Below are 72089 nucleotides of genomic sequence, written 5' to 3' on the forward strand. Positions count from 1 at the left end.
GCTCTCTCACACACACACACTGTAATTTATTGCTTTCCTCTCCACATATCAAGCCCTCTGCTTATGCTAGTTCTGTCGTTCTCTCTCAGCACATGGCAGGAGTCTATCCCAATCTTAATACTCTGTAACTGTGTGAATATATTGTTGATACGATGCAATTATAAACATAGACTTATATTGTGTGTAGAATTATATAGTCTCCCAGTAACATATTCATATGTGTCTACTCTGTATAAAATTAAAACTAAATGCATTATAACTATGCAGATTGAAGCTTTAAGACAAATCTATATAGCCTGTAATGGAAATAATTTATGATTTACAGATTATGTGGTTGTCCACAAAATAGCCGAAATGCTGAATGTTATGAATTATGTTCCATTTATAAGTCACATTATTTATCATGTTCTACTATAGTCTCTCTAGGACTAGCTCTATAACCCCTTCAAAATAAACAAAATACATCCTTTATCCCTGCTTGTTGTAGCCTAGTCACCTCCTACCTACTGGTTGAATCCGCTCCGTGTTTTGCGTTCATCTGAACGCTTCAGTAAAATGGCTGTGTCTCGCCGAGCCTCGTGCTGGTTTGGTCGGTTTCTTGCTCACACTCTCGTTCTGTAAGAGAAGCCTTCCCACATTCTCTGTTGGTTAATTTAATTCCCTGGATCTATTCTTCCAGTAACTTTCCAGTCGAATCGGAGACGGGAGTGGATGCCGGATTCGGTCCGGAGGTAGGGGGAATGATCCGGGACACGGGTACATTGTTATAAACAATTGTATTTATGTTTAATGCTATTCAGAGAGCTCGATTGTGAGTGACTCGCTGTGAGAGGCAGAGAGGGATATCATGGCCGCGCAGGTCGCTAGCGTCGCCACTCTCAACACTAGCCCGCCATCCGAACTTAAAAAGCCGGATCGGGACCCACTGGAGGAGTCGGTACCGGGAGAGAAACAACATGTAAATAAAGAACCGGGATCTGACAACGGATCTCCGGGACAGAAGGATCTGCAGGACGGGGCCGATGCTGGAAATGTAGGGGGAGGAGGGGAGCCTGACATGAAGAACGGGAACTCGTCCAGGGTGAATAATAATAACAACCAGAATGATACTGGGGGACCGGAGGGGAATAACCACCCCGGGATGGGCCATCACCACCAGGGCTCATTCCCTCCACCTCCTTACGGTTACAACCAGCACTACAGCCGGGGCCCTTTTCATCAACATGGCGGACAACAAAGCCCTGGCATGGCAGCTGCAGCGGGGCCGGCAGTGCAGCCAGGTAACATGATGGACCCATACCCGCCCAACTCACACGAGCACGGCTTCCCCAACCATTTTAACAACTACAGCCCCTTCCCGAACCGGACTTCTTATCAGGGCCAAGGATACGCCATGAATTCCCCGCGTAATAACCAGCCCCCGGCGGCTGGGGGGCAGCCAGGCAAGCAACAGCCAGCAGGCGGAACTACAGCTATGGCTGCCTCGTACAATAATCAGAGGTATAACATAGGAAACCTACAACCCACGTCTACCCCGACTTTAAATCAGCTCCTAACGTCTCCCAGCTCAACGAGGACCTACCAGAATTACCCACAAGGAGACTATAGTAACCAGGAAGGGGCTAGCAAGGGAGCAGCAGATATGGCCAGCAGTCAGTATGGTGGGGGCCATCCGGGTTGGCAACAAAGGACCCACCATCCGCCTCCAATGAGCCCAGGGAACACGGGACCTGGGAACACGGGACCTCTGAACAGAAACCAGGTAAACTTTTCTCTCAGTACTGGTGCACTTTGAGCAAGTTGCAGACAGCTCTGTGTAGTAGTGAAGGGTTGCAATGGAACAGCCATTGCCTATGTAGCTTAGCTAGGTAGCTCTCTAAAATGGCTGCCTCTGTTTTCTCCTTACACCACCTCCTATAAGAGTATTTAAACAGAAACAAGCCATGTCTGTGCTAAAATACCAAACTCACTGAGCTGGTAAAGATGTGAAGCTTTTGCCTGGTCAGGGGCAAAGTGGACAAGTTTGAGAGGAGAAATTGGAAGGCTAAATGTGTATTTTTCTTTCTTAGCAAAGCGTGTACTGTATAAAGCCCAATGACAGTTATTTATCCAGCTAACGTTAGCTATGTCGCTAACGAATCACTGCAAAATGTATTTGTATGCTATATCCACTCCATGTAGCCCTGAAGTTTGTTGCAAGCTTTCACACCAATTTTAAACGGCGAGATGTAAATGACACATGACGTAAGATTATATTGGAATAGTTTGTTAGAAGCAAGCAGAACGGATTGTATATCTAAAAGTACACCTGACTGTGGTCGACGTTTGTAAATGTAGCAAATAACTATCCTTCAGTTGCAACATTTTCCCCGCCAGGTTGTTATATTGTATCTTCTGATGATTGTTCCGATTGTTACATTGTAGTTAACGATAGAGAGACGTTATATTTTGCCCCTGTATTCCGGAGTTGTCTCTGTACCGGTAGTAAACACGGCCAGTGATTTGAGAACGAACAGATTGCTTTGCTTTGGGATTTGAATTATGGAGGTAAAATCCTTCTGTCAAAGCCAGGAGACAGTTGGTCTTAGGTTGACATGCTAGCTGAGATCTGATTGGCTCCCCATCTCCTGCTCCTGGCCATTTGTAATTGCGTCCAATGTAACGCTGTAGAAATCACCCACATCAGCTCATATACTCTGGCAGTGTCAAGATGACATTACGCATATTATTCACGCGCTTTAGCCTGTTTAACCGTCTGTGCATGACATTTAGCCTACTTGATATGCAAGCAAAATATGTATTTGTATTGTGGTCAGCATGCAGCGGCCTACATTTCAGCTGTAATGCGTGTGTCCAAGCATGCTAAATAAAATAACAATGTGCAAAATATACTTTATGGATGGTTTCATTGAACACATTATGTTGTGTAAGTTCCTCTGCAGTAATTTGCATGATGACTATTGCCTGCCACTCAAATAATACAGTACAGCTAAATTTGTTTAGTGGACATTTAGGTAAAATCTCAGCCGTAGCCTTCATGCAAAAATACTGTGTTCATACTTATACATGCATGTACAGCTCCACAGGCAGATTGGAGATGTGGCAGAACTCTAGTGCTGACTCTGGAACAGCAGAGGGAGTAGGTGTGGCTGTTTCCCCCATGCTAGAATAGTGTTCCTAGCTGATCTAGGATCATCTTGTAGAGGAGAGACAGGAGTTATGTGGTTCTGTTTGAGAATCTGACTGGTGTTCTGTGGTTCTACAGTGTGTTTCAGAATGTGTTGTATTCTTTGAGAGAATCTGACTGGTGCTCTGTGGTTCTACAGTGTGTTTCAGAATGTGTTGTATTCTTTGAGAGAATCTGACTGGTGCTCTGTGGTTCTACAGTGTGTTTCAGAATGTGTTGTATTCTTTGAGAGAATCTGACAGGTGCTCTGTGGTTCTACAGTGTGTTTCAGAATGTGTTGTATTCTTTGAGAGAATCTGACAGGTGCTCTGTGGTTCTACAGTGGGTTTCAGAATCTGACTTGTGTTCTGTGAGGAGAATCTGATGGCTGCAGTAATTGTAGTGTTTACAAGCAGCCAAGGTGTCAGCCAAGTGTCACTGCTCTGTTCACTGGGTTGCTATGATTACTTTCACATGTGATGCTGCACAGTGTGTAACCATGTCAACAGACAAATGGTGTATTCCGGTTTTAGAATATCATCAACCACGTGTAGGCTAGCTATAGCGTTGACCTCCTGAATATTGAGTAGCTAGGCCTATTTGTAATTTCTATCCATTGAAGTTTAGATGGAATTTGTTGATTTTCGTTTCTTGGCAATTGTCATTTGCAGTTGTTAGCCCTAAATTTTCATATAATATTCAACATTACAAAACATTAAATCAATATTTTAAACAAGTTATTGGTTAGCTCGGTGGTTCATTACCCTTTTCGATTACTGTACCACCAATTTAATTATTCAGTTTTATTATTCTCCCCCCCCAGAGACTCGCATGATGCCTCGTGGAATACCTGTCTTAAAGACACTATCAAAGCAAATTTAATTAACCAACAAAGCAGTTAAAGAAATAGAGTTAAGAAAGTATTTACTAAATAAACTGAAACATAAAAAAAAAAAATCTAATCACGTAACACAAGAACATTACATAACAATAACGAGGATATATACAGGGGGTACTGGTACCGAGTCAATGTGCGTCGGTATAGGTTAGTCGAGGTAATTTGTAAAGTGATTATGCATAGATAATAAACAGCGAGTAGCAGCAGTGTTAAAAACGGAGGGGGGGGGGGGTGTCAATGTAAATAGTCTGGGTGGCCATTTGATTAATTGTTCAGCAGTCTTATGGCTTGGGGGTAGAAGCTGTTAAGGGGCCTTTTGGTCCTAGACTTGGTAGCTAGATCATGCATCTAGCTTCCAATCATGAAGCGTGTAACATTTATTGTAGCATAAGTGTCAATACAATACAGCTTCAATGCTCCTCATTGTGGCAATGTCATATCAGCTAGTGTCAATTCAGTCAATAATGAAATGGCATTTTATCCTCTAGACGGTCAGATCCCGAGCAGTTGCCGTACCAGACGGTGATGCAACCGGTCAGGATGCTCTCCATGGTGCAGCTGTAGAACATTTTGAGGATCTGGGGACCCATGCCAAATCTTTTCAGTCTCGTGAGGGGAAAAGGTGTTGTAGTGCCCTCTTCACAACTGTCTTGGTGTGTTTGGACCATGATAGTTCATTGATGTGGACACCAAGGAACTTAACTCTCGACCTGCTCCACTTCAGCCCCGTCAATGTTAATGGAGGTCTGTTCGGCCCTCCTTTTCCTATAGTCAACGATCAGCTCCTTTTTTGTCTTGCTCACATTGAGGAAGTGGTTGTTGTCCTGGCACAACACTGCCAGGTCTCTGACCTCCTCCCTATAGGCTGTCTCGTTGTTGGTGATCAGGCCTACCACTGTTGTGTCGTCAGCAAACCTAATGATGGTGTTGGAGTTGTGCTTGGCCACACAGTCGTGGGTGAACAGGGAGTACATGAGGGGACTAAGCATGCACCCCAGAGGGCCCCCAGTGTTGAGGATCAGCGCTGCAGATGTTTTTGCTTACCCTTACCACCGGTGGGCGGCCCGTCTGATGCCCAGGATCCAGTTGCAGAGGGAGGTGTTTAGTCCCAGGGCCCTTAGCTTAGTGATGAGCTTTGTGGGCACTATGGTGTTGAATGCTGAGCTGTAGTCAATGAACAGCATTCTCATATAGGTGTTCCTTTTGTCCAGGTGGGAAAGGGTAGTGTGGAATGCGATTGAGATTGCGTCATCTTTGGATCTGTTGGGGCGGTATGCGAATTGGAGTGGGTCTAGGGTTTCCGGCATGATGGCGTTGATGTGAGCCATGACCAGCCTTTCAAAGCACTTCAGGCTACTGACGTGAGTGCTACGGGCGGTAATCATTTAGGCAGGTTACCATTGCTTTCTTGGGCACAGGGACGGTTGGTCTGCTTGAAACATGTAGGTATTACAGACTAGGTCAGGTAGAGGTTGAAAATGTCAGTGAAGACACCTGCCAGTTGGTCCGCACATGCTTTGAGTACGCGCCCTGGGAATCCGTCTGGCCCCGTGGCTTTATGAATGTTGACCTGTTTAAAGGTCTTGATCACATTGGCTATGGAGAGCGTGATCAAACAGTCATCTGGGATAGCTGGTGCTCTCATGCATGCTTCAGTGTTGCTTGCCTCGAAGCAAGCATAAAAGGCATTTAGCTCGTCTGGTAGGTTCACGTCACTGGGAAGATCGCTGCTGAGTTTCCCTTTGTAATCCGTAATATTTTTCAAGGCCTTCCACATCCGACAAGCTCCGACCCGGTATAGTACGATTAAATCTTAGTCCTGTATTGAGGCTTTGCCTGTTTGATGGTTCGTCTAAGGGCGTAGCGGGATTTCTTATAAGCATCCAGATTAGTGTCCCGCTCCATGAAAGCGACAGCTCTAGCCTTTAGCTCGGTGCTTATGTTGCCTGTAATCCATGGCTTCTGGTTGGGAAATGTACGTACGGGCACTGTGGGGAGGACGTTGTCGATGCACTTATTGATGAAGCCGGTCACTGCGGTGGTATACTCAATGCCATTGCATGAATCCTTGAACATAGTCCAGTCTGTGCTGGCAAAACAGTCCTGTAGCTTAGCATCCGCGTCATCTGACCACTGCCGTATTGAGCGAGTCACAGGTACTTCCCGCTTTAGTTTTTGCTTGTAAGCAGGAATTAGGGGGATATAATTATGGTCAGATTTGTCAAATGGAGGGCGAGGGAGAGCTTTGTACGCGTCTGTGTGTGTGGAGTAAAGGTGGTGTAGAGTTTATTTATTATTATTATTATTTTTTCCTCTGGTTGCACTTGACATGCTGGTAGAAATGAGGTAAAACGGATTTAAGTTTGCCTTCATTAAAGTTTGTTCTTTCTCTCAGGTGTTTGCAGACTCCTGTTAATTCTCCTGTATGCAGGCTGTGTAGAGGACAATTTAATACCCAGGACTGCAATTTGTGATTCATTCAGCCACGGTTCTGCATGTGGAGATGCTGGAGATTCGAAGAAATTAGAATTATGCAGTTTCAAGTGGCAATCTCCTCTGAGAGACTTGTGTTAAATCAAGTTATGTTGTTAAAATCCGATCTGTGATTGACAGATGTTATTCGTGAATTGTGCTGCTCACATAAACTCATGCTCCAACGGTTGTTACACCAGAATAGAAATGCCTTTGCCTCTCCTCAGCTTCCTAGATGCCTTTTCATTCATTTGCTGTGCCTGCCTAGGCTACAATATCACTATGATACTGACTTTTAATGCCTTTCAGTTGTTTCTGTATTTGGAGTTCATGTATTTCTATAGATCTGTGGACAGAGTTCACCACTGTATTTCCCTGCTCTATGGCCAGGTTGTTAGAGGGGTTTGTGCTGAGACTGTGGGACTTGGGAGTAGATGGCAAAATAGTTTTTCCTTTCCGCTGTGCTCGCTCTTTTGGGGTCTAGTCCCAATTACCGCAAAGCACTTTGTGACAAATGTTGCTTTAAATTAATGAATTTATTGATTGATGGAGAAACCAATTGCGCGATTAAGATCGGTTGAGGCAAAGATGAAGCTGTGAGAGATGTCTAACCTAATATCAGTGGGCTAATTGGTCCTTTTGGTTGTAAAACCTAGCCTAACGGTTGACTCTGATGTCTGCCGACAAACAGACCCAGTCCTTTTCTGGGAGAAAACCGCTCGTCAGGCTGAAATCAAATCTGGTTAGAGTCCATTTACTTTGTGACAATAAAAACCTTGAAATAATAGTATCTACCAACGTGGACATATGCTAGTGATCCACACAGCACATTCAGCTAGAGAAAGGTTGTGTCTGTGTGGTATAGAAGTTTGACTGAGTGCCTTGATGTGATAGTGGACCAAAGTCCAAGTGAAGTCTCCGTTCGACTGGCTTTGGTCTGTTTCCCTGCACTATGAACTTGCCTGCCCATACAGACGGGTGATGAATTCTCCAGTTTGTGGAATCTTATAGGTAAATATTGATAGGAGCATGATTACTGATTTTGAAGGTGAATGTTGTCAATCTCTGCAACCAAGATGTACTGGAGAGGACCAGAGTTGAGAAACACTGCTGTAGCCGGTGAGGTGGTGGGGACTGTGGTGTGCTGTGTAGCCAGTGGACTGGACAGGAGGTGTGTTCTTCTGTATTCTGGCTGTGCACTCAAAGATTCTCTCCGCTAATTTCTCTCCCTCTCTGTCTGCAGTGCTGAGTAGTGATTAGCCACACGGTCAGGACAGCACGCTGCCTCACAACACTCTGTTTGTGTTTGTGTGTGCACGCCCTGTGTGACGGGCTGGTGTGTGTGTGTGTGTGTGTGAGGGAGAAAGAGTGTCAGTGATACCCTTGGGGGGGAGGGTGTTTTTGTGAATGATCTTTGGCTGCCTGTGACAGCTGTGTGTGTGTGTGTGTCCTTGGCAGTGTGTGTCTGTGTGTTCCTGTGTGGCAGAAGCCTCAGGAGGATCCTCTCTCAGTGACCTGCTCCACGTGCCACCAGCCATCCGTCTCTTCTCTTCAGTAACACAGTACTGAAGTCTTTCTCCATCCCTGAAACAACAGTCTAGGAGGTGGCGCAAACGAAGGATAGTCTCTCGTCTTCATTTTTTTACTGTGACCCTACATTATTCTCTCATTCCCCACGTTGTGTCCACCGTTGTTTCCTGCCTTCATCAGTTCACTTTTTACCTGTTTTTCCCATCCTCAAATCATTCACTCTCCTTCTTGTACTTGTACCAGCCACTGCCCTTAGAGCAGTGGTAAGGGATTGGGACTATGCTAGTGGTCTACCACTAGGCGAAGCATACAAGGTGTGCAGCTTAAAACATAAATGCGAGCATTTATTTAAGACTACACACACACACAAAAAAAAGGGCAAACCCATTGAAAATGTAGTCAAATTCCTCTTGTCTCCCCATGTTTGGACAAAATGTCAAACTTGGGCTGTTACTCTGGTCCAGGTTGGAATGTACAGCTAATTAAAGCATCAAATTGTCCAAAATGTTTATTTATTTAAAATGCACTAGATTAGAATAGTAATATGCTTCTCTCCTAGCTAGTGCAGCGCTGCAGACTTTATTTGCATAACGTATTGTGTGTTTTATGGAGAAACAGGTTAACCTTTAAATGTGTGGCTACTGAGGGGGGAATGGCGTCTCAGTTGTTGATTCTGGGGGGGTAGGTAGATTGTTACTGTACCTCACATCTTTTCATACACAGCTCTGCTCAGGACTCAGGCTAGCTCTCTGTGCTAAAATGCCATTGGCTTCATGAGGGGTGGGAAAGCAGACGTTGGAGGGTTTTCTTGCAATGCATCTTGGGGAATAACATCATTGACCAGGTTAAAGTTAAATGGTACAGTTACTGGTAGGGCAAGGCAACTACCATTTTTCTTCTTCTGAAACCTGTTAGTACCGTTTATCCTTGGGTCTCAGCCTCCACCAGCATGTAGTCCAGCAGGCTGTGTGTGCAGCGTTTATCTCCCGCCATGCATCACCCTCTCCACGACCCCAGAATTTGCATGCCTCAAGCCTAACTATGGCTTAGCGAAGTGTGTGTATCGCTAACTGTTGGTGCTTCGTTCCATTGAAGTACTGGATGTGCAAATTCACCAGTCCAACGGTTCTACTCCCCCTCTGAGGCGTGCTTACCTATACCGGCGACCAACTACCGCTACATGAGTCAGTTGAGACTAGGGGGAATGACATCACTGTCAGTCAGGTGTTGTGTGACTAAGAGTGTTAGTGGGTTAGGCTTGTGACCCAGTCAGTTCCTTAAGCACCTTCTGTTCCTCTTTGCCTGTCTGGCTTGGCCCCGCTGGCTTTGTTCTGATGGTTATTTCTGGCATGTAAATGTTCGTATAGTGACTGAGTGACACACTTATTATCGTAAGGTGTCATCCATGCCAGGCCACTGTGGTCATCGTGGCTGATAGTCAGGCTGGTATAAACACTGAGGACGTCATCTGACCTGTGGCCATATGGCTGGGACGTCATGGGATTGTCTTACCTCTTTGGCTGATGCATAAAACAGGCACACTCTACGGGTTAAAATAAAGGTTAGCCAAATGTGCCACATTGATTTTAACCACTAACCCTAACCATGACATTACCCCTAAACCTAAGCTAAAAGAATTCCTTATTAGCTGTTTATATGTCTTCACTTCTGGGTTGGTGACAATGGCGTGGCCAATGAAATTCGAGCAGAGGTGGGACGTTGGTAGGCCAATCAAAAAGCAGAATCATTCTAATCTTGGGTTGTACTCTATGGCGTGAGCCTGTTTCATTTCTTCCTCAGTCCAACCACCAGCACCCCCAGCCTCTCTTCAGGTCAGGAATGGTGATCTGGCTAGAAGATGGGTATGACAGTAACAGGTTAATGTTCTTCAGTGGAGGGTCTTGTTCAATATCTTCTATCATTGACCTAATACCATGCTGCCTATAGAAGAAGGAAAAAGTCAGAACAAATACTTTACTTTTGTTTTTTTAATTAGATTTATTTAACCTTTTATTTAACTAGGCAAGTCAGTTGAGAACAAATTCTTATTTTCAATGACGGTTCAGGGGCAGAACGACAGATTTTTACCTAGTCAGCTTGGGGATTCGATCTTGCAACCTTTCGGTTACTAGTCCAACGCTCTAACCACTAGGCTACCTGCCGCCCCATTTCCTCTGTCAAATGGGAGGATGATTTGTTGTCGCTGAATAGATAGAAGAAAGTCAGACAATTTGATCTGTAATATTGTGTTTAGTGTGTGAAGGCGACCGCTTTGTTCTTCTCTCAACCTAAGCCAGACAGTACTTTGCAGGCAATATTTGGTTAATAATACATTTGAAGAAGGGTAGCCTATCTAGTCTAATAGCAGAGTTCAACATTCAGGTGATTTGTCCTGTGGTTCTCTGGGCCGGTGCCAAGTGAAAGCAACCGGCCCGAATGAAGAAAATGACTGGGCCCCTCTGGACGAGATCAGCTCACAGGGAAGAGAATGGTGATCATAAGAGCCTCCCATCTTTTATGTAGGTTTTAGGCTCAGAACTGAACTTCTCTAGGGTATGTGGGACGCTGCGTCTCACCTCGTCAACAGCCAGTGAAACTGCAGGGCGCCAAATTCAAAACAACAGAAATCCCATCATTTACATTCCTCAAACATACAAGTATTTTACATAATTTTAAAGATACACTTGTTGTAAATCCAGCAAAGTGTTCGATTTCAAAAAGGTTTTTACGACAAAAGCACACCAAACGATTATGTTAGGTCAGAGCCAAGTCACAGAAAAAGACAGCCATTTTTCCAGCCAAAGAGAGGAGTAACAAAAAGCAGAAATAGAGATAAAATGTGTCACTAACCTTTGATGATCTTCATCAGATGACACTCATAGGACTTCATGTTACACAATACATGTATGTTTTGTTCGGTAAAGTTCATATTTATATCCAAAAATATAGCCAACATGTCAGAATTCAAATAGGCTTTTCGGCGAAAGCAAACGATGCTATTATCTGAGGATAACACCATAGTAAACAAAGAGAGAGAAGCATATTTCAACCCTGCAGGCGCGACACAAAACGCAGAAATAAAAATATAATTCATGCCTTCGTCGATATATATCCAAAATGTCCAACTTGTGAAACGTAACTACAAAATATCTCAAAGGTTACCTGTAAACGTTGCCAAAACATTTCAAACTACTTTTGTAATACAACTTTAGGTATTTTTTTAATGGAAATAATCGATAAAATTGAAGACGGGATGATCTGTGTTCAATACAGGATTAAAACAAACTGTAGCTAGCTTTCTGGTCACGCGCCTCTAACAAACAGGACACTTAAAGTGACTCTCGTTCAAGATGGCCGTACTTCTTCATTACACAAAGGAATAACCTCAACCAATTTCTAAAGACTGTTGACATCCAGTGGAAGCGGTAGGAACTGCAAGAAGGTCCCTTAGAAATCTGGATTCCCAATGAAAATCCATTGAAATGAGTGACCTCAAAAAAAAAAAATCTGAATGGTTTGTCCTCGGGGTTTCGCCTGCTAAATAAGTTCTGTTATACTCACAGACATGATTCAAACAGTTTTAGAAACGTCAAAGTGTTTTCTATCCAAATCTACTAATAATATGCATATCTTATCTTCTGGGGATGAGTAGCTGGCAGTTTAATTTGGGCATGCTTTTCATCCAAAATTCCGAATGGTGCCCCCTACCCTAGAGAAGTTAAGGCCTGGTAACCTTGTTTCATCCCGTTAGCTTCCAACAGGGTTGAAATGAAGCGTTTTTAATCTGTGGGGTGTGTGACCACTTGTAGTTTTGTTCTGTATATCTTTAGAGTTCTTGCGAACAGCTGGAGGAATATCTGTGTGTGTGTACTGCTGTATTAGTAGTGTGGTGCCTCAGACTCTCTGTCTGTGTGTGCTCAGACCGTAGGAGAGTAAACAGGAGAGGTGTTTCTTGTTTTATTCCAGAGTCATGTAGCGGTCAGCTTGGAGTTCTAACCACTGCTGTTGTCAGTGTGGCAGACCAGCCAATATGGTGGGAAGGAAAGAGGCTAATTGAGAACATGGCATGGGTTTAACTTTTCTTTTGTTTACATTTAGCTCTTTAACTGATATGGATGGTTGCAGACACGCTCAGACAAATTACTATTTGGCCCACCAGACATAATATTTTCTTTTAAAAATCAACGGGTAATCGACTGTTAATAGACATTGTTTTTCTTAGCGGTTGCGTTAGTTTGTAAAGTGTTTCACCAACTCTTGCTTTAGGCCTGTGATAGTCAGGGGAACAGGGACATACTGGTATAAAAAGTGGTCTTAATGTTGTTCTTGCTCCTCTCTTCATACACTTTTGTGAAAGCAAAGAGTATTCTTTTTCCTTAGCACGTGTGCACACTCATTGGATTAGGCCTATTCAGTAGGTTTGCAAGTTATTTCTTAGGCTCGAAGTAGCCGTTCTAAGTACCCTAACGTCCATGTTTGATATACTCAAAGCCAACCATGAAGTCATGGGGTGTAAGTGACAGTGACGGCCGTCTAAGGGGGCCCCTGAGTGCGGGGGGCCCCTGAGTGAGTGTGTCAGTCTGTGCAGGGCTTTACAACAGAACAAAAGTCTGTGTAGATCCTAGGCCATGTGGCGGATTAAATTAGCAGGACTTGTTTATCGTCTGCCCCTAGCCCATCTGTTTGAGTCCACCGAGAGACACACACACACACACACACACACACACACACACACACACACACACACACACACACACACACACACACACACACACACACAGACACAGACAGACAGCACCTCAAAGGCCAAGAGTGTTCTGGCTTTCCTCTATGCAGATTAGCCATGTGCTAATTGCATTTATTTATTTTTAGGTGGAAAGGGGAAAGAAAGGATGAAGGAGGGAGGAGTTTCCTTAAAGCAATTGATTAGATGACTGGGCAGAGAGCAAGGGAGGGAGAGTGTGGAGTAGCGAGGGAGGGACAGAGGGGGACAGTGTGGTGGAGAGGGGGACAGTGTGGTGGAGAGGGGGACAGTGTGGTGGAGAGGGGGACAGTGTGGTGGGGAGCGCCGGGGGACCGTGTGAGGAGCATCAGGGAGAGTGTGAGTAGCGGGGGGGGGGAGAGTGTGGGTAGCGGGAGGGACCGTGTGGGTAGCGAGACGGACCGTGTGGGGGGGGTGGGGAAGAGTGTGGGTAGCGGGAGGGACCATGTGGGGGTAACGGGAGGGAGGGACTGAGTGTGGGGGGGGGGGCCCAACCAAATCATAAGAAAACAAAAAGGTAATTATTTCCAATGTGTAAAGTAATTAACAGAAAAACTGAGCAAACTCGAATGCTATCTGGCCCTAAACAGAGAATACCTGATCACTGTGACTGACCCAAACTTAAGGAAAGCTCTCTACTATGTACAGATTCAGTGAGCATAGCCTTGCTATTGAGAAAGGCAGCTGTAGGCAGACCTGGCTCTCAAGAGAAGACAGGCTATGTTCACACTGCCCACAAAATGAGGTGGAAACTGAGCTGCACTTCCTAACCTCCTGCCAAATGTATGACCATATAAGAGACACATATTTCACTCAGATAACACAGACGCACAAAGAATTTGAAAACAAACCCAATTTTGATAAAACTCTATCTACTGGGGGAAATACCACAGTGTGCCATCACAGCAGCAATTTTTGTGTCCTGTTGCCACAAGAAAAGAGCAACCAGTGAAGAACAAACATCTTTGTAAATACAACCCATATTTATGTTTTTATTTATTTTCCCATTTGTATTTTAACCATTTACACATCGTTACAACACTGTATATAGCCATATGAAATTTGAAATGTCTTTATTCTTTTGGAACTTCTGTGAGTGTAATGTTTACTGTTCATTTTTGTCTACTTCTTGCTTTGGCAATATTAACATATGTTTCCCATGCCAATAAAGGCCTTGAATTGAAATTGAAATTCAGAGGGACCGTGTGGGGGGGGGGGGGGGAGGGGAGGAGAGAGAGAGAGAGAGGAGAGAGAGAGAGAGAGGAGAGAGGACCTTTTGGGGTAGAGAGAGGGAGGGAGAGAGGACCTTTTGGGGTAGAGAGAGGGAGGGAGAGAGGACCTTTTGGGGTAGAGAGAGGGAGGGAGAGAGTCTCTGACTGTCATAAACCTTTGAACGTCTCCAGCCGCTATCTTTTTACTGTCGTTCTCACCAGTCAGTTTAGAAGTGAACACACTTGCACATGAACTCAGAATGAAGGCTACACAACAGCAACAAACATGCCTCTGCAAACTCATCTGACCTCACAATACCATATCACGATACTTAGGTGCCGACAACATGTATTGCGATTTGATGTTCCAAACATATTGCTCACCATATGTCTGCTGTAGAGAGATAAGGGAGCATGATTAAACAAGGTTTGATCAGTCAGGGTATGCTGAAAACATGTTGGCTCACTATTTATAAAAAAGATGAAGAACAAGCTATAGGATGAAAAATAACACTGTTTTGGTGCAGGTAGCGCCAACTAGCGCTAGCTAATGCTAGGCCTACCTACAGTAGCACCATTCATTTTTTTTGTGTGCAAATTAATAGTTTGAGACAAATATGAAAATTGTAGGATTTATTAACGGCTATTGTAAAATGAATCATGACGAAATAGGTAGAGGACATCAATTGATTTATGACGCGTTAAAATACCAACCTTCGTGTGTCTAATTCTATTCAAAGCAACGCGTTTCATTCAGTCACTAGACTGTTGCTCAGGTGTACAGTACTCCATAGGTGAGTTAAGGAGCAGAATGCCATAACAATCCTTGACATCCATCCAGGAGAATGAAAAGACAAGTATCTCTCTCACTCACACGCCTCAAGGGGATCCCCGAGGGCCTCGGACTCAGAGACTGGGCAGTGTGTGTGTGTGTGTCAGACATTTGAACAACTTCAACAATATAAGGAAATGCTTGCAAGTAAACCGATCAATGAAAGAATGGTATAGATGGTCAGTCACCTGACTGGGGTTGGATGACACTCCTGAGAGGATGGTTAACTAATGACTGTGATTTAGTTTTTACCTCATTTGAATGAATGAAACCATTTTAATACGTCAAACTTGAAAGTGGTTGCAGACAGTATTTACCTTTTCTAGCCAGAGGACAGCTAGAGGGTCGTGTGGATGGCTGCCTCTGCACATCCAGTCAGACTCCGAGAAAGACTGGGTTAAAAGTGCAGTCACAGGAGAATCGCTCCCTGTGGTGGGGTCCTGTAATGACCCTAGGGAGTATAGTAACACACATACTCTCTGTCTGTGAACCTGGGGTAGCCCTGGAGAGAGAGGCCTGCCCTGTGGGTGGCTGGGCTGGCTGGAGGTAAAATGTGGAGTGGATGAATGTGTTATCTCCTTATGCTGACCCAACCCCCCATGGGACCAGTTCCCTAGCCTCTCCCACATACCGCCAGTGTCATTCATACGGTGCCAAAACGGCATTATTAAAGCAGGACAAGAAGAGAGGAGAGGAGCCAGTCTCTGGCCCAGGTTCAAACGTCATACAGCTGGGACCTGTTACGTTTCAGGCACACTGCCCTCTCCCTCCTCTCTGGTCTGGGCTATAAATACATTATAGTTGTCTTCCTATAACCAGGGACTGAGGTTTGGTTTGGCAGGGGAAAACATGATGGATGAATAACCGTGGGAAGCAGTGAGAAGGCCTTGTGTCTGTGTTGCCCACCTGTCTTGGGGTCCAAGAGGCTCAAGGTGCTGCTGCCTGGTACTTCAAAGCATCCTCTCTCTGTACTAGTATCCTCTCTCTGATTGTATGCTGGCGGTCACCATCAGTGGCATTTACATGAAAAGAGACAGACTGGCTCAGATGTATAAGAAAACAACAGGTATTGAAGTCAAGTCAAGTGTTATTTGTCACAAGCTTCGTAGACAACAGGTGTAGACTAAGAGTGCAATGCTTTCATATGGGTCCTTTCCTTTTCCAACAATGCAGATAAGAGTGGAGCAATACCAACTAGCCACCCTCAGCTCTCAGTAGTAGGGGAAACACTGCTGGTGGTATTCCACCAGTCCAGTCAAACTGACACTTGGAACACACCGACAGCGCCGTTGCATTTTGGTACACCAGAATTACATTCATTTCCAATGAATCACTGCGTTTGCCTTGCAGCATTGCGTTGCAGAGGCAGTATTGCGTTGCAGAGGCAGTTGCAGTACGTTCGTGGTGTGGTGCATTCGTTGGATTTATAGAAGGTAGGCGTCAAACTGTATGCGTAGACGGCTTGACAGAAATAGTAGCAGAAGGTGAATGTTGAACTTTCGTTGCACACATATCCAGATGATGCTGCATACTATTTTGCACTATGACGCTGTCGGTGTGTTCAACGCATTACTGAGGCGACTTTGTGTGTTTATGTGTGTGTGTGAGACGCTGCCCCAGCCATGTGGCTCCCCCCGCCACTCCACCCCAGGTACAGCCAAGGTCAGGCTCCTCTCCCATGATGTCTCTCTCCCCTCCAGTCCTCCAGCTGAGAGGTGGGCAGGCCTCCAGCCACCACAAACAGACGGACACTTCCATTTCCTCCAGATTATTTTCCTAGGAACTTTAACACTCCCCAACGTCAGAACGTAACTTTATCCTCCCGCTGGCATTCTGATCTCCTGGGCAGTCAAATGCTCCTGGCGGAGGGATGGAGGGAGGATAGACTGGGCTCATTCATTCATGGCCAAGTTTTTTTTGTTGTGGGAAACTAATCCTGTTTTGTTAGCATTCTTTAGCTATACCCTCATAGGTTTCACTTTTCCCACCGGTGGCATGGCTTAGTTATGGGAATCTGGAGTGAGATCTCATGCAGTTTGTTTTTTATTTAATAAAAAAAAAATGTACTTAGCTTGTCTACAATTTATCACAATGTCACATTTTAATGAGTTCAGTTGGTTCAAATGATTTTATTCAGGAGTACAGTTATTGTAATGTTTGTTAAAGAGGGATATAAACGTATGAATGTCTTAAGTTTGTTTTTTTACTAGCCCTCTCCCTCTCTCTCTCTCTCTCCAGCCTCCCAGCCCTATGGACCAGGCAGGGAAGATGCGAGGCCAGGGATACGGTGGAGTCAACCCCTACTCTCAGCAGCAAGGCCAGGGGCAGGGCCCTCCTCCTCCAGGGGCTCAACAGGGTGCCTCCTACCCAGGCCAGGGCTACGGACCCCCAGGGGCTCAGAGATACCCAATGGGCATGCAGGGACGCACCCCCGGCGGCATGGGTGGCATGCAATACGGACAGCAGGTTGGTAACGTTTTTCTGTTGATCCTGTTCTCTTTCGCTCGCTCTCTTTCTCGATCATCATACCCTCTGTCATCACACTTCCATGCAGTCACTGCTTAAATGGGTCTGTTAGTTTGATAGACAGTCACACGCAGGCCTGTTGGGTGTTCTAAGCACCCTGTAGAGAAGACAAGTCCTGTCTCATTGTTACCTCTCACACAACCGCCACTTCTGGTGGGTTTGAATGCAGGTCTTTTCTGCAACTCCTCATGTTTTCTTTGAATCATTGAGAGGGTAAGTGCCCTGCTAGACACCACAAGGCTTTTGTTTTCATTTTTCCCCTCATTGTACTTGCTGGGCAAGGTCAGCTGCTCTTTCGAGTTACCAGAGAACAATACAACACCAATGTGCTGTGTTGTAAGTGTTTTTACGTACAGGAAAGCCTCGCAAGACCACCAAGTGCCATTTTAAAGGGCAGCTATTAAAGAGTTTTTATTTAATCTTATTTAATAAAGCCTAATGTATAGAAATACATGTTTTATGTTAACCGCCGAATTTGATTGTTTTTCTTAAATCAATTTATTGTATTTTGTTAATTACAGTTGAAGTCGGAAGTTTACATACACTTAGGTTGGAGTCATTAAAACTCGGTTTTCAACCACTCCACACATTTCTTGTTAACAAACTATAGTTTTGGCAAGTCGGTTAGGACATCTACTTTGTGCATGACACAATTAATTTTTCCAACAATTGTTTACAGACAGATTATTTCACTTAATTCACTGTATCAAAATTCCACTATGTTGACTGTGCCTTTTAAACAGCTCGGAAAATTCCAGAAAGTGATGTCATGGCTTTAGAAGCTTCTGATAGGCTAGTTGACATCATTTGAGTCAATTGGAGGTGTACCTGTGGATGTATTTCAAGGCCTACCTTCAAACTCTGTGCGTCTTTACTTGACATCATGGGAAAATGAAAAGAAATCAGCGAAGACCTCAGAAAAACATTGTAGACCTCCACAAGTCTGGTTCATCCTTAGGAGCAATTTCCAAACGCCTGAAGGTACCACGTTCATCTGTACAAACAATAGTACGCAAGTATAAACATCATGGGACCACGCAGCCATCATACCGCTCAGGAAGGAGACGCGTTCTGTCTCCTAGAGATGAACGTACTTTGGTGCGAAAAGTGCAAATCAATCCCAGAACAACAGCAAAGGACCTTGTGAAGATGCTGGAGGAAACCGGTACAAAAGTATCTATATCCACAGTAAAACGAGTCCTATATCGACAGCAAGGAAGAAGCCACTGCTCCAAAACCGCCATTTAAAAAAAGCCAGACTACGGTTTGCAACTGCACATGGGGATAAAGATTGTACTTTTTGAAGAAAAGTCCTCAGTTCTATTTTTGTTTCATCAGACCAGTTTGGCCATAATGACAATTATGTTTGGAGGAAAAAGGGGGAGGCTTGCAAGCCGAAGAACACCATCCCAACCGTGAGGCACAGGGGTGGCAGCATCATGTTGTGAGGGTGCTTTGCTGCAGGAGGGACTGGTGCACTCACAAAATAGATGGCATCATGAGGGAGGAAAATTGTGTGGATATATTGAAGCAACATCTCAAGACATCAGTCAGGAAGTTAAAGCTTGGTCGCAAATGGGCCTTCCAAAATGGACAATGACCCCAAGCATACTTCACAAAGCCCTGACCTCAATCCTATAGAAAATGTGTGGGTAGAACTGAAAAAGCGTGTGCGAGCAAGGAGGCCTACAAACCTGACTCAGTTACACCAGCTCTGTCAGGAGGAATGGGCCAAAATTCACCCAACTTATTGTGGGAAGCTTGTGGAAGGCTACCTGAAACGTTTGACCTAAGTTAAACAATTTAAAGGCAATGCTACCAAATACTAATTGAGTGTATGTAAACTTCTGACCCACTGGGAATGTGATGAAAGAAATAAAAGCTGAAATAAATAATTCTCTCTACTATTATTCTGACATTTCACATTCTTAAAATAAAGTGTTGATCCTAACTGACCTAAGACAGGGACTTTTTTACTAGGATTTAATGTCAGGAATTGTGAAAAACTGAGTTTAAATGTATTTGGTGTATGTAAACTTCCTACTTCAACTGTATGTGTATACAGGGCTTCCTTGTAAAAGATATCTTGGTCTCAATAGGACTAAAATAACCGCGTCTTTATGTAGCCCAGGGGACTCAACCCCCCCCCCCCCACCTTTTTTTGGACACATTTTTTGCAGTGGGCTGCATTAAATGGGTCCGTGGACCATGAGTTTGAGACCCCTGATATAGATTGTAAAGACTCTAAATCACAGTGTGATTACATTGCTGTTTGTCCTCTCTAGATGGCCGGCTATGGGCAGCAGGGTCCAGGGGGCTACGGTCAGCAGAGCCAGGGCTACTACGGCCAGCATGGCCCCCCACCACACGCTGGTCAGCAGCAGTCCCCCTACCCCCAGCAGGTCCACCCCTCACAGGGTCAGCCCTCAGCCCAACACAGCCAGCCTGGGGCCCCCGGCCCCTATCCCCAGGGCCAAGGGCCTCCGCAGGTGGGTCCACCTCAGATCCAGCCGCCCTACAACCAGGGACCGCAGCAGCCGGGTCCCCAGCAGGGCCAGGCCGTGCCTCAGGGTCAGGGCCCCCAGCCCAGCTACCCTCAGCAGCAAGGACCCCAAGGGCAAGGGCAGCAGCCTCCACAGCAGCAGCTCCCCTCGCAGCAGCAAGGACCCCCCCAGCAGCAAGAAAGGGTGGCCCCTCCACAGACCCAGCCACCCCCGGGCCATCAACAACCCCCAGGCCACCAACCCTCTCCAGGCCACCAGCCACCCCCTAGCCATGGTGGGCAGCAGCCACCCACAGGCCATCAGCCCTCCCCAGGCCCCCAGGGCCACCACCCTTCTCCAGGTCACGGTGGACCCCCCCAGCAGCAGGGTCAGTCTCAGCAGGGCCAGCCCTCACCCTACTCCCAGACCCCACCCCTGCAGCAGTCGCCCTTCCAGCGGTTTCCACCTCCGCCGCAGGTAAAACTCCACCCACCCGTTAAACTAAGACCTAGGCATTAGCTTGGGGAGCTAACGTAAGTCGGCAGGACGATGTCTTTTGATATGGAAAAAGGAAGTGTAGGTTCCTCAGTCTACAGACAGTCATCTGTTTTTCCTCACCCTTTTTCCTCCCTCTCTCTTCAGGAGCTCTCCCAGGACTCGTTCAGCTCCCAGTCCAGTGCTCCCCCCTCCAACCAGCCCATGACTTCCACAAAGAGTGGAGCAGAGGACAGCATGCAGGGACGGCCTTCTAGCTTACCGGTGAGTCCTCCCAACACATTAACAGTCTGTCACTCAACACACACGTACATACACACATTCTATCATTCTACCACTACAACAAACACTACCTCCCTGACTGTCAACTCAGCAGACCTCTTTCCCGGCACCTTATTTTAGCATATCTACCTCCTCCGGGCCAGCCCCCTCTTTTGGACTGGCTGCTGGCTGAGTTGACCTTGACTGTTCACATGGTAATAAGCTGGAACACAAACACACACACGTCACGGTCTTTATAGCCTCTCTCCTGGGTTGACAGTTATTCTGACGTGAGCGTTCCCTTCACACTGCAGGGAGTAGCGGTGAATCAGGTTTCTGAGAGGAGAGGTAAGGAGAAAGGGCAGGTTGGTGGAGCTGTGGGACGAACAGAGGAGTCGAGTTGCGTAAAAGGCCACATTTACTGAAGCACAATTAACCTGTCTCGAGAAGCAGGTGAAAACATGTTCATGAGGTAAATAAAAGGTGATTTATATTTGATATTTTTCACTTTGAAATTGACCTTTTATTTCACCCCTAATTAATTAGCAAATGCTAATTCAAAGATACCGGATTATGAAAGGAAAGGGTTTTGAACTTTCACTACTTCTCTCTCTGTGTGAAAGAGCATAACACTCCAGTTGAAGTCAGTATCTGTGGTTGTTTATAGGTTGAGACAGAGAACACATATGACCTCATTCAAGGCGGCAGGGATAGAAAGTGAAAAATGAGATTGTTAATGAGATATAATGAAAGTGAGGGAGGGAGGGAGGGAGGGAGGGAGGGGGAGTGATTGAGCAACACGCGCTAAGGATGTGTTTCCCTCTCTTATTTATCCTATTTATTTATCTCGGGACTCAGCCTTTGGCCAAGGAGGTTGTGTTTCCTGGGGATTCCCCCCATCGGCTGTGTGTGATTGGCTATGAGAGCCATTCATCTGGCAGAGGTCTGGACAAGCAGATTCCACATTGCCTGCCGCCCCCTCCTCCCCCTACCTTCCCCGTGGAGTGCACATGACAGAGTGTGCAGATTAGTCCCGCCAACTTTAGCCATGCTGCCTTTCAGCCAGCCACACACACACGCACACACACACACACGGCTGGCTGGCTAACACCTCAGCCAGAACAGTGGAGATAAAACACTGATCGCCTCAGCCATATCATAAAGCCAGTGTTGCCTTAGCCAATGCCAAATGATAGCCCAACCAGAACAGAGCACATTGGTGGTTTATAATTATGCAATGTCAGGTAGGTAGCTTTAGGATAGTTTAGGTCCTTTTTAAAATGAAACGTTTGAAAAACTTAATTGTTCACACAATGTGGAAATTTCCATTTGGTTTCACCATAACATTTCTGGTGAATTTATTTAAATTTAGCAAGGCCACACCTCCTCAGCCGTTGTACATGCAGACTGGTCTGTTTGATCCAGGTGCTGACAACCAGTGTTTCTGTCTGCTGCATATTCCTGTGGGAATTCACAAGACTAACTGACAGACGGTAGTCAAGCCCTGGTAGCACAACAACAACCAGCATGAGAAAATAGAAAAACAGCCAGGCAGCGAGGTTGAAACCAGATGGACGAGTTGAGCTGGTTCCTCGTTTGTTTTCAGCCAGGTTGCTAACGGAACTGCAAACACTCACTCTCTCACTCACTCACTCACTCTCTCACTCTCGCTCTATGTTCAACATACTGTTATTCCACATACCGCACTCTTCTTATAATCATGTTTTTATTACACCGTGTTATCAGATCTTCAACCAAAACCTAATATTAGATGAAGGGAACATTTGTGAACAAATAACACAATGTTGATCCTTATTTTATTTATTTAATAAACAACGTTGTGCACCACCACCCAATGCCCCAGTGTGAAAAGTAATTGCCCCCTTACACCCAATAACTAGTTGGAACACCTTTAGTTGTCAATGACTCCAACCAAACGCTCCCTGTAGTTGTTGATCAGTCTCTCACATCGCTGTGGAGGAATTTTGGCCCACTCTTTCCATGCAGAACTGCTTTAACTCAGCGACATTTGTGGGTTTTCGAGCATGAAATGCTCGTTGCAGGTCCTGCCGCAACAGGTCTGGATTTTGACTAAGCCATTCCAAAACTTTTGTTTGCATTTCAGCCATTCTTATGTAGACTTATTTGTGTGTTTTGTATCATTGTCTTCACTTCAGCTCATACGGATGGCCTGACATTCTCTGATGCAGAGCAGAATTCATGGTTCTTTCAGTGATGGCAAGTCGTCCAGGCCCACAGGCAGCAAAGCATCCCAAAACCATCACGCAACCAACACCTTGCCTGACTGTTGGTATGAGTTCATTTCTGCGGAATGCAGTTTTGGTTTTCACCAGACATAACGGGAACCATGTCGTCCAATAAGTTCCACTTTTGACTTCCAGGAGTCTTGACGATCATCCATGTGCTCCCAGGTGCTTTTTGGACTACATGGGTCCCGTCATGCATCAAGACAATGATCCAAAACACAAGCAAGTCTACATCCAAATGTCATAAAAGCAACAACATTTTAGTTTTGTAATGGCCTAGCCAAAGTCCTGACCTAAACCCAAGATGACCACGAGGTGAGGTCGTATGGGGACTCTTTCCAGGCCGTGAGAGAGAGGATTTAACCCTGCTTAGGTGGCTCTGACCCTGGGTCGTCTAGGCCTCGGCTTGGCCTCGGGTTGGCTCCAGGCAGAGACATACAGGGGTCAGGGGGTCACCACTGTAGGAGCATAGGTTGAAGTCCTCTGGGTTATATGGATATTGTAATATAATTTACAAGGCCCATAGTTATGACACAAAACCCCAGACCTACACACACCACTGTGTGTGTCTGTCTGTCACTGTGTGTGTCTGTCTGTCACTGTGTGTGTCTGTCTGTCACTGTGTGTGTGTCTGTCTGTCACTGTGTGTGTGTCTGTCTGTCACTGTGTGTGTGTCTGTCTGTCACTGTGTGTGTGTCTGTCTGTCACTGTGTGTGTGTCTGTCTGTCACTGTGTGTGTGTGTCTGTCTGTCACTGTGTGTGTCTGTATATCTGTCACTGTGTGTCTGTCACTGTGTGTGTCTGTATATCTGTCACTGTGTGTCTGTCACTGTGTGTCTGTCACTGTGTCACTGTCACTGTGTCTGTCACTGTGTGTCTGTCACTGTGTGGTTCTGTCTGTCACTGTGTGTCTGTCTGTCTGTCACTGTGTGTCTGTCTGTCTGTCACTGTGTGTCTGTCTGTCTGTCACTGTGTGTCTGTCTGTCTGTCACTGTGTGTCTGTCTGTCTGTCACTGTGTGTCTGTCTGTCTGTCACTGTGTGTCTGTCTGTCTGTCACTGTGTGTCTGTCTGTCACTGTGTGTCTGTCTGTCACTGTGTGGCTGTCTGTCACTGTGTGGCTGTCTGTCACTGTGTGGCTGTCTGTCACTGTGTGGCTGTCTGTCACTGTGTGGCTGTCTGTCACTGTCTGTCTGTCACAGTTTGTCTGTCTGTCACTGTCTGTCTGTTTGTCTGTCTGTCACTGTGTGTGTCTGTCTATCACTGTGTGTGTCTGTGTGTCATAGGGGTGTGTAGAGGGGGAGGGTAGCGGTCTCAGTGTTGTCAATGTCAGGCAGTTCTTTCACTTTCCCTGGAAGTGACACTTCCTCTCCATGTCAGCCCTCTGGGAATGGGAAAGTCTACCCCCCCTCTCTTCCCCCCCTCTCTCTTTTTTAATCTCCTCCTTGCCCTCTGAGAGTTTCTTTTGTACCCCTCTCCCAACGTGGGGCTAATCCCACTGACACTCCCACTGGTCTTGGTCTTTTGCCCCCGCTGCTAAGGATCCTAAGGACTCGGTGTGTGGGCACTGACTGACTGAAAGAGCTCTGGACTAGAGAGAGGAGGAGCGAGAGAGGGGAAGGTCACATGTTGGTCACACACTCGCTCTCTGTTGTTTTTCCGCCCTCTCTCTTTTCATCCCTCCCTTCCGCTTTTCTCCTTTTCTCATTAACAAGCGTTCCATCTGAAGTAGTTGATTCAAAACTTATACGATTCAGGGTCTGTGTTGTCCAGCGTGTTTGTGTGCAAGAGGAAAGCCCAATTGGGCCCCACCCTTAGATTCCTTCACACAGGAACTTGTGGCTTGCATTACTGTTAGCGGACCACCCGCATCTCCCAAACAGCCCCCATGACCTACAGTGTATGTTCCAAGTTCTCTCCACTCCTCTGCAGCAGTACAGCTTGTTTGTGCGACACAGCTCTGGCGCATTCTGCCTAGCTAGGCCGGACCACTTTTTCTCTCTCACCCTACTCAGCCCCAACCTTTCTTTTGCCTTTTGTTGGTTTGGCCAATTTTAGAAATTTGAATAGTAGGCAATGTAACCAATCACAACCCTCCTTTTACATCATTGCAAATCCTGCAAATCACCAGCAGAATGTGGTCGATTTTCACATTCACTCTGTTGGTAATGCAGACAAATCCGATCATAACTCTAAAGGTAGCAGAGAGCCTACTATGGAACTTCAATTAGCCTGTAGATTATATTATGTTCAACAAGATGTTGAAACATTTCCCCATTCAGAATGTCCATATTTTCAATAAATTAATATAAGATTTTTTAAATTGAAATCAAAATACTACTCTTATTACAAAGCAAGCCGTAAATGTAACCTTTTATTTAACTAGGTAGGTCACATAAGAACAAATTCTTATTTTACAATGACGGCCAAACCCTCCCCTAACCCGGACGATGCTGGGCCAATTGTGCGCCGCCCTATGGGACTCCCGATCACGGCCGGTTGTGATACAGCCCGGGATCGAACCAGGGTCTGTAGTGACACCTCTAGCACTGAGATGGAGTGCCTTAGGCCGCTGCGCCACTCAGGATTCCATATAAAGCTTCATATGACACGAATGTTTGCTTTGTAGCACCTACTCCATAAAACATGGAGTCTTAAAGGAGGCCTGGGAAGGCCAAAATGTCATAAATATGCTAACGTTGATTTTTTCAAAATTATGCTTTTAGATACAAATGTCAACAATCCTTCCTCCAAAGGACCATTCTATAGATTAAATGTTGTGATAAACCCCCAAATCATGGTCTTTTTTTTGTCCTGGTTTTGTAAGGAATCACCCTCTGTCTCTGTGTGTGTAAATCAGCTTCGGCTCAGCCTTATTTTGCGAACCTCTGTCTCTGCTCTGCCTGTCGTTGCAGTATTCAGTGTCCTGGGCGTATTTCCTGTTGCTATTCTGGGGCCAGAGCTTCCTGTGCCCACGTGTCTTATTCAGATTCCTGGGTTGACTGCCTCTCGGTTTCTCTACTCTTTTTCTCTCACCCCCCTCTGCTCCATCTCATTCTCTCTCCCGTACGTACATGATTTTTAATTAATGTACTTGAGAAAATTCAATCTGCTGATAATGTATTGTTTGAATTTGCCTCAGTGAATTGTTTTGGAGCTGGCTAACCTAGCCTGCTTTTTGCTCTTGTGCACACATACGCGCACACTCTCTCACACAAGCACGCCCCTCCCCCCTCCATTTCTGCTAGGCTGAGCTAGTTTTTCAGCACAAAGGCAGTGGCTGACTGCAGCACTGTCTATCCTCTCTGCTCTCTCTTTCTCTGTGGTGGTTGCTTGGACAGGGCGATTTAAGATGCACCAAAACAGCTCATTACATTTGAAGTAATGCTCTTTTAGATTAAACCACCTTTTGTTGTTCTGCTCTGAGAAACGGTGGTTGGGTCAGTTAGTGAAGGGCTTTGGCAGCGCCATCTAGTCTACTTTGGGTTGTTGCTGGGTGTCTGTCGTCGGTGGGAGGGGCGTTGCTCTGGAGAACAAGGCAGAGAAGCAAGCAGTCTGAATCAAATAAAATCACATTTTATTTGTCACATGCACCGAATACAACTGGTGTAGACTTTACCGTGAAATGCTTGCTTACGAGCCCTTCCCAACGATGCAGTTTAAAAAAATTAAATGGTAACACATGGAATAAAATAAAATACACAAGAATGAAGCTATATACAGGGAATACCAGATTAGTGTTTAGAGGTAGGAGGTAGATATGTACATGAAAGCAGGGTAAAGTGAGTAGGCATTAGGATAGATAATAAGAGTAAAATAAAGAACAGAGTAGCAGCAGCATATGATGAGTCTAAAAGTGTGTGTGTGTGTATTTGCGTATGTAGTGAATGTGTGTGGGAGTGTGTAGGTAGGTATGTATGTGTACCAGTTAAACAAATCCAAATATATTTTAGATTCTTCAAAGTAGCCACCCTTTGCCTTGACTGCTTTGCACAGTCTTTGCATTCTCTCAACCAGCTTCATGAGGAATGCTTTTCCAACAGTCTTGAAGGAGTTCCCACATATGCTGACCACTTGTTGGCTGCTTTTCCAACTCATCCCAAACCATCTCAATTGGGTTGAGGTTGGGGGATTGTGGAGGCCATGTCATCTGACGCAGCACTCATCACTCTCCTTCTTGGTCAAATAGCCCTTATACAGGCTAGAGTTGTGTTGGGTCATTGTCCTGTTGAAAAACAAATGATAGTCCCAGTAAGCGCAAATCAGATGGGATGGCATATCGCTGCAGAATGCTGTGATAGCCATGCTGGTTAAGTGTGCCTTTAATTCTAAATAAAAACCAGACGGTGTCACCAGCAAAGCACCATCACACCACCTCCATGCTTCACGGTGGGAACCACACATGCGGAGATCATCCGTTCACCTACTCTGCGTCTCACGAAGACACGGCGCTGGAACCAAAAATCTCAAATTTGGACTCATCAGACCAAAGGACAGATTTCCACCGGTCTAATGTCCGTTGCTCATGTTTCTTGTCCCAAGCAAGTCTCTTCTTATTGGTGTCCTTTAGTAGTGGTTTCTTTGCAGTAATTCGACCATGAAGGCCTGGTTCACACAGTCTCTGAACAGGTGATGGTGAGACGTGTCTGTTACTTGAACACTCTGAAGCATTTTTTTGGGCTCCAATCTGTGGTGCAGTTAACTTTAACTTATTCTCTGCAGCAGAGGTATATCTGGGTCTTCCATTCCTTTGGCCTTCCATGAAATCCAGTTTCATCATACTGCTTGATGGTTTTTGCGACTGCACTTGAAGAAACTTTCAAAGTTCTTAATTTTCCGAATTGACTGTCCTTCATGTCTTAAAGTAATGATGGACTGTCGTTTCTCTTTGCTTATTTGAGCTGTTCTTGCCATAATATGGACTTGGTCTTTTACCAAATAAGGTTATCTTCTGTATACCACCCCTACCTTGTCACAACGCAACTTAATAGCTCAAACGCATTAAGCAGGAAAGAAATTCCACTTATTAACTTAAGGCACACCTGTTAGTTGAAATGCATTCCAGGTGACTGCCTCATGAAGCTGGTTGAGATAATGCCAAGAGTGTGCAAAGCTGTCATCAAGGCAAAGGGTGGCTACTATGAAGAATCTGAAATATATTTTGATTTGTTTAACACTTTTTTTTGGTTACGTTTTTTTTGCACCATTCCTACGGTGAAGCATGTTGATGGCAGCATCATGCTGTGGGGATGTTTTTCAGTGGCAGGGACTGGGAGACTAGTCAGGATTGAGGGAAAGATGAACGGTGCAAAGTACAGAGATCCTTGATGAAAACCTGTTCCAGAGCGCTCAGGACCTCAGACTGGGGCGAAGGCATCGTTACATGTCCTTGAGTGGGCTAGCCAGAGCCCAGACATCTTTGGAGAGACCTGAAAAAAGCTGTGCAGCGACGCTCCCCATCCAACCTGACCAAGCTTGAGAGGATCTGTCGAGAAGAATGGGAGAAACTCCTCCAAATACAGGTGTGCCAATCTTGTAGCGTCATACCGAAGACTCTAGGCTGTAATCGCTGCCAAAGGTGCTTCAACAAAGTGCTGAGTAAGAAGTCTGAATACGTATCTAAATGTAATATTTCATTTTTTTTAAATAAATGTGCTAACATTTCTTAACCCGTTTTTGCTTTGGTATTGTGTGGAGATTGTTGATGGGGGGGAAAAATGATTTAATCAATTTTAGAATAAGGCTGTAATGTAACAAAATATGTAAAAGTGAAGGGGTGTGAATCATTTCTGGATGCACTGTATAGTCTAGTGAGTTTATGTAGCGTCAGTGCAAATAATTTGGGTACCATTAATTGACTATTTAGCAATTTTATGGGTTCGGGTTAGAAGCTGTCTCGGAGCCTGTTGGTCCGAGAGCTGATGCTCCGGTACCGTTTACCGTACGGCAGCAGAGTGAACAGTCTGTGGCTTAGGTGGCTGGAGTCTTTGGTAAGTTTTCGGGCCTTCCTCTGACACCGCCTGATATAGAGTTCCTGGATGGCAGGGAGCCCTGCCCCAGTGATGTACTGGGCTGTCCGCACCACCCTCTAGTGCTTTGCGGTCAAGGGCGGTGCAATTGCCATACCAAGCAGTGATGCAGCAAGTCAAGATGCTCAGCCCCTGGTATCAGACAGGCTGTGGTTCCTCCCTCCCAGCACGCAGATCAGCCCCTGGTATCAGACAGGCTGCTGTTCCTCCCTCCCAGCCCCCAGATCAGCCCCTGGTATCAGACAGGCTGTGGTTCCTCCCTCCCAGCATGCAGATCAGCCCCTGGTATCAGACAGGCTGATGTTCCTCCCTCCCAGCCCTCAGATCAGCCCCTGGTATCAGACAGGCTGTGGTTCCTCTCTCCCAGCCCCCAGATCAGCCCCTGGTATCAGACAGGCTGTTGTTCCTCCCTCCCAGCCCCCAGATCAGCCCCTGGTATCAGACAGGCTGTGATTCCTCCCTCCCAGCCCCCAGATCAGCCCCTGGTATCAGGCAGGCTAGGCAGACCCTGGTCCCTCCCTCCCAGCCCCTCCTATCCCAACACCCCTCACCCAGGCCAGGGCAGCTGCCTGCCTCACTGGGGCATCTGTGCAGAGCTTTGGGATTCTCCTCTACCATTGTGATATGTACAAAAGCCCCCCTCCCCACACACACAAACACCCTAGCCCCATTATTCACAGCAGTCAGACCCCCCCCCCCCCCCCCCCCCCCCCCCTCTGCTCTGTATTACACACAGGCTGCTGCAGTGTGTGTTACTACCAGTAGAGAACCTCAATGTTCAGGTGTTGAATGTTTACAAACCCATCTAGTCAGGTAGACTATTTTTTCATGACTAAACATTTGACCCATCCGTGCTCGTAAGCATAATCATCTAGAATTCTGAAAAGAACACCTGAGCAATATTGATTTAGTTTATTATGCCGTTAAAAAAACTGGATAGCAGTCTGTTACCTTTTTATACGATGTCCCCTTCCCACGTTGCCTCCTCTACCTTTTCCATTAATTACAATCCCCATATGGCTTTCTGTATTAAGTAGCAGGCTTATGTTGGTCTCGGGGGAGATGGGACTGGGAAGGGACTAGGTCTGTAGAGGGAACATACCTTTTAGATTAGGAGGGTTCAGAGTGGCGTGTGGTAGGGGAGAGAACAGCACGTAGGTTTGGGGTATACTGCCTTGTATTTGGCTCTGCTGTCAGGGCAGAGACTAGCGGGTGGAATGATTTTCATTTAAATGTATTTAGATGTAATCAATTATCCCCCACGCTCTTACATTGCTTGAATATTAGGATATTCTACGATAGTTTCGGTCTAAGACCGCAGTAATGCGTTGTAGTCGATTCTATAGCGCTGTGTGTATGGTTGGCTTTATGTTGTATAAGGTACCATTGGTGGTAGTGAGTTTCTCATGCTGCAGCCTTGTGTTTCTGAAACAGTAATGGCTGCTGTGCTGTATGAGGCTGGGGCCTGCCTCTTCTCCTCTCTCTTCTACTCCTCTCTCTCCCTCTCTTTCTCTACTGTGGGATGGGAGTGCCCCCTTATGGTGGAGCTCTGCCTAGCCAGCCCAGAGCTGGGGAGCTGGGGATGTGGTTCTCCATCTCTACACCCACACTGGGTAACCCAGAGCACCCTAACCTACCCTGGACCTGCACGCAGGGGACATTCCTAACCCTCTACTCAGACCATGGAGGGTCATCTCCCCTCCCCCACTTCTCCTGTTCAACACCAGCCTAACGCTGGTGTCTGTATGTTCAGATGTTACGAGGGTCTATGGTGGAGCCACATACTCACAGAATGCAAAATGGTCCCCAACAACTACTGAACCAAAGGCAAATATGAAAATAGGTATTTATTGTCATATTTAACCTATAAAATGGCTGCAGTGCAGTCGTCATTTGACTACCATGCATCTGAGTCCAGGTAGTGGATATGCACTGAAGCAGTGAGGAGAAAACACTGGAAGTGAAATCAGGTGAGATGTTGTTTTGATAGTGAAATGTGGTCTTTGGAAAAATAATTCCACCTCTTCTGAGAAGATCAGATACGCACAGTACCATAGTAAGCAGGCATTACCCATAGTAACCGGAGGTAAAGTACGGTTTAGTGTTCAGTTAGTAGAGCAGCACTATAACTGATGGAACCATAATGCAAAGCTGGGAGGAAGAGGATGGCTTTGGTTTATTTGAGCTTCCTGTAACAATGACGCCACTTCTTTGTAGTAGCTGACTGCAGCATGACCCCTACAGGCTCACAGGGAGGCCAGGGGGGAGGGGCGGTGTCTGCACTAATGTGTTAATGTGTCAACACACGTGGAGTACGGTTACCATGGCAGCTCCAGAGATGCAGCAAGCTTTTTTTTCTTCTTTCTCCACCCCCCTCACCCACCCCCCTCACCCATCCCCTCACCTCTCTGGAGAGGATGACAGAGCATATGTGCAGGCGTACGTGTTCCTATGCCCTATCTACTGTCTCTGTGTGTGTATTATCCCCAAAGCCTGTTTGTCTGTGTGTTTCTGTGTGTACTGAGGTCTGAGAACAGAACCTAGCAGGCAGCGAGTGGATGAGCTAGGGTGAGCAAGCAAGCCAGAGGGAAATGGAGAGAGGGGGACGTCATTGAGAGTGGGTGACTGTGAGCTGAACTCTTCCAGGACCACCAGCCCACTAGTCCCCAGATCATGTTGCACTGCTGGCCCTGACCCGGTCACAGCCTCCAGATAGCAGCTAGGTTACTGACTGACTGGTGATGTCACAGCACACTCACACTAACCACTTTCTCTTTCCCCTACTTTCTGCTTCTCATGGGCTGTGTCTAAAATACACTACTTTTGAACTGGGCCCCATAGAGCTCTGGTCAAAAGTAGTGCACTAAATAAGGAATAACGTGCCATTTTGGACTGTAGTGTAGACTAATGTTCTGGAGTTTAGCCTGATTGATTCACTGAAGTAATCTGCAAATGGAATACATTAGACTGTAGAGTGGATGGGAACAGGAGACTGGAGCTGTATGGCTATGCTAGTGGCTGCTTTAGAAACAACATGGACACTTACTATAAGACTATGAAAACTGGTTCAAATGAGTCTTCTAAGACTGGACCTTAGGAATTAATTATTTTATATATATTTGTAAAAATTTTGTCTCTGGAATTTTAGATTTTTTTTACAAGTGCTTTTCTATTTTAGTCTGGCTGTTTTCTTGTTTTAAAAGATGGAATCAAGCTCTATGGAAGTTCCCATGTTAGCTGGAAACACAAAATGGCTGCCACCGAGCAGAGGGAGAGATGGTGCTATAGAGGAGCTGCAGCACTGGCTTCCACTCTCTCTCTCACCCACGTTGCGCTAGCTTAGCCTTAGTACGTAACATATGTGGATTGTTGTCAGGGCTCGGATAGGGGTCTGTTTTCTATTTTTGGGTCATTTCTATTCAATGGTCTTTTCCCCCAGCCCCTCTGTACTGCACCATCCTCTCTCTACTCTCCCTCATTCTCCATCCCTCTCTGTCGCTCTATCTTTCTCTGTGATGAGTAGCCATCTGGTAAATGGCAGCAGTAGGTAGTGCTGCCACCCCCCTGTTAAGCTCTCTCTCTCTCTCTCTCTCTGTGTGTCCAGGCAGCCAGCAGATCTGTGCAGTCAGCACAACTGAACAGAGCAGAGCCTGGCTCTCGCTCTCACTCGCTCTCGCTGCTGCTGCTAATATCGAGTTGGGAAAAAAATCAATGACTGGCTGCAGAGTAGGAGAAGTATAGCTAGGCAGAGGCTCTGTGTGTGTGTACACAGCGCTGGCTGTATCCAGGGATCACAGCTGACAGTTTTGGTTGGGGGAGATTATTGGGGAATTTTAAAGAGGTTGTGTGCGCGTCGTGCACACTAACTGGTTATTCAGTTGTTCTCTCGCTAAGCTCCACACTGGTAGGACCATACCTCTTGTCACATTCAGTGTCTCCCTTCCCATTTTCCCAGGTACTTTTCTTGGTGTAGCCTAATTTTCTCTGGTAAAATGCAAGACGTTAGGAAATGTAGCATTCTTTCTATGTTAAACATTAGACATATGAAGGCCATGCATTGTTTTTGTGAGAAAGACCTTGCTGTTTCATTGTAAGATCATTGACTTGTGTGGCTGCTAGCCAAATAGCGTTGCACTTCTGTTGTCACATGATGGAAATGAAGCTAATTTTTGCTGAATGTGTTGCACTAATGTATTTTCTGTGAAGGAAAACTATAGTTGCACATCCCTGATCACTCTGAAGAAAATAAACACTGTTGACTTTCAATATAAAACCCAGGTGAAATGGTTTTAAATGCTGATTTCCAAACTCTAACGCGACCGCTGTTTCCTGGTCTTGCTAAGTTTCTCCATAGTCCTGATGCCTGTCTGTTTAGAGTGAGCTTCAAAAGTATTGGGACTGACACATTTTGTTGTTGTTTTGGCTCTGTACTCCAGAATTTTGGATTTGAAATGATACAATGACTATGTGGTTAACGTGCAGACTGTCAGCTTTAAATTTGAGGTATTTTCATCTATATCTGGTAAACCGTTTAGAAATTACAGCGCTTTTTGTACATAGCCACCCCCCCCCCCCATTTTAGAGGACCAAAAAATTGGAACAAATTAATTTGTGTATTACAGTACTAAAAATATATTTTGTCCCATATTCATAGCATGCAATGACTACATCAAGCTTGTGACTCTACAAATGTGTTGGATACATTTGCTGTTTGTTTTAGTTTAGTTTTAGTTTTGGTGACATTTACTCCTGAGGTGCTGACCTGTTGCACCCTCGACATCTGCTGTGATTATTATTATTTGACCCTGCTGGTCATCTTTGAACATCTTGGCCATGTTATGTTATAATCTCCACCCGGCACAGCCAGAAGAGGACTGGCCACCCCTCATAGCCTGGTTCCTCTCTAGGTTTCTTCCTAGGTTCTGGCCTTTCTAGGGAGTTTTTCCTAGCCACCGTGCTTCTGCACCTGCATTGCTTGCTGTTTGGGGTTTTAGGCTGGGATTCTGTACAGCACTTTGAGATATCAGCTGATGTAAGAAGGGCTTTATAAATAAATTTGATTTGGTTGTGTTTCAGATTATTTTGTGCCAATTCGAAATGGATGGTAAATAAAGTATTGTCTCATTTTGGAGTCACTTTTATTGTAAATAAGAATAGAATATGTTTCTGAGCATGACTGTGGATGCTACCATGATTACGGATCATCCTTGACTGAATGGTGTATAATGATGAGTGAGAAAGTTACAGACTCGTACATATCATACCCACCCAAAAAATGCTAACCTCCTACTGTTTTTTATATAATTTTATACCCCTTATATTACCAGGTAAGTTGACTGAGAACACATTGTCATTTACAGCAACGACCTGGGGAATATTCACAGGGGAGAGGGGTGGATGAATGAGCCAATTGTAAACTGGGGATGATTAGGTGACCATGAAGGTATGAGGGCCAGATTGGGAATTTAGTCAGGACACCAGGGTTAACACCCCAACTCTTAAGATAAGTGCCATAGGATCTTTAGTGACCACAGGGAGATTCAGGACACCCATTTAACGTCCCATCCGAAAGACGGCACCCTACACAGGGCAATGTCCCCAATCACTGCCTTGAGGCATTGGGATATTTGCTTTGACCAGAGGAAAGAGTGCCTCCTACTGGCCCCCCAACACCACTTCCAGCAGCATCTGGTCTCCCATCCAGGGACCGACCAGGACCAACCCTGCTTAGTTTCAGGAGCAATTGTATTGGTGAGAGGTTAGCATGATGTTTGTGTCTAACTTTCTCACTCATCATTATTCAAGATTCATTCAGGATTATCCATAATCATGGTAGCATCCACATTCATGTAGAAGTGTTTAGGAACATATTATTTTCTTATTTACAGTAAAAGTGACTCCAAAATCGCACAATGCATTATTTACCATTTAATTTCTATTGGTCATAAAATAGTCTGAAACACAACCAAAACAAACAGAAAATGCATCCAACAAGTTTGTAGTCACAGGCTATGTACAAAAAGTGCTATAATTTCCAAAGGGTGTACCTGATATGGATGAAAATAGCCTCAAATTAAAGCTGACAGTCTGCACTTCAACCTCATAGTCATTGTATCATTTCAAACCCAAAGTGCTACAGTGCCCCCCCAAAAATGGTCACTGTCCCAATACTTTTGGAGCTCACTGTATGTGACCTCTCAATGAGATGACTACAGAACACAGCCTTAGATGATTAACCCCTCACCTCTGACCTTTAACGTCTGCCTTGTGGCCTTTTGGGATGGGGATGTAGTTTCTCTTCCTCTCTGAGACGGAGTGGGGTCCTCAGGCAGGGAGATGGGCAGGGATGCTGGCAGGACTGGGGCTGGGCCCTGGGCAGAATGCTACAATGCCTGCTTTACCTGAGCTGCCTCTCTCTCGCCCTGCCTCCCGTCAACCCTGCTGTCAGATGACTGGTCTTGTGATGTGTGTTCTGTGACCAGAGTGGGTGAGGTCAACTAACACGGTTCAAATCCTGACATGGCTCTTTAACCAGGGATGCCTCCTCACTTTTTGGTCTAGCCCCCAATCTGAGCATTTTTCTTTTATTATCCACTTGCACCCCCCTGGGTTGCTTACAGAAAAGGGGACACATATATACACACGCACACATTCTCGTAAAGTCCAAGGCAAGGCCACTATTATAGAGTGGAATTGCATACAGACACTCCCCACCTCTCCTGTGGGTTACACACACACACACACACACACACACACACACACACGCTCACGATGCCATGTTCTTGCGTGGGTCATGGCACTCACAGTTCTGTGCTGGCAGAGAGGCATAGAGCGAGAACGAGGGAGGCGAGGGTTGCTGAATCATCGTCCTCCTTCTGTCGGCCCCTCTCGGGTGCCTCCGTCAGGTCACGGCCCAAAAATAGCACCGGGCTCCGTTTCAACTTGAAAACCGCCGGCTTCGGGGCCGCAGCCAGCCTCTCTGCCTGCCTGCCACAGAGTGTGAGATTTTTGTGGGAATACTTGGCTACCTTCCAGTGAGGTTTTTTTCTCTCTTTTTTCTCCACCACCACCACCTCCCTCCCTCCCTCCCTCCCTCCCTCCGTGACTGTCAGATGAACTAGCTAGCTGTTAGAGAGGAGCACATGGGATCCACGTGACTACAGACAGCGTGTGTAAACAACTGAACTTCCTGCTCGAACACAATGATCAGCCCACCTCTTCTGACAATGTCATTGCCACAGCATAGCATTAGGGCCTTCGTCCCTGGAATCTGTTCATGTGGATCCCCTCTATAGACTTTGGACAGATGAGACGACTGTTGACTTTTGCTGGCCAATATGTTTGAACCGTACAACCCACAATATCCAAGTGAACATCACGCGTTCTGTTGCATAACCAAAACCATGTCTTCCAAATAAATAAATAAATATTTTCTCGATTCATACTTCCTAGTGTTCTATGTCATTCTATGGTACTTACTCTCCTCTCTCGCCTTCTCTTATTCCAGGACCTCTCTGGTTCTATAGATGACCTGCCGACGGGTACGGAGGGAGCTCTGAGTCCGGGCGTCAGCACGTCGGGGGTGTCCAGTAGCCAGGGGGAACAGAGTAACCCCGCCCAGTCACCCTTCTCACCCCACACCTCGCCCCACTTGCCTGGCATCCGCGGGCCCTCCCCCTCCCCCGTGGGCTCCCCTGCCAGCGTGACCCCCTCCCGCTCTGGACCCCTGTCACCTGCTGCCGTGCCAGGTGGGTAGAGAGAGAGAGAATAGAGCTACCACACGTTTATGATTGCATATACGAGTGGTCAATAGAGCCACTGATGTTGGTTTCCAGAGAGAAGCAGTAATATCCTATCACATAGTACACGTCCAGCTTCCTGAAACCGGTGTAAAACACCACTTTGTTGTAAGATGGACGCATGATCTGTTTGTTATGATGCCCAGTGGGTCTGAATCTCTCTGGTGATAATCACGCAGGTATCCAGATGCCTGCCCGGCCACCCAGCGCCCATTCAGACAGCATCCACTCATCCATGAACCAGTCAGCCATGGGCCAGGACAGGGGTGAGTAGGATAAGAGAGAGGTCGTGTTTGAGATCAAATACCCTGGCGCAGGCGACTGCAGCCTGCACCATCTACAAATCAACTTGCTCATTTATAGTTTGTTTGGACAGATTGACGTTCAACACCCGTCCCTCGATGGGCTTTTAGGAGACGAAAACGACTCTTCTATGGCTGCTGTGTGTGAATGAGAGTGTGTAGCTAACTTTTCCTCTCCTCCATCTCACTCTCTCTCTTTTGTAGTGTACATGCGTAACCCCCAGATGCCGCAGCAACCTGGCTCCGCCTTATCCCCCCGCCAGTCGTCGGGAGGCCAGATGCATCCTGGGATGGGGCCCTACCCTCAGAACAACTCCATGGGGAACTACGGCCCTCAGGGCGGACAGTACGGACCACAAGGTGAGGCCCCGTACACACAGCTCGTACACAATGAAGTCATCAGGTTGGTTCTGTCCCGCTTAATGGGGCGGCAGATAGCCTAGTGGTTAAAGCGTTGGGCCAGTAACCGAAAGGTCGCTGGTTCGAATACCCGAGCCAACTATGTGAAAAACCTGTCGGTGTCCTTGAGCAAGGCACTTAACCCTAATCTGCTCCAGGGGTGCCATACTACTATGGCTGACCCTGTAGGTTGGCCGTCGTTGTAAATAAGAATTTGTTCTTATCTGACTTGCCTAGTTCAATAAAAAATAAAATGATGACCGGCCTAAAGATTCCAGGTCTCTCTTGAAAAGGAGACTAACCTGGTTAAATAAATGTTTCGGAAGATACGGTCACAACTATGTAGACCTCATACAAACAGATGGCAGCTACGCAAAGTCTTTTGCCGCTCCATGTAAGTAAAACCACTGATGGAAGGCTACATGCTGAAGCACCTTGGATTTAATGGGATACACAGGGGGAAGAAGATAAAGGGCTTCATTGCCAAAATCCCGAAGTATCCCTTTAACGATGTCCGTTAAGAGCTGCTGAATGGTTTTTCTCCCAGCTTAGTGAAAGGAGTGGGAGAAGAAAAGGGGAAATAAGTGTCAACGGAACATATGATCCTCCTGTTCTAGGTCTTACTGAAGCGCGATAGTAGGAGCCACGTGCTCCCTTTCCTGCTTTAAAGTGCTATTGCTGTAACATACACACGGCTCGTCCTGATTGTAAAGCCATTGGTTGTCGAGATAGTAGGAGCACTGTACTCTCCTTTTTGTCCTCTTTTATAGCCTAGTATTGCTCTCTGGACCGTTGAAAAAGATCAGAACTTTCTAATCTTTCAAAAGATTTTTAAATTGTCATCCTACAACCATCACAGCGTTTCTGAGGTAGCTTAGATACAGAGAACCCTTTGAAGCTGTATTTTAAATGTAGAATAAAATGTCAAATGTGTAATTTTCTCTAGCTCTCTCCCTCAGAGGGCTTTTTTCACGGTTTTTGAAGAAGTAGGGAGATAGATTAGTCATCGAATCAGACTCTCGCCCAGCGTCTACACCATGTTTCATCAGCCAGCCTGTCAGAACAGAGACCGACCATATCTGTGGAGTTAAATTTAGACGTGGACCACTGAAACTCCCAGGCAGGTTTCTATATGCCGGAGGCTAGAAAGTTTCTGAGGCAGACTAGGTCTAGGTTCACCACAGGCTGCATACAACAGGCCTAAAGATACACCACAGGTATCGATATATCTGCTTGAATCCAAACCACCTCCTTTTTAAACTCAAATAGTAGGCCCAGCTGTTAAGTCCTTTTTCTTATTTAGGATTAGAATGCTTGCTGTGTTAGAGTAAGACCTGGGTTGTATTCAGTTAAAATAAGACGTTTGGAAATGGTGAAATAGGGAGGTACTACATGGACAAACGACGTATGCCCTCTAGAACCTGATGCATCTCTCTCTCCTCACCCTCCAGGCTACCCCAGACAGCCTGGCTACAGTGGCATGCCCAACGCCAACTACCCTGGAGGTCCAGGAGGCATGAACCCTATGCCAGGCCAGGTTGGTGGGGCGCCGTACGCAGGCATGCCCCCCGGCAGGATGGGTCCAGGTCAGATGGGTGCTCGCCCCTACGGCCCTGGGATGGGCCCCAATATGGGCCCTGGCATGCCCCCACAGGTGACCTCTGGGATGTGTCCCCCTCCAGGCATGAACAGGAAGGTCCCCGGGGGCCCTCCGGATGCAGCCTCCGCCATGCACCACGGTGGCCCCGGAGCCAACTCTATACATAACAGGTAGGTCGCCTGGTCTGCACTCAACGACACAGACACAGTATTGCTGCTTTAGGAGACAGCTTCACGTGCCATTCAGTGTTACATGGTTCATCTCTTTGTTGGAAAGAAAACCCCGTTGTTTGATTCTTCCCACTCCCAGCGGGTGAGAGGTCAGGTGTGAGCCAACCTGCTAAGATGTAGACCATTCAGTCTACCAGTCAGGCAGGGTAACACAGAACACAGGGACAGAGAGGAAAGAGAGCTGGCTTATGAAAACATTGATCCAGGCAGTGAGTCACACAGTTGTTCAGTCAGGAAGTCAGCTGAGGCTGAGCAGAGAAACAGCTCCAGAGACAGACAGACAGGTGGAGAAGCCCGGAGAACCAGACGGGTATATCAGGAGGTAAGACAGGGCCCTGTTCAGTAGGGAGTAGAACGTTTTGAAACAGAGAGAAATACTCTTTTTATTTTATATATATATATATTTTTTTCATAAGAGTGTACCCTACTGAACACAACCCAGGTGTCCACTGAGGATGTTGAGCAGAGAGGGAAGGGGAAAAAAGGGACGGAGATAACAAGGGATTTTAGGCAGATGTTGGCCTCTAAGAAAAGGGAGTGATGAGAAATACAGTATTCAGACATTTAGTTGGTTTTGTTTGTGAAAAATTATTCATATCGTCAGATTTAAAACCTCTGATCTCCAAAACAGAATCTTGTCAGGAAATGGAATAAACTGACATATTTTCCCATTGACGAACATACAATTCAGAAACGTCAGAAGCTATTTTGAATACGTTTTCATTATGAGGTTTCATCCGACAGCGCCGATATTCTTCCGTGTATGTTTTCAATATTGCCATGTTGTTTTATAACTGTGTCATGTATCGTAACCATTGTGAATGGTTTTATATTGCCCTCCCTCAGGCCTCCAGGCTACCCCCCCAACATGCCCCAGGGGATGATGGGATCAGGGTCTCCGTACGGCCCGGGGCCGGGGGCCATCAACAGCATGCAGGGCATGTTGAACCAGGGAGGACCCTATGGAGGAGGGCCCATGGGAGGGAACATGGCCAACAACACACCTGGTGAGTCTGGAGGACATATCCAATCTGTTGCGTCTCAACATTTTATTATCACCAAACTCAAGTGGACAACATTTTTGCTTTTGGCATATCCTCTGACGTGATATTTGAAATTGTATAGAACTGTCAATGAACTGGATTGAAATGTTACTTAACTAATAAGTAACATTTGTTCTCCATCTGCCAGGCATTGTTCCTAGCCCTGAGTTTGGCATCGATGTCAAACTGAACCCAGCCCAGAAGATGAACAACAAGGTGGACGGCACGCCCAAACCTGAAACCAAGAAGGTAAAGAAGGTTTGTGGTCACTGACTTGTGGTACTGAATGATACAGTCAGAATGAAAGCGCTGCATGGTTGTGTTTGTGCATAGAAATATAATCCCTAGAACGGCCAAAGCCCCTCTGACCATGGCAATTTGACTGGTAACGTCATGAGCACACTCAATATGGCTGACCTAGTATTGGGATTCTACTTCTGTGGCTTAGTGAGTGGAAGTAAGTTGATGTCAATGGTGAATATCAAGCCAAATCCTCACCTCTTCCTCCTCCCATCTCTCTCTTTCAGAAGTCAAACTCTTCGACGACGACCAATGAGAAGATAACTCGTCTGTATGAGCTGGGTCCAGAGCCGGAGAGGAGGACGTGGGTAGACCGGTACCTGGCGTTCACTGAGGAGAAGGCCACGGGCATGACCAACCTTCCCGCCGTGGGACGCAAACCTCTGGACCTCTTCAGACTTTACGTCTCGGTCAAAGAGATAGGAGGCCTCACACAGGTCAGTGGGATACCGGTTTTGCAGTACTTGGTGTATAGCGTGTTAGTGTGTCTTTATCTGTGTGTTTTAGTATACCGACGTGTCATCATTTGCCTGATAATCTTGTCTTATCGTCACTTAATGTTTCTACAGAAATGTAGAGTTATTCTATGAACACATAGTTACCTAGTCTGGACTGTCTGGGAGCTGTGGTGTTGTAAGCTCTCCTCGTTGCTTCCGCCCACCAGGTGAACAAGAATAAGAAGTGGAGGGAGTTGTCCACCAACCTGAACGTGGGCACGTCCAGCAGCGCCGCCAGCTCCCTGAAGAAGCAGTACATCCAGTGTCTGTACGCCTTCGAGTGCAAGATCGAACGTGGCGAGGACCCGCCCCCGGATCTCTTCATCGACGCCAAAAAGACCACCCAGCCCAAGATCCAGCCCCCCAGCCCAGGTCAGTGTTGTGTGTCTTTGTTTGTGTGTGTGCATCAGCCCTCTAGCCCATGTCAGTGCCGGACAGTCAAACTAAACCTTTACGTCCCCTCCCTCCCATACCGACTCTGTTCAGTTTGACTTATAGTCACATTGATTCAACTGGAATGAATGAAAGAATGTTTCATTTCTCCAGTCCCTTGAGGTTGGTGTGGTTACTGTGCTATTTATCACATGGATCTCTCGTTTCCCTCCTCGCCCCATATAACTGGGCCATGAACTAGCATATTTTACTGTATCCTATTCATTTTAAAGTTAAAAGGCAATCTTCCAACGCCGTTTGTCATCTCTGTATGAGCTGCCGCCTTCTATAAATCACTGCTGTTTTGGCTGGTAAGTGATAGCGTTGCTAAGGTAGTAAGTCACGGGTGTGTTTGTGGTGTCCTCCGACAGTTTCATGAGCATATCTGGGGGAATACTTCCTGGCATTTACCAAAGTGTGTGTAAAGACAAGGGGGGGGGGGTCGATGTGTCCTTTAGCCTGGTATGTGTTGGTCTGTTTGGTATGTGTCCTGTCCTGGATGTCAACGTCCTTCTGCCGCCTCAGGCCACAAACACTCATTCAGTTTATTCTAAACATATTGGTATGCTGAGGCAGTCCTGTGGTTGTCTATGAGAGGCGCAGACCGTGTGTGTTTGTTCTGTGGTTCCTCATCGTCTAATGCTGGAGGTTAAAGGGGCTGTCCTCAGTCATCTGCCCTACGCTGCTTCTCTCCTCAGGGGGGTGTTGTGTTCTGTCGGTGTTCTCACCCTAAATGCTATTTGTTTTGGAGAGGCTGGTAGTATCCCCCAGCCTGCCTGGCAGACACACCATGATGACATGATGCCAGAACCAGCCACGTGCTCCTCAGCAGTCTGCTCTGCTGGTCTGGCCTGGCCTAGCCAAGCCAAGCCAAGCCAAGGATAGTCAGTCATATCTGGGGGTAGGGAGTCAGGGAGTTGGGGGGCAGAAAGGGACGAGGATGAAGGGGGATTGTCTGTTGATACCTCCATTACTAGCTGCTGCTGCTAATACTACTACAGTGCATGGTGTCTGGTTCCTGGCCCACGGCTTCAGACACCCTCTCCCTCCCTCCCTGGAGCTTTGTGCTGAGCCAGAAAATGATGAATGGGAAGAGGGGTGGGTGTGTGTGTGTGTGTGTAAAGTGACACACTTTTTTTTTTGCTCCCTCCCTTGACTGCTCTTTTTTTCCCTCCCTGAGATTCTGCCCCCCTCCTCCTTCTCTTCAGCTGTAGTGGAGGGAAATCCCTGCCCCAGGGGAGGGAGGGAGAGGGGCAGGGATTTCCCTCCAGCTGACTGATGTGAGCAGTGCTGTATGTGACAAGTGAGAAAATGTGAATAACTGTGACCTGCCAATGACCTCCTGTGTGTGTGTTTGTGTCAGTTAATGAATGGAACACATGACTCATCAGACAGGCGTGAGCTGGGCAAAGGACGAGAGCCACCCCATGTCATGCAACACAAACACACTGGGCCATGTGGTAATCTGATGAGAGCCACCCCATGCCATGCAACACAAACACACTGGGCCACGTGGTAATCTGACGAGAGCCACCCCATGCCATGCAACACAAACACACTGGGCCATGTGGTAATCTGACGAGAACCATGCCATGCAACACAAACACACTGGGCCATGTGGTAATCTGACGAGAGCCACCCCATGCCATGCAACACAAACACAAACACACTGGGCCATGTGGTAATCTGACGAGAGCCACCCCATGCCATGCAACACAAACACACTGGGCCATGTGGTAATCTGACGAGAGCCACCCCCCCCATGCCATGCAACACAAACACACTGGGCCATGTGGTAATCTGACGAGAACCATGCCATGCAACACAAACACACTGGGCCATGTGGTAATCTGACGAGAGCCACCCCATGCCATGCAACACAAACACAAACACACTGGGCCATGTGGTAATCTGACGAGAGCCACCCCATGCCATGCAACACAAACACACTGGGCCATGTGGTAATCTGACGAGAGCCACCCCCCCCATGCCATGCAACACAAACACACTGGGCCATGTGGTAATCTGATGAGAGCCACCCCATGCCATGCAACACAAACACACTGGGCCATGTGGTAATCTGACGAGAGCCATGCCATGCAACACAAACACACTGGGCCATGTGGTAATCTGACGAGAGCCACCCCATGCCATGCAACACAAACACACTGGGCCATGTGGTAATCTGACGAGAGCCATGCCATGCAACACAAACACACTGGGCCATGTGGTAATCTGACGAGAGCCACCCCATGCCATGCAACACAAACACACTGGGCCATGTGGTAATCTGACGAGAGCCACCCCATGCCATGCAACACAAACACACTGGGCCATGTGGTAATCTGACGAGAGCCACCCCCCCCCATGCCATGCAACACAAACACACTGGACCATGTGGTAATCTGACGAGAGCCATGCCATGCCATGCAACACAAACACACTGGGCCATGTGGTAATCTGACGAGAACCATGCCATGCAACACAAACACACTGGGCCATGTGGTAATCTGACGAGAGCCACCCCATGCCATGCAACACAAACACACTGGGCCATGTGGTAATCTGACGAGAACCATGCCATGCAACACAAACACACTGGACCATGTGGTAATCTGACGAGAGCCACCCCATGCCATGCAACACAAACACACTGGGCCATGTGGTAATCTGACGAGAACCATGCCATGCAACACAAACACACTGGGCCATGTGGTAATCTGACGAGAGCCACCCCACCCCATGCCATGCAACACAAACACACTGGGCCATGTGGTAATCTGACGAGAGCCACCCCATGCCATGCAACACAAACACACTGGGCCATGTGGTAATCTGACGAGAGCCACCCCATGCCATGCAACACAAACACACTGGACCATGTGGTAATCTGACGAGAGCCACGCCATGCAACACAAACACACTGGGCCATGTGGTAATCTGACGAGAACCATGCCATGCAACACAAACACACTGGGCCATGTGGTAATCTGACGAGAGCCACCCCATGCCATGCAACACAAACACACTGGACCATGTGGTAATCTGACGAGAGCCACCCCATGCCATGCAACACAAACACACTGGGCCATGTGGTAATCTGACGAGAGCCATGCCATGCAACACAAACACACTGGGCCATGTGGTAATCTGACGAGAGCCACCCCATGCCATGCAACACAAACACACTGGGCCATGTGGTAATCTGACGAGAGCCACCCCATGCCATGCAACACAAACACACTGGGCCATGTGGTAATCTGACGAGAGCCACCCCCCCCCCCCATGCCATGCAACACAAACACACTGGACCATGTGGTAATCTGACGAGAGCCACCCCATGCCATGCAACACAAACACACTGGACCATGTGGTAATCTGACGAGAACCATGCCATGCAACACAAACACACTGGGCCATGTGGTAATCTGACGAGAACCATGCCATGCAACACAAACACACTGGGCCATGTGGTAATCTGACGAGAGCCACCCCATGCCATGCAACACAAACACACTGGGCCATGTGGTAATCTGATGAGAGCCACCCCACCCCATGCCATGCAACACAAACACACTGGGCCATGTGGTAATCTGACGAGAGCCATGCCATGCAACACAAACACACTGGGCCATGTGGTAATCTGACGAGAGCCACCCCATGCCATACAACACAAACACACTGGGCCATGTGGTAATCTGACGAGAGCCACCCCATGCCATGCAACACAAACACACTGGGCCATGTGGTAATCTGACGAGAGCCACCCCATGCCATGCAACACAAACACACTGGGCCATGTGGTAATCTGACGAGAACCATGCCATGCAACACAAACACACTGGGCCATGTGGTAATCTGACGAGAGCCACCCCATGCCATGCAACACAAACACACTGGACCATGTGGTAATCTGACGAGAGGCTGATTTTAGATCATTGTTTCCTGGTGACTTGGTGATGCCGGCAGCTAGGCATGCTGAGATGAAGGATTCCCAAAGCCAGCCTGACTCCTCTGTGCACTGTGTATGCAGCATGGGATTTGAGAGAGGTTTAGCCTCAACACTGCTGAGGTGGTCTCTCTATCTCTCACTGTGAGCCTCTATTACCACTGAGGCTGTGTGGGATTTAGCCCCGTGACGTGTGCCTAAAATGTGCTTATTTCTACTGTGTGTTGCAGCTGGGTCTGGATCTCTGCAGGGCCCCCAGACGCCCCAGTCCACCAGTAGTTCCATGGCGGAGGGGGGGGACCTGAAGCCCCCCACCCCAGCCTCCACCCCTCACAGCCAGATACCCCCCATGCCAGGAGTCAGGTACCTATGATACTCTCTATTACTGTCTCAAAACAGCACTCTCTACCACACCTGACAACAATCTCCTACCCTTCCTTCTTCCACCGAAGAAGTGTTGGTAACAAAAACAGAAGAGATTTTTCCATTCAAGGGGAAGGAAACTCATTAACACAATTGAAAACTCTATTTAGCTTTTTTTATTGTGTGGGTAATTAACTCTCTCTCGCTTCCCTATAGGCTGCAGGACCCGTTTGCAGACGGGGGCGACCCGGCGTTTGCCAGACGGAACTCTATGACCCCTAACAGCTACCAGCCTGGGATGGGTGGTCCGGAGATGATGGGGCGCATGGGGCCCTATGAACCCAACAAGGACCCCTTTGGTGGCATGAGGAAAGGTGAGCAGTGGGTTAACTGGCTTTTAGACATTTTATTTGGAGGTCACAGGAAATTGTAGAAGAATACTGTACGAAGACTTGGAGTATATTGTCTATCATCCTGTGTGATCATGCGGGGCTCAGTTGGTTAAGACTGTGGCTTTGTGGGTTGTGGTGGGTTCTAACCACCTGCTAAGTGGCCTAGACAGACTTGTCCCGTTCAATATTGAGACACTGTTTAGTGTTTAACCAGAACTCTTTGTGTCTCTGCAGCTGGAGAGCAGTTCATGACTCCAGCGTTGGGCCCTAACAGTGGTATGGAGGGGCAGTTCAACAGAGGCCCCCCAGGGCCCATGGGCCCCAACATGCAGATGGGTCAGAGACAACAGTACCCCTATGTACCTGGATATGACAGGAGACAGGAACCAGGGATGGGTCCTGACGGCAGTATGGGTCCTGGAGCTCCCCAGCCCAACCTGATGCCTTCAGGGGCCGATTCGGGGATGTACTCCCCCAGCCGACCCCCACCGGTGCAACGGTCAGTACCTCAAACTGGGCTAAGTCACATAATGGATCTTATACATGTTAAATAATTACTGTATTTTGTCAAGAAGGTGTGGATCTCGGTGTGAGTTTGTTATCTATTCAAACGTTTACTTTCTCTTATTTTGTGTTGTTTTCTGTGTAGTTTATTTGAGTTAAGTTCTGCTGCATTTTCAATAGCCAAAGTGTTAGTTTGTTTACCTTGTTGTATGTTGTTTCAGGCATGATTCCTATGGTAATCAGTATCCTGGCCAAGGAGCGCCACCTGGTGGCCCCTACCCCAATCAGCAGCCAGGAATGTTTCCACAGCAACAACCGGTAAGAACATTTTGTCCACTGCTCTTTGTATACCCATATCTGCTTCAGAAGCCTTGTAAATGTGGAGTTAAAATGGACTTGCATTTATCAGTATAACTTCCGTGTAATGAATGTGGGATGAGATATATATTTAACTTGAAATGTATTGAATTCATAATCAATACCATTGCTTTGATATTGAGATGCTAACAATGTTACTGTCTTCAGAACTATAAGCGTTCTCCAGGCGACGGGGCCTACGGTCCCCCAGCGAAGCGTCATGAGGGGGATGGGATGTACAATGTCCCCTTCAGCGGTCAGCAGCAGCCAGGGCCCCAGCCCTCTGGAGCCCCCCAGGGCCAACAGGACATGTACAATCAGTACAACACAGGTTACCCCGGCTCCGACCGCCGACCACCTGGACCCCAGGGCCAGTTCCCCTTCCCCTTCGGCCGAGACCGGGGGCCCTCTAACTCCCAGTCCCCCATGCCTCCCCAAATGATGGGCAGCCCAATGCAGGCGGCCCCTGACGGCCCTCAGTGTCCCATGTGGCAGGGACGCAACGAGATGGGCTACCCCAACTACCCCAACCGCCAGGGGCCTCCAGGACCTGGCCAGGGGCCACCCCAGGGGTACCACGGCATGAACCGGTCTGAGGAGATGATGCCAGGGGCAGACCAGCGGATTAACCACGAGGGCCAGTGGCCGGGACACCCCAGCCAGAGACAACCCCCCTACGGGCCGGGGGGCTCGGGTCCCCCCATGTCCAGACCTCTGCAGTCCAACTATCAGAGCTCCCAGAACCACATATCCCAGGTGTCCAGTCCTGCCCCCATGCCCCGCCCCATGGAGAGCCGGACGTCACCCTCCAAGTCGCCCTACATGCACTCAGTCATCAAGATGCAGAAGGCGGGGCCCCCCGTGCCTGCGTCCCACATAGGCCAGGCCCCTGTGCAGCCCCCTCTCATCAGGCGGGATATATCCTTCCCCCCAGGGTCGGTGGAGGCCTCCCAACCCATCCTCAAACCCAGAGGAAGACTCACCATGAAAGACATCGGTACGCAAACTTGCCATTTTCAGGAGATTAAATGTTAGCAGACCCTTTGCACAAAGTCACTTACATTGTTCAAAAACATTATACACTACCATTCAAAAGTTTGGGGTCACTTAGAAATGTCCTTGTTTTTGAAAGACAAGCAATTTTTTGGTCCATTAAAATAACATCAAATTGATCAGAAATACAGTGTAGACATTGTTAATGTTGTAATTGACTACTGTAGCTGGAAACGGCCTTCATTTCTCAGATCAAGAATAGACTGACGAGTTTCAGAAGAAAGTTCTTTGTTTCTGGCCATTTTGAGCCTGTAATCAAACTCACAAATGCTGAAGCTCCAGATACTCAACTAGTCTAAAGAAGGACAGTTTTATTGCTTCTTTAATCAGAACAACAGTTTTCAGCTGTGCTAACATCATTGTAAAAGGGTTTTCTAATGATCAATTAGCTTTTTAATATGATAAACTTGGATTAGCTAACACAACGTGCCATTGGAACACAGGAGTGATAGTTGCTGATGGAGCGATAGTTGCTGATAATGGGCCTCTGTAGATATTCCATTAAAAATCAGCAGTTTCCAGCTACAATAGTCATTTACAACATTAACAATGTCTACACTGTATTTCTGATCAATTTTATGTTATTTTAATGGACAAAAAAAGGGCTGTAATGCTAGTAAAGTGGTGCCATCCTCCTGTATCTGTCACTGATGTATTTTCTGCTGTGTTCTCTCAGGCACCCCAGAGGCCTGGAGAGTGATGATGTCACTGAAGTCAGGCTTACTAGCTGAGAGCACTTGGGCCTTGGACACCATTAATATTCTACTGTACGATGACAACAGCATTTCTACTTTCAACCTCTGCCAGGTGAGTTACAACAACAGGCCTTAGAATGAAACACCCATAATACTTTTATTATATTAATATTATACTTTAAAATTTTTACCAGATGATAGTGTTTTTCTCTAAGAAGCATTCTAATAAAACTTTCAAATGTCTATGTATTGTATGACATTATCCTCCATTCAGATTTTCTAGGTTGTCACATCTCTGAATAAAGAATTCATGCATGATTACAGCCTGTCCTGTCATATCCTGTCTCCTCTCAGCTGCCTGGGTTCCTGGAGCTGGTAGTGGAGTATTTCAGACGCTGCCTCATCGAGATCTTTGGCATCCTGAAGGAGTATGAGGTGGGAGACCCTGGCCAGCGGACGCTCATCGACCCGCATGCTGCCGACGAAGACTGCTCTGACGAAGAGCTACCTGAGCAGGAGGACATGGAGGAGGACGAGGAAGAAGAAGAGGACGAGGAGGAGGAGGAGAGGAAAAGCAACGCAGACACCACCACCTCGTCGCAGCAGGTCCAGGTGAAACAGGAGGGGGTGGGGAAAGAGGAGAAATCCACAACGGAGAAGTTGACAGCAGAGGAGGAAAGGGAAGGAGGAGAGTCTTCTTCCTCCTCCCCAGCCCCTCAGGACTCTAGCCTCCCCCAGGAGAAACCCAAACAGGCCAGTAAGTTCGACAAGCTACCCATCAAGATGGTGCGTAAGAAAGACCCCTTCCCCGGTTGCCGTTCCAGTAAACTAGGCCGGCGGCAGAGCTTTGACAGCGGACTGATCCACTGGAGTATCGGCGGGGGGGACACCACGGAACACATCCAGACCCACTTCGAGAGCCGGTCCAACCTCCTCAAGCAGCGGAAACGGGTGCCGCCGTCAGTCACCGAGAGCAGGAAGAAGGTTGCCGTGACTGTGTCAGAACACCCTGAGAAGACCAAGCCTGGCAAGGAGCAGACCACCTCCCCTGCAGAGAAGACCACCAAGACCTCCGCCCCAACCACACCTGCCCCGGTCACCGCCACCATTGACGACGTCCTGTCGGCCCGGCCGGGCTCAGTGACGGAGGAGGCGGTGCGAGGAGCAGCCGAGGAGCAGAAGGAGAACGGGGGAAAGTTCTTGTTCTCCATCCGCCAGGCGCAGCAGAGCCGACGCAACATCACCATCCTGGAGGACGAGCCTCACAGCAAGGACGAGACCCCACTGAGCACGCTGTCGGACTGGCAGGATGCCCTGGCCCGCCGCTGCATCTGCGTCTCCAACATTGTTCGATCGCTCTCCTTCATCCCCGGCAACGACCTGGAGATGTCCAAACACCCAGGGCTGCTGCTGCTGCTGGGCCGTCTGGTCCTGCTCCACCATCGTCACCCAGAGAGGAAACAGGCCCCCGTCACCTACGAGAAGGAGGAGGACGAGGGTGTGAGCTGTGAGAGGGACGAATGGTGGTGGGACTGTCTGGAGGTCCTCAGGGAGAACTGCCTGGTCACTCTGGCTAACATCTCCGGCCAGCTGGACCTGTCCATCTACCCAGAGAGCATCTGTCTGCCCCTGCTGGATGGCCTGCTCCACTGGGCTGTTTGTCCCTCAGCCGAGGCTTTGGACCCCTTCCCCATGCTGGGGCCCCACGGGGCCCTATCCCCCCAGAGACTGGTGCTGGAGACCCTCAGCAAGTTGAGCATCCAGGACAACAACGTGGACCTTATCCTGGCCACACCGCCATTCAGCAGGCTGGAGAAGCTGTACGGGACGCTGGTGCGTCTGGTCGGGGAGAGGAAGGTGGCTGTCTGCAGGGAGATGTCTGTGGTCTTACTGGCCAACCTGGCCCAGGGAGACAGCATGGCGGCCAGGGCCATCGCCGTGCAGAAGGCCAGCGTAGGTAACCTCCTGGGCTTCCTGGAGGACAGTCTAGCAGCCACGCAGTACCAGCAGAGCCAGAGTTCCCTGATGCACCTACAGGGGGCTCACTTTGAGCCCACCAGTGTGGACATGATGCGGCGAGCGGCCCGCGCCCTGCACGCCATGGCTAAGGTGGAGGAGAACCACTCAGAGTTCACCCTGTATGAGTCCCGCCTACTGGACATCTCTGTCTCACCACTCATGAACTCTCTGGTGTCCCATGTGATCTGTGACGTACTCTTTCTGATTGGCCAGTCATGACAGCCGTGGGGGTTTCAGCTTCGCTTTCTCATTCTGTTCCCCCACCCCGTTCTTCACCCCCCCCCCCCCTTATTTTTTGTTTTTTGTGTGTGTCGAGTGGGAGAACTAAGAGCAAAACTGACTGTCCTAGTTTTAATTTATGCAAAATCACCTCGGATTCCACTGTCTGTCCTTTCTACTCCCCTGGTTCTCACTTAAAGGACAGATTTACTGAAGTAGCGGTGGAGTTAAACATTCTGGAACACAGAAACTGAGAAACTAACGTGGATATGTAATAAAACAGATTAAATGGGACCCTGGCTTGGGAGGGAGGGAGAGCGCTGCCCGGCGGGAAACAACTTTTTTAATGAAAAGATTTTTTAAAATCGACACAAAAAAATAAAACATAAAAACTGTAACCAAAGTTGCTGTCTCGTTTACAGTGAGTTTGGGGGATATATGTGCCCAGGTTCTCCTCCCTTGGAGTTGGTGGTGAGCAGGGCGGGCATGGACGGGGAAAACCTGTTTTTGGTTAATGTACGGTGAAACAGACTCCTGGACTCTGGTTTGGTATACTGCTGTAACTTGGACGCTATCTATTCAGCCCTACACGACCCAGGTTATCAGCTGTTAACAGACAGACGGACATCTTCAACGGGGAGGCCTGTGCAGTAGATTGTAGGACTTTTTCCCCCCTGTACTGTACACCTTAAAAACAACTGTAAACATACTGTAATAATACTGTTTCACACTGAGATACGCTGGCTTGGCAGCAAACTGTAGTTTTTAAAAATGATTTTAGTTAAATGTTGAACTGAGAGAGATGACAAAAGGCTTTCCCCCCAAAGTATCGTGAACCTTACAACACCCCGACCTCTTCTTTGTCCCTCGATTGTATGACTTGACCCTTATAAAATAAGTCACCTCTTAGGACTGCTCCTCTACTTTAGACGCAGTCCCGACTGCTGTGTATATATGATGTTGTACATTACACTTCTCTCTCTAACCCTTCTGTTGCTCTTCACCATTTTTAATCTTAGATAAATTAAAGGTTACACTCAAGTGAAATTCCCTGCATCAAGTTCGCCATGGAATTACCTTTGACCCCTCACCCCTGACCCACCCGCCTGTCTCTCGCTACAGGGACTCCGCTGCTGCGACTCCCTCGCAACGCCTCATCCCACTCCCACCCCCACGACACACACTGATCAAGTTTGTCTCCAGTACCACTGAGTCTAACATGACAGAAACCATGTCTGCTACAGTTCCATTTCAGCTCCTACATCAAAGCAAAGCAAGACCCCTGATGAAGAAATAAACCGTTTGAATTTTGTTTGTTTTTCCAGTGATATGGATTCTGCATATTTGTATTTCAGACGATGTAGCTAAAGACTTGATGTAAATTCCTATTTTTTTTTCCTTTTTTTTGGCTTAATGAATATAATTTCTTCATTATGAAATCTTTATACTATATGTTCCACGTGTTACGAATAAATGTACATTAAATCTTCGTAAGACGTTTGATGGATTTATTTACTATGGGCTTTTGAATGTGTCTGTTATTGGTGGCCCTGCAGTCATACACCACAGGTGTATTCACTAGGATCCGAACGTGCCGAAACAGGGCAGAAACTATCATTTTGTTACAAAGCGTTTTGCTACAGTGTGCCACACATCTTTTGGATGTTAGCATCTCTGCTGTAGTCAAGTTGAGGCATATATTTTTACAATGCTACTGATCTCTACCATATGTATAGTTGATAATCTCCTAGAGGTTGCTGATAGTGTGTTATGAGATTGAGCATAGAACTGTACATACAGGAAGTGTGCTATCTACCTTCAACTCATAAGGCTTTTGTTAGCTACCTCAAATTGGGTTCAGCCAGGTTCTAGTACCGTAGAGGCCAGTACATTGCTTAAAAGTAGACTCAGTGAACTGACGTTTCCATGAGCAGCGCCGGTGATATTGAGCTCGTTTTTGAGTGGTAAATCAAAAGCAACTGACTCGACAAAAGTCGAGCACTGAAGTCGGGGGAAGTGCATCTGCAACAGCTGAAAATCGGACACTGATGTGATTTTCCAATAGCAAGGCTGTGCAACATGGCAGTGTTGACATTGTTTATAAAAGTTGTTCTTTATATTGTCGAAATTAACATGTCTCCACATATCACACTCACAAACTGAATATATGTGTGTACATTGTACAATTAATTGGTGAGAGCGCCTCAAGTATCGCATTAATTTATACATACTGTGCCGGGGAGAAGTATTTGCCCCCTTTCTGATTTTAGTCTTGATACTGAATGTTAAGATCTTCAACCAAAACATATTAGATAAAGTGAACCTGAGTTTACAAATAACAACAAAAAATACTTATTTTAATTTAATTAAAGTTAAGAAATGCTAAATTTCCCTGTGTAAAAAAAAAGTAATTCCCCCCCCTTACACTCAACTGGTTGTGCCACCTTTAGCGGCAATGACTGCAACCAAATGCTTCCTGTAGTTGTTGATCAGTCTCACATCGCTGTGGAGGAATTTTGGCCCACTCTTGCGTGCAGAACTGCTCTAACTTAGCGACATTGTTGGTTTTCAAGCATGAACTGCTCATTTCAAGGCTTGCCACATCTCAATTGGGATTAGGTCTGGACTTGAACCATTTTCATGTACACTTGATTGTGTGTTTTGGATCATTGTCTTGCTGTATGATCCAGCTGCGCTTCAGCTTCAGCTCAGACGGATGGCCTGACATTCTCCGATACAGAGCAGAATGCATGGTTCCTTCTATTAAGGCAAGTTGTCCAGGTCCTGAGGCAGCAAAACATCCCCAAACCATCACACTACCACCACCATGCTGACCCTTAACCATCACACTACCACCACCATGCTGACCCCAAACCATCACACTACCACCACCATGCTGACCCCTAACCATCACACTACCACCACCATGCTGACCCCTAACCATCACACTACCACCACCATGCTTGACTGCTGTTTGGAGTGTTTATCTGACTGAAGAAAAACAAAAAATAGATATATCCCCCCCACGTCTAAACCAAAGTTGTGCCCCTGGTCAAAATAATAACTTTTTGCATGACATGGGTCCCATTATGCCTGGCGAAAACCAAACACAGCATTCCACAGTTGGTTCCAGTTTGTCAGGTCTTTGGTCACATTTGTGTGGGTCAAACTAAACACCCTAATGATTGGTTGACAATAGAGCCTCCCACAATGCAGGATGAAGTTGGTGAAGAGCAATAACTGTATATGAATGGACAAAAAGCCATCGATCACATGACACCATTCCTATGTGAATACTCAACAGCATATTGAAGCCAAATGAAGTCGGTTAATATGGCGTCTCATGGAGACAACTTTTGCAGTTTGAACTACTTCAGGAAGTGACATTGCAGGCTTGCTCAGTGCTGCCCCCTCTCATTGACAAATGTAAGTTCAATGCAAACTGGGGTATTGCAGGCTGCCATTAGCAACTAAACTATCCTAATAACTTCTTCTGTGTGCGATTTAAAATAATCGGTTCAAGGACACATCTGGTGTATTAGAATACATTATTGCTACCATGATTGTCTTCAAATGTGTTATTTATTTTCACAAAGACTGACCATGAAGCATTTTTGGGGGCATTTTTCCATTCACTATCATGGGGGATCCTGTTATCTGCTAACAATGCTTGCAGTACCGCGATTGCCCTTGAACTTCTGTGTCTTCAACGAGAGGGGGTAGTCACAAGATTCAACATTTCACCACAGAGTTTCTAAACTCAGAGGCGCAACATAGCAAGACTTCAGGGAACGCTTATGAAATAGACCAAACAGACCAGGCTGAGGTTTGTCGTTTGAGAAGTCAATGAGAGAAGTGAAAAATTCTTCCTTAGTTATTCATTTTCTCAATCTAAAGGCACAACCTAGATTTGAGGCAACGTCTTAAGTAGTTGAACATGTTATTACTCCAACCTCGTGAAAATGACATACTGACACGTTTTAATTTTTGTCAAAAACAACTTTATATCAAAGGTGTGCCTTTGATTTGACGGCCTGCAAATGCGGTTCGGTGCGAGAGACAGTTAGAACCGATGACGTGTTTCTACGCATGAGTTTAGATTAGTCAACGTCGCCATGACATCGCCTACAAGTGTGATTGGGGATTTCTATTGGAGAAGCAGTTTCTGCCTATCTTCATACTGTAGTGTCTTTGACTTCACTCTCACACGGTATCTGCGCATGTGCACAGGTTTGCTTCACAGCGTTGTAGCCAGGGGACCAAAATAGAAGAGAAGTTGAGCCTCGTGCTTCAACAATATGCTGTTTACTTTCTGCATCTACGTTACAGCTGTCAGAGCAGCTCATAGATCACTGCACCTGTAAATGGCCAATCCAACTACCTCATCCCCATACTGTATTTATTTATTTATCTTGCTCCTTTGCACCCCAGTATCTCAACTTGCACATTCATCTTCTGCACATCTATCACTCCAGTGTTTAATTGGTATATTGTAATTACTTTGCTACCATGGCCTATTTATTGCCTTACCTCCCTTATCTTACCTCATTTGCACACACTGTATATAGACTTTTTCTACTGTATTATTGACTGTATGTTTGTTTATTCCATGTGTAACTCTGTGTTGTTGTATGTGTCGAACTGCTTTACATTATCTTGGCCAGGTTGCAGTTATAAATGAGAACTTGTTCTCAACTAGCCTACCTGGTTAAATAAAGGTGAAATAAAAAATAAATACAAATAGTCTACCTTTAAGCAAGGTGAAATGACAGTGAAATGACAGTGCTTGCAGTTGCCACTATCAGCTACTTTTGTATAACATTGTGAAGATGACATATCATGACTCTGAAAACCACTCAAGATAAGAAGACACATCTAATGGTTGGTTCTCTTTCATGCTGCTAGTAGTTTTCATATCTCATACTGACACCACCTGATATAGAGGTCCTGGATGGCAGGGAGCTCAGCCACAGTGAGGCTAATAGATGCATGATGTGATTGTACATCATAAGGCCTAATGGACAAACACAACATGCAACCAACATTCTATCTCTGACACGCAACCAATGTTATAAGCAATAAGACATTTATTAACACATTATTTCATCTTGCTTCTAAACTAGCATTTGATTTCCAACAGTGATGGTTTGTATAACCCTTGCTGTCAGCCTGTCTGACCTCGCAAACAATGTTTCACTTCTGAAATTCGACCTCGCCCCTCTACAGAGAATGCTGTGCACGAACGAGACATAAACTTTTCTGATCCATGAGAAATAATGAAACAGTATTATTATCAGTGGCGATTTAAGCATGTCAATCTTGGTGGGGCAAAAAATAAAATGGGATGCATGCCAGCAAAGCCGCTACACAACACTAAACAATACATTGCACTATAACGGTGGCAACGGTGCCAACAAACTGTTAGGGCCTACATAAAGCTGTCCCAACAGCAGGGTCCCAACAGCAGTCCCAACACCTTACCACTGCTACACCTGGCTATCAGCGGAGCCTTGTCTGACAGCGAAACAGTTCATTCAGCCTTATTTACTGCCTTTAAAAAAAACACAGCTGATATGGCTGACTTGCTTAAACAAATGTGGTTTCATAAGGGGACGACAAGCGGATAAGAGGCAATCCGTAATTTTGATTAAGACATTAACGTAGTGAATGGACGGACGTATGGTTCATTGAACAAACATGGACGGACGTAGTGAATATAACTATTTGTTTAGCACTTTTGAAATGTACAGCGACAGAATTCAGAACATGGGCCGTGTACACCAAGTCAGAGCCTTGGGAAAAATAAAGGGGGCAGATACAGTGCCTTGCAAAAGTATTCATCCCCCTTGGCGTTTTTCCCATTTTGTTGCATTACAACCTGTAATTTAAAATGATTTTTATTTGGATTTCATGTAATGGACATACACAAAATAAAATGGAAAAGTGGTGCGTGCATATGTATTCACCCCCTTTGCTATGAAGCCCCTAAATAAGATCTGGTGCAACCAATTACCTTCAGTAGTCACACATCAGCAACACTCGAGTGGTTTAAGGGGAAACATTTAAATGTCTTGGAATGGCCTAGTCAAAGCCCAGACCTCAATCCAATTGAGAATCTGTGGTATGACTTAAATATTGCTGTACACCAGCAGAACCCATCCAACTTGAAGGAGCTGGAGCAGTTTTGCCTTGAAGAATGGGCAAAAATCCCAGGGGTTAGATGTGCCAAGCTTATAGAAACATACCCCAAGAGACTTGCAGCTGTAATTGCTGCAAAAGGTGGATCTACAAAGAATTGACTTTGGGGGGTGAATAGTTATGCACGCTCAAGTTTTCAGTTTTTTTGTCTTGTTTGTTTCACAATAAAAAATATTTTGCATCTTCAAAGTGGTAGGCATGTTGTGTGAATCAAATGATACAACCCCCCCCAAAAAATCTATTTTAATTCCAGGTTGTAAGGCAACAAAATAGGAAAAATGTCAAAGGGGGTGAAGACTTTCGCAAGCCACTGTAAGCAGACAATGAAAGCTCTTACAATATTCAATGATTACATTTATCAAAAACAGGTTATAAGCTACATGTGCACCACTTAGTCAGAACAGTAGGTGAAATTAAGAGGGAGAAATAGACCAAATTATTAGGGTGAGGCACATGGGCTACTAACATCTTACTACACAACATACACTTAGTATTACTTTCTTAGCTACAGTATACATATCTCCCTGGCATGTTACATCATTTATGCAGCAGCATACAATACATTTTTGAACTCACCTTGTTATGCTGTGCTCATTTGAACAGGAAGGTGGCGTGGTGGTCCTTCGTGGGTAAATTTTGTCATCAAAGTCTGGCATTCTCTGCATTTATGGTGCTTTCAAAACAACTAGGAACTCGGAAAAAAACAAGGTCTAATGATGATGATGTCATTGATCTTCAGGTTGTAGCTCTAGAAAGAGGACGGATTTACAATTCCGAGTTGGTACAGTAGCTTTGACCGTTCAAAAGCTACTGACCGTTCAAAATGTATTTTCCCAGTCGGATCTCGTTTATTTCTGACTTCCCAGTTGTGTTGAACTCACTGAAGTCAAGTTCACAGTTCCGAGTTAACAGTTGTTTTGAGCGAGGCACAAATCATGCTTCATTGACAGCACGGCCAATGTTCAATGTTTATCATTTTAAACTTGGAAAGGCCCTTAATCCCAGATTTAGGACCACACAGTCACTGTCACTGATTCCTTCCAAACCACTCATTGTTGAAAATAAATGTGCGAACTTGTTGTGTAATGATTATGTCCAATGGCCGATGAGCACCAATACATTTTATCTATAATTTCTCTTCATTATTTCTCTTCATATGACAAGGATTAAAACGGATTTGCCAGTAGATTATTGACTTGATTCATGATGATGACTGCTAGCTAAGATTTTGAAAGTATGATGTTGACATGATCAGTCCAATCAAAGCTACTGTACATGAACTCAGCAAAAAAAGAAACGTCCTCTCACTGTCAACTGCGTTTATTTTCAGCAAAATTGACATGTGTAAATATTTGTATGAACATAACAAGATTCAACAACTGAGACATAAACTGAACAAGTTCCACAGACATGTGACTAACAGAAATGAAATAATGTGTCCCTGAACAAAGGGGCGGTCAAAAACAAAAGTAACAGTCAGTATCTGGTGTGGCCACCAGTTGCATTAAGTACTGCAGTGCATCTCCTCCTCATGGACTGAACCAGATTTGCCAGTTCTTGCTGTGAGATATTACCCCACTCTTCCACCAAGGCACCTGCAAGATCCCATACATTTCTGAGGGGAATGGCCCTAGCCCTCACCCTCCGATCCAACAGGTCCCAGACGTGCTCAATGGGATCGAGATCCGGGCTCTTCGCTGGCCATGGCAGAACACTGACATTCCTGTCTTGCAGGAAATCACGCACAGAACGAGCAGTATGGCTGGTGGCATTGTCATGCTGGATGGTCATGTCAGGATGAGCCTGCAGGAAGAGTACCACATGAGGGAGGAGGATGTCTTCTGTGTAATGCACAGTGTTGAGATTGCATGCAATGACAACAATCTCAGCCCGACGATGCTGTGACACACCGCCCCAGACCATGACGCACCCTCCACCTCCAAATCGATCCCGCTCCAGAGTACAGGCCTCAGTGTAACGCTCATTCCTTCGAACGATAAACGCAAATCCGAACATCCCTCCTGGTGAGACAAAACCACGACTCGTCAGTGAAGAGCACTTTTTGCCAGTTCTGTCTGGTCCAGCGAGGGTGGGTTTGTGCCCATGGGCGACGTTGTTGCCGGTGATGTCTGGTGAGGACCTGCCTTACAACAGGCCTACAAGCCCTCAGTCCAGCCTCTCTCAGCCTATTGCGGACAGTCTGAGCACTGATGGAGGGATTGTGCGTTCCTGGTGTAACTCGGGCAGTTGTTATTGCCATCCTGTACCTGTCCCGCAGGTGTGATGTTCAGATGTACCGATCCTGTGCATGTGTTGTTACACGTGGTCTGCCACTGCCAGGATGATCAGCTGTCCGTCCTGTCTCCCTGTAGCGCTGTCTTAGGCATCTCACAGTACGGACATTGCAATTTATTGCCCTGGCCACATCTGCAGTCCTCATGCCTCCTTGTAGCATGCCTAAGGCATGTTCACACAGATGAGCAGGGACCCTGTTTATCTTTCTTTTGGTGTTTTTCAGAGTCAGTAGAAAGGCCTCTTTAGTGTCCTTTTCATAACTGTGACCTTAATTGCCTACCGTCTGTAAGCTGTTAGTGTCTTAACGACCGTTCCACAGGTGCATATTCATTATTTGTTTATGGTTCATTGAACAAACATGGGAAACAGTGTTTAAACCGTTTACAATGAAGATCTGTTAAGTTATTTGGATTTTTACGAGTTCTCTTTGAAAGACAGGGTCCTGAAAAAGGGTTGTTTCTTTTTTTTTGCTGAGTTTATAAAGTGATTTGACATCATTTTATCTGTGGCCAATGACCTTGAGCCTTCTTGGATGGGCACTTCTAATGTAACTCTATGGCAGCACCCAAGGGGCTAGAAATTTCGAGGTCTAACGTAGTTTCCCCATGAGTAACAGAACACTGAGCCAATCACGGCGCAACACTACGTATTTTCTGCTCGCTTGCCCCACCACCACAGAAAGCACTGAGTTAGGCTGAAACACCTGCATTTTGGAGCTGCCTTGCTCAAGAAAACAAAAAAGAGACATGTTTGTATGCGGCTTTATTAACTCAATTATATATATATTATTTTTACATTGTTTGCAAACTGATATGTGACATGTATTAATGCCAAAACAGGTGGGTCTCTGGCCCACCTTCCCTGAATGACGGATCGCCACTGATTATTATCATGGCTATATCCAATTAAATGACAGTAGAAAAGCTATGAAAACAGCGTTTGCTGTCCTTCCAGGTGTAGAGTGTATAGCTTATGTTGGCTAGGTGAGAGAAGACATTAGCTAGCCTAATGCATAGCAAACATTTTTGTTAGGCATAGCAACCAATGATTTTGCAAGGATGAAAGTATTTGTTTTTTTGTCCTCAAATGGAAGGATGAAATAGTATGTATTTACTTATCAAAATAACGTGCAGAACGCATTACAGGCATCACAAGCATATGTAAATTCATGATAGTGCAGCTTTTGTGATTGGACAGTGAGCATTCTAGGTGTTGTTCTTGACCCTGTTTCACACTGGCTATTTTGGCACCTTGTTTCTGGGAGCTGGGCCAGCTAGATGGGCTAAGGTTGGTGCTAGCGCACTTTAGAATGTGCAAGTGTGAACATTCGCTTGGCCCCGGGCTAAAATCTCCCTTAGCCCAGGAGGCTCTTAGCTCTGGGCTAAGGTGCAGTGTGAACGTGCCTAATGAGGGTAGTAATTGTACATGCTGCTGTCAACGTGAAAACCCGTGCATTATTATGCATTGGGTAAATAGCTAGCTGTTTAGCATGTAGCCCCCTCTAGCGATCAGTTGGTGGCAGTGCAACAACAACAACAGAATGGCCATGTTCAAGGGATCAAAACCTGTATCATGGGTAAATCGTGACGGACTGATCTACAAATAACAATGATTAGTTATTTATGATGCAAGGTCCTTTGTAGATCAGTCAGTCGGCAGTCGCCTGTGGGAAGATTTTTTACATGACAGCCTACACTGTCGGCTGCAATGTCCAACAAGCCCAACCATTTGGACTATGACGTCATATTTAGGGTTTATGACATACCAGGTGATGATGCGGATTCTAGAATTGCAAAGTGTAACTCAAATTTTTGTACTGTCTGTTTGTTTTATACCCTAACATTTTTTTATTTCATTGAATAATGCCACTGGAAATTATCCAACTTTCATCATTAAAATGAGAATTATATCAGAATGGAACATATGGTATGTAGGTGTAACGGCTTTCTTCCTGGGATGAAGGAGAGGACCAAAATGCAGCGCGGCTAGTGTTCAACATGATTTAATAAAGAAGAGACAATAACGTGAACACTATACAAACTACAAAATAACAACAGAGACAGAGAGGTAGCTCACGACAGAGAGGTAGCTCACGACAGAGGGGCAACTCCGGACTGAAAAGCAGCTCCGGACAGAGAGGCAGCTCCGGACTGAGTGGCAGCTCATGACTGGAGGGCAGCTCATGACTGGAGGGCAGCTCATGACTGGAGGGCAGCTCATGGCGGCTCTGGCAGCTCCTGACTGGCTGGCGGCTCTGGCAGCTCCTGACTGGCTGGCGGCTCTGGCGGCTCCTGACTGACGGGCGGCTCTAACGGCTCGGGACAGACGGGCGGCTCTAATGGCTCGGGACAGACGGATGGCTCAGACGGCGCTGGGCAGACGGATGGCTCAGACGGCACTGGGCAGACGGATCGCTCAGACGGCACTGGGCAGACGGATGGCTCAGACGGCACTGGGCAGACGGCACTGGGCAGACGGATGGCTCAGACGGCACTGGGCAGACGGATGGCTCAGACGGCACTGGGCAGACGGATGGCTCAGACGGCACTGGGCAGACGGATGGCTCAGACGGCACTGGGCAGACGGATGGCTCAGACGGCACTGGGCAGACGGATAGCTCAGACGGCGCTGGGCAGGCAGGCAGCTCAGACGGCGCTGGGCAGATGAGCAGTGCAGGCGGCGTTGAGCAGACGGCCGACTCTGACCTGCTGAGGCGCACAGTAGGCCTGGTGCGTGGTACCGGAACTGGAGGTACTGGGCTGGAGACACGCACCATAGGAAGAGTGCGTGGAGCAGGAACAGGGCACACTGGACTCTCAAAGCGCACTATAGGCCTGGTGCGTGGTACAGGCACTGGTGGTACCGGGCTGAGGGCACGCACCTCAGGGCGAGTGCGGGGAGAAGGAACAGTGCGTACAGGGCTCTGGAGACGCACAGGAGGCTTGGTGCGTGGTGCCGGAACTGGAGGCACTGGGCTGGAGACACGCACCATAGGGAGAGTGCGTGGAGGAGGAACAGGGCTCTGGAGACGCACTTGAAGCCTGGTGCGTGGTGTCGGCACTGATGGTACTGGGCTGGGGCGGGAAGGTGGCGCCGGATATACCGGACCGTGCAGGCGTACTTGCTCCCTTGAGCACCGAGCCTGCCCAACCTTACCTGGTTGCATGCTCCCCGTAGCCCGTCCAGTGCGGGGAGGTGGAATAACTCGCACTGGGCTGTGTTGGCGAACCGGGGACACCATGCGTAAGGCTGGTGCCATGTATGCCGGCCCGAGGAGACGCACTGGAGACCAGACGCGTTGAGAGACCAGACGCGTGCTTCATGGCACCTGGCTCAATGCCCAATCTAGCCCTACCAGTGCGGGGAGGTGGAATAACCCGCACCGGGCTAAGCACACGTACAGGAGACACCGTACGCTCTTCCGCATAACACAGTGTCTGCCCGTACTCCCGCTCTCCACGGTAATCACACACCTCAGGGCGAGTACCGTGTATACTACGCCAAACCAACATCTCTCTCTCTTCGCTCTCCTCCAATATCACCAACAACTCATCAAATGTCTCATAATCTCCCATCCTTTCACTTTCCTCCAATCTGTCCAATAACTCCTCCACATTCTCCGACTCGTACCTCAATTTAACCAACTGCTCCTTATGGTAAGCACGGGGAACTGGCTCAAGTCTCCCACTTGACCCAGCCACACGCCCCGTGTGCCCCCCCCCCCCCAAGAAATTTTGGGGGGAGCCTCTCGGGCTTCCAGCCACTCTGCCTTGCTAGCTCCTGCTGCTGCTGCTGCTGCCGCTGCTTCCCGTAGCCACGCTGCTTGGTCCGAGTTTGGTGGGTGGTTCTGTAACGGCTTTCTTCCTGGGATGAAGGAGAGGACCAAAATGCAGCGCGGCTAGTGTTCAACATGATTTAATAAAGAAGAGACAATAACGTGAACACTATACAAACTACAAAATAACAAATGTGAAAACCGAAACAGTCCTATCTGGTGCAGAACACAAAGACAGAAGACAGGAAACAATCACCCACAAAATCCCAACACAAAACAAGCCTCCTATATATGATTCTCAATCAGGGTCAACGATTGACAGCTGCCTCTGATTGAGAACCATATTAGGCTGGACACAGAAACAGACAAACTAGACACACAACATAGAATTCCCACCCAGCTCACGTCCTGACCAACACTAAACAAGCAAAACACATAAGAACTCTGGTCAGGACGTTACAGTAGGCTATTTTCTATATTATATTTCAGTAGTTACAGCTATTTCTTGAATATTCAACGGCTTTTTTTAGTCATTGTCCGATTTCTGATTAGGCCAGATAAGACCATGGCATTTGCACAGTGTGGTTAGTTTAATCTATAAAATGAGTTTGAGTTTGAATGTACAGTAGCCTATTAGGCCTACATTCCAAATGAAACTTGAGTAAAGAAAAAAATGGGTCTTTATTCTCACCGGCCTTCTTATTCGCTATACTACAGTGCTGAATGAGAGGTTTGCATAGCCACTTCAGGATGGTGGTAAGCAGACCACCCCCCACCCTCTGGACCTGCCCATCCAGGGAAAGATCCCTATTATCTCTGGGGTCTCCAATGTCTACCACACAACCAAGCTCTGTGAGAGGCTAAGCAGCACTAAGCACTATTGTTAGCAGCGCTAAGCACCAGGGTAAGCAGCACTATATCTATTGTTTCAAGAACTTTGAAAATTGTAAAGGGTTCAAGCTTTAATTTCCTGTGCATTTGCATGTTTTACAACCAATGCTTACACTCTCCCAGTCAAATGGAATTGGATCTATCTCATCAATGATAGTAGGCTATTTCATGAGAGAGGTCAGAGAAACTTAGCACTCATCATGTCAGTTGGTCCAGCCGAAGAATGACTTTGACCTGATGGACCCTAATGGCTACCTGTTGAGTTCTGGGTACAACAGCCTCCATGACCCCAACCTCAGGAAGCACCTCCACCACAAAGACATCCACCAACACCTCGTTAACCTGGGCTTCATTACCAAGAATGAGAAAGTTACTGATCTTTCAGTCTTTTACAATGTGCCCTGCTGATTCCTTTTATGAACTATTGTTACGGGTGTGTACTGGAGGTGAAGTCAGGTGCAGGAGAGCAGAGTGTAGTTAACAGGCGCACTTTTTATTCCGGTCCAAACGAAAGCACATAAGAACATAAACGTGCCCAAAACACGGAACATAAACAAAAGTCTGGCGCGTGACAATACTCACATAACAAAAAACTATTTCACACAAAGACATGGAGGGGAAGAGAGGACTAAATACATGCAGTGTGATTAGGGAATGAAAACCAGGTGTGTATGGAACAAGACAAAACAAATGGAAATATGAAAAATGGAGTGGCGATGGCTAGAAAGCCGGTGACGTCGATCGCCGAACGCCGTCCGAACAAGGAGAGGAGCCGACTTCGGCGGAAGTCGTGACAACTATATCATAATGTTTGGTGTGATTGTAAGAGTTTTAGTGCACTTGGATAGTACTGACACCACAACATAACATCCCTCATGAAAAATAAAGTTATTCTAAATAGAAGTTGTTATCCTTAGACGCATCCACGTCTCTACCATGTATGTATTCTAATTCTATGGTCTTGACTCCCTATTTCCCATTCTTCAGAAAATCTTTTCAATTAAGAGTTGAACCGCTATAGAGATCACCTGGCGGATGTGGAGTTGGACTGGAGTTGCAGATTCAAGACCGAACAGGTGAGTCTGGGCGAGTTCAGATACCAGGGCCATGCGAGAGAGCGAGAACTAGAGGCCAAGAGACAGAGAGAGGGAAGGGGGAGGGAGAGAGCGAGCGAGAGAAAGAGACTCATGCTAGCCATTTCGTCATCGACTACATTTTCTTTTACATGATCCTTCCATTCACAGTTTTAGAAAGAATTGGTGCATAAGTTATATATTTTCAAAAAAATATCTAATTCCAGAAAGAGTTGGTTTGTAAGTTCCTGACCCTCTGTCTGATGTCACAAATTGGTTACTGCACAGAGGGAGGAGCCTCTTTAGCAAGAGACATCAGGCCAACAGGGCCAGGTGAGACTGAGAATGGGCACATACAGGGAGGCTGACAGGCTACTATGTAACCCGGGGAATGGCTACTGTTACTGTATAGCAATACATGAGAGATGCAGTACCTGATAAGAATAAGATGAGTGAGATGAAGAAATTAAGTGAAAAAGGAGTAGGCTACATAAACGTGCCCAAAACACGGAACATAAACAAAAGTCTGGCGCGTGACAATACTCACATAACAAAAAACAATTTCACACAAAGACATGGAGGGGAACAGTGTCTTATAATACCAAAAAAGTAGCAAGGAAAAATTCCCCATGGAAGTTCTCTGTATTGATTTATTATGTGAGCTATGGTGAATGTGGCTGCACATGGAGAAAAACTGACCATTATGACTTTGATATGTGAAAACCCTTTAGAAGGTTCTCTTTCAACTGTAGGCTGGAGGAGGACTGTTCTCTTGCAAGACTGCCCAGAATCGCTATGAAGAGCAACATGGTAGATCTAGATTTCTGCCCTAGCTCCACCTGCAGGTCGGAACTGGTAAGACATGAGGTTATTATGCCGACTAGAATGGCTGGATTGATTTATTGGTTGAATTGAAAAAAAAATGGCATTAAAATATAGCCACAACATCAGTAATAAAAGCAATACATAAAAGTTCATACACATCTCTATATTCCACTGAATAGGTGAAATAAAGTTCTCATATACTGTAGCATTTTGTGACATAACAGTCAAAATAACTTTTGGTACATTTATATTCAGTCACTGACTTGAGAACCCTCTCTCCTTGGTCTTAGTTGTGGAATGCTAAGGGTCGTGCATTGCTGCAGGAGGTCAGCAAGGAGGTGAAGAGAGAGATGAGGCTGGAGCGAGGCTGGGTCACAAACCAGCAGGAGAAAGAGAAAATGGTAAGTTTTTTGGGGGGGGTTTTCATTTTACTTTTCAAGTCTCCTTAGTTGTGTTCATCCTACACTTACTAGTTTAAAGTGATGGTTAAGGATAGCCCTGGGCTAAGAGTATGCAGTTGGAAAATACGTTGTGTTTTGTTGCAAAAAGCATCAATGCCTTCGCCAACAGAAACAAAATACATGGATCCCAGCCTAACATGATTTTGTTTTGATCCCTTGCTCACAGAAACGAGAGAGACAACAGAAGAGACTGTGTCTCAAAAGGCCAGAAGAAAGAGAGGCATTCCCCAACCAAGACAGATTCACAAGACAATCCGGAGAGCATGGAAAACATCCTGATATCAGTATCAGATCCTGACAACACCCAAGGTGAGACTTTCCTACTGATGTTTGCTTTGAACAGACAAGTCCTGAAGTATGGTGCAGTGCATAAGCTCTTTGTAAAAGAATTTAGCCAGTAAGAGGCGTTGATGTTTTGATCCCTCATCAGTCGACCTGGTTGGCTCCATTAGAACTAATCCCTCTGATCATCAACCCTCACCTTCTCCTCTGGAACAGAATTATGACGTAACGAGAGTAAAGAATCTTAATTGAGTTTGAGTTTATTTTTTTACAGGGACAGTGCACATTAATCAACGTTTCAGTAAAAGTGCCGGTTTTAGCCAGCCGGCTAATTTTCAACCGCAGTCCCTGGGCAGGTTATTAGGTAATTAGTGGAGCCAATTATTCTGGCTAATGTCGGAAATAACACCCTATCTGGTCAAAACTAGGGCACTACATAGGGAATAGGCTGTAATTTCAGGCAAAACTTGTGTGTTTGTATGTGGTTAACATATATTACTCATGAAAAGTTGTATTTGTGTTATAGAAACTCTCGGCTCTGTGTCAAAACATGGTCGAAGCAGTGAATCATAAATCCATAATCTCTGCCTACAACCTCTGTAGTAGGAGGCTGGGCTTCCTCTTTAATTTTTTGGTTTAAAAGATTTTTTGATTTAGTAAATTAGCATTATAATGAAACTCCACACTTAGCTGAAAATCTCTTAAGTATCCGCCCCTTTAATGTATTATTCCAGACTAGGCGCAATTTAGATTTTGGTCATTAGATGGTAGCAATGTATGTGCAAAGTTTTACTGATCCAATGAACCATTGCATTTCTGTTCAAAATGTTGTATCAAGACTGCCCAAATGTGCCTAATTGGTTTATTAATAACTTTTCAAGTTCATAACTGTGCACTCTCCTCAAACAATAGCATGGTATTCTTTAATTGTAATAGCTACTGTAAATTGGACAATGCAGTAACAAGAATTTAAGCTTTCTGCCAATATCAGATATGTCTATGTCCTGGGAAATGTTCTTGTTACTTACAACCTCATGCTAATCGCACCGATCCTGTAGAGGTCAATCACAATGGCCATTTTGTTTAAAACATGAAGGTTTGTTTATAACAATCTTATAACTGTAGCTTCAATTTAGAGTGAAAAAAAGTATCATAATTTCTTGCCTTAGGTGACTTTAAATGATTTATTCTATACTTTATGTGTATGGTATAACGAGTGTTTTGTTCATGTCTTGTAGGCACTGAGGGCCCAGGGCTGGTTGACTCTGTCTTCTTCACCGTGGCAACCTGTGGCAGTCTGATTGGACAAGCTGGCTTCTGACTATTGAAGATACAATGGCTAAACTGGAGATAGTGAAAGTAGAGATTATTGCTGATGTGATACCCAAGACTGAAAGTAAGGAGGTGGCCACTGTTGCAGGTACAACAGCCAAGATTGAAGTTCAAGAAGTGGAGACAACTGCAGATGTGATGGTCAAGACTGAAGTCAAGGAAGTACTTGAACTCTTGAACCGTTCAATCTAGAGACACCAAACCAACTTTCACAGGTTCAGGCTGTCCAAACTTCAAATTCTTTAAAAACTTTTATTAACTAATAACTATATAAATGTGCACACGTTTGCATAACATAACCCACCAACAGTAACTCTTAAACCGTTCCAGCTACATACACCAAACCAACTTTCACATGTTCAGGCTATCCTAACTTCAAATTCTTTAAAACTTTTATCAAGTATAACGATCTAAATTAGCATAAAATAACTAATCAACAGTAACTCTTGAACTGTTCAAGCTAGATACACCATACCAACTTTCATATGTTCAGGCTATTCTACATTTTTCAACTATAACCAGTCACCACCATTACTACTGCAGACACTACCACTACTATAACGTTTTCCCAAACCATACATACTTTCAAACTGATTTAAAGTAAAACTTTTTAAACTTCTACCACAATAATACTTTTAAAGAGTTTAATCCAGCCCCATCAATTGTACTTGAAGTACAATTACCATCTAGTCCATGGTATTTTTATTATTAAATGTATAATAAAAACAAATAATTCAGCCTTTGGCGCTATTGATAATATGCAATGTTTCCTAATTGTAAATAAAATCACTCTCTCTTCTATCACAGAGAACCTGCATAGGCCACAGTGTTCAGAGGAGATTCACTGCCGAGTCTCCTTCTGAGCTCTTGCCGTGAAGCAAACTGAAGTGGTTGGAGCTGATTAGTATGCTGTGTATACTGATGACCAAATCCATTAGCCCCTTGTCTCTGGATAGAGCTTTTCAGTTGATGCAGGTTCCAGTTGATGCAGTCTCAGGTAGGGGTCCTGAATACCTTTATCGATCCTGTATGATATTCATAACACCTCATTTTAGATTGAATTTGGTGCAAAATATGCTATAGGCTACTGTATATTATTTCATAAAATCCTGATGTATTTTTCTTTCCACAGATACAAAGGAAAGCAAAGCTTCTGCTGTGAATTTTGGTAGGAATACCAGAACACTGGTGCCAATCCCCTCCTCGCCCCACCCATACTAACAGCCAGAGGGATAATAAGCCTGTCCAAGACGACAGCAGGAGGAAAATCCGACCTCTCCAGACTGCCAAGAGGAAAGTATCCCAAAGGTTAGAGGCAGACCTGTAGCCAGAAGGTCACTGGTTCAAATCCCGGGCAGGACAATGAAAATGTGGGAACTGAAATTGCAACTGAAGGGCTGGTGGTTTCAGAGAACATTTTGAATATCCTTTGCAAAATGGATTAATAAAGTTATATTCTTTCTTCCCTTATTCTCTAAAAAAGGGTGGTCAACTCCATGGACATTTCCAAGACCACTAGTAGAAGCAGTGGGATGGTGGCTCTGCTGGGTTGTCCAGTCAAGAGCAACAACAGTCTGTTCAGTGAGCCTCCAAGCCCCTCTGCAGCCACCTCAAACACATCCCTGGCAGCCTCTGAGATCATTGCGAATCTTGTGTGTAAACTGGATTCTCCAGACTTCATGTCATCCAGTAGCAACACCAGCCCAAGCCCCCCAAAGGAACAGTAGTGACAAAAGTCAACTAATGGAACTGCAGAAACTTAGTTTTCTAAATATCTAGGCTTAATAAAAGTAATTTTGCATTGACATTATTGGGTCACTTGTTCATGATTTAATATGGTTAATATGATAATAATACAAAGTAGACTACCGTACCTGGATTTTGCCTTTTGAGGTGTAAGCAAAGATACTGGTAACTTAATTTACATTTTAGTCATTTAGCAGATGCTCGTATCCAGAGCGACTTACAGTTAGTGCATTCATCTTAAGATAGCTAGGTGGGACAACCACGTATCACAGGCATAGAAAGTAACTTTTGTCCTCAATAGCGTAGCTGTCAGTAGAGTCAGAGCTAGAAAGGGGGGTGTGTCAAGGTGAGGAGGATTATTTAAGATAATGTTTGAAGAGGTAGGGTTTTAGATGGTTTTGGAAGATGGGCAGGGACTCTGAACCAGGTTCCACCATTGGGGTGCCAGGACAGAGAAGAGCTTGGACTGGGCTGAGCGTAGCGGTGGGAGGGCCAAGAGATCTGAGGTGGCGGCACAGAGTGCTCGGGTGGGGTGGAGGGTTTGAGCATAGCCTGAAGGTAGGAAGGGGCAGGTCCTCTTGCTGTTCCGTAGGTAAGCAACATGGTCTTGTAGTGGATGCAAGCTACAACTGGAAGCCAGTGGAGTGTGCAGAGGAGTGGGGTGACATGAGAGAACTTGGGAAGGTTGAAAACCAGACGGGCTGCTGTGTTCTGGATAAGTTGCAGGGGTTCGGCAAAAGCGGGGAGCCCAGCCAACAGCGAGTTGCAGTAGTCCAGACAGGAGAGGACAAGTGCCTGGATTAGGACCTGCGCCGCTTCCTGTGTGAGGTAGGGTTGTACTCTACGGATGTTGTAGAGCATGAACCTGCAGGAGCGGGTCACCGCTTTGATGTTTGCATAGAACAACAGGGTGTTGTCCAGGGTCACGCCAAGGGATTTTGCACTCTGGGAGGGTGACACTGTGGAGTTGTCAACCCTGATGGAGAGGTATTTGAGCGGGCAGGCTTTCCTGGGGAAGAAGAGCAGTTCCATCTTATGAGCTTGAGGAAGCAGAGATGCGTGTCGCCACCTGGGTGTCAGAAGGGGGAAGGAGAAAAATAGTTGACTAACCTAATAAAGGTTTCCACGTTTGTCGTAATTCCTTGCCAGCAAATCATGAACGCCGTACAACAATTTAATGTGTCGTAAACATTCCATAGCGATCATGACCAAATATTATATATTGTATTGACAAGATAGCCCAGGGACCGCTTTTACAATATAAATGGAAATACATGTGATGTCAGTTGTGAAAAAAAGGGCTTATTCTCACGTGGATAGATTTGGGGTGGAGTAAATCCTCTCGCTTCGCCTCTTCCTCTCGGTCATAACGTTGGATGATGGAGAGAAGTGCGCCTGACCTGTACGCGTTCCTGAATGTAATAGACTACACGAGACCAACATAAATGAGAATTTCGATTATGATGTTTATTAGTATAACAGACGGTCTGCAGTTGGTTAGCGGCGATTCGTAGCTACGAAAACCCTCATCTACATCACCACCGGGAAATTCCAACATCACTTTGCTTCATCTGCCTGGCTGAAAGTGTAGGAGTTGGTGCTTTCAAATAGGATCATATTGAACCGTCCGTATCAAACAGAACCCTGGTATGGTACTGATACCTATTTTTATGCTGTGCATAGGATATGCTTTCTACTTAGCTACTATTCACTAACGTTAGTCTGTTCATCACTGATTTTTGGGCTAACTAGGTAGCGTTAGCCTAGCTAGCGCGTTAGCCTAGCCAGCTAAGCGGTCATACGAATGTAATGGGTCACACACACACACACACACACACACACACACAGCTGTTCTTTAGGATGATAGACCGAAATTATGGATAATATCATAGTCGAATTGTTCTCCTCATGGAGTGTATATTTTGGGGACATTGTTTGCATACACTGGATACGCTTGGTGACGTTGTTGATTCAATGACGACATGCACCACTAACTTACCGGTACTGGAACATGTTTGTAGCTAACGTTACTGGCAACACGCTAGTCGATGTTATTGTTAGGTAACGTTAGTTAGCCAACATTAGCTAGAGAATTAGCAAGTTGTTGCCTATGTAGATTGCGGTGGCA

General features: G+C 46.2%; 2 protein-coding genes across 2 annotated transcripts in view; both read left to right on the forward strand.

Moving 5' to 3' along the window:
• The first annotated feature begins 551 nt into the window (after positions 1-551).
• On the forward strand, positions 552-52583 carry LOC120026901 (AT-rich interactive domain-containing protein 1A-like). Its single transcript, XM_038971635.1, has 19 exons — positions 552-1762; positions 17110-17337; positions 19683-20357; positions 20523-20639; positions 36438-36678; positions 36909-36995; positions 37236-37391; positions 38882-39200; positions 40107-40267; positions 40452-40552; positions 40831-41040; positions 41268-41472; positions 45712-45844; positions 46061-46218; positions 46471-46735; positions 46962-47058; positions 47266-48094; positions 48827-48957; positions 49200-52583. Exons 1-19 carry the CDS (start codon positions 848-850, stop codon positions 51081-51083), a joined length of 6912 nt encoding a protein of 2303 aa, XP_038827563.1. The 5' UTR covers positions 552-847; the 3' UTR covers positions 51084-52583.
• Positions 52584-71318: 18735 nt separating this feature from the next.
• LOC120027292 (palmitoyltransferase ZDHHC18-A-like) overlaps positions 71319-72089 on the forward strand; it is a 7757-nt gene continuing 6986 nt past the window's right edge. The window contains exon 1 of the mRNA XM_038972211.1: positions 71319-72089. This exon is cut by the window's right edge and continues 302 nt beyond it. The gene's annotated coding sequence lies outside the window, so the exon portion shown is untranslated.

Source organism: Salvelinus namaycush, chromosome 32, assembly GCF_016432855.1.
Source record: "Salvelinus namaycush isolate Seneca chromosome 32, SaNama_1.0, whole genome shotgun sequence".
Lineage (NCBI taxonomy): Eukaryota > Metazoa > Chordata > Actinopteri > Salmoniformes > Salmonidae > Salvelinus > Salvelinus namaycush.

Excerpts from the sequence above, each read along its gene's own strand:
- LOC120026901 (XM_038971635.1), top strand. The coding sequence starts at position 848 with ATGGCCGCGCAGGTCGCTAGCGTCGCCACTCTCAACACTAGCCCGCCA. Across the intron at positions 40,553-40,830 it reads CCAAACCTGAAACCAAGAAG|AAGTCAAACTCTTCGACGAC; the intron begins GTAAAGAAGGTT and ends TCTCTCTTTCAG. Across the intron at positions 45,845-46,060 it reads CCCCCCATGCCAGGAGTCAG|GCTGCAGGACCCGTTTGCAG; the intron begins GTACCTATGATA and ends GCTTCCCTATAG.